We start from the raw sequence: 72,089 nt of genomic DNA, 5'->3' as shown, positions 1-72,089 counted from the left end.
ATAGACCTACCACATTGCTTCTTACAGCAATGCACTGGGACTGTGAACTGGGCTACAACTCCGTGCTGCCCAGGGGTGGATCTTTCCTCCCCATCCTGTCTTCCTCCATGGAAAATAGCAGCAGCAGTATCCACATGGCAGGAGCCATCTTCTAAGACTCCAAACCCAGAGGTATACAATTTTTACACTTGGGGCTCCTAGGGAATCATGGGAAGTGGGTGTAACCGGCACGCCCTCGGCCCAGATAAATTCAGAGCTGCTGAGACTGAAACGGACCCTCTGCGCCTAAAGACTTTGATTCCAGAGACTTCTTACAGCAATGCACTGGGACTGTGAGCTGGGCTATGTAATTTCTGGCAGAATTTTCCCTGGACTTTTTACAGAAATCCAAAACCGCGTGGACGCTGCCACGTCCGCGCAACTTAACATCTATAATTGTCAGCAATGTGAAACGGTTCCTTTTTAACAGGTCTGACTTGGGGGGGGGGGGAAATCTCCAAATAATAACAGTGAGTTTTTGTTGAAATATTGAAGGTTATTAAAGTAGCAGCCACTTCTCTGGACTGTGAACTAAGCAACAGCCCCACCCAGCCGAGAAGAGGAAATATCCCTCTTTCCAGGTTGTTTTCCATTTTCAGGGAGAAACGTGGCGTGGCATCCGCCATACTATGAGGCGCGTAAAGGGGGATGAGGGGGGAAAAAAGAAAAAAAAAAGGAAAAGGAAAAAGGGAAAAAAAAAGAGTTATGTACTTGGAGCAGTGGGGCTACATATCTCTTCATTCTCAGCAATGGAAAACTAATTATCAAATGCTTCCTTTGTAGTAGGGCTGTCTTTCTTGGGGGCGAAACTCCAACAACAATAGTGAGTTTTGTGTTGAAATATGGAACGTAATCAAGGTAAAGAGAAAATGAAGTGAAATTCATCAGTTATACAGTTGGGGTGGGGGGCCGGGGCGGGGCGTATACTGGGGTTTTTGGTGGTGGAATATGGGCACTGGTGAAGGGATGGGTGTTTGAATATTGTATAACTGAGACATAAATCTGAGGACTTTGTAACTTTCCACATGGTGATTCAATAAAAATTAAAAAGAAAAGAAAAGGCACACAAAGAAGATAACAAAGAAAGCTAATAGCACTATAACAAAAATGCCGAAGTCTGTAGCAAAAAGCAAATGAAAGGAATAGATGTCAAAAACTCCATAGGCAGGGGAGAAAGGAAGATGGAAAAGGAAGGAATTGCCTTAGCTTTTTTTTCTTTTAGACCCGTCTTCCGACCACCTAGTCTATTCCAGATCTAGGTTGAAACACATAGGGGATAATCACCGCTTACCTTTCCCGAAGTCCTCGCCCACTCCTACAGTGGTGACTTCTATGCACATGGGCACTTCTGCAGTGGTGCTCTTCACAGGGATCCCTCGTGCCACACACCACGTTGGGCGCCACCTGACCCAACCTGTGGAACCGGATAACGGGGTTCTTGGGGAGAGGGTGTGAGAGTGATAGGGAGAGGGGAGACACACACATAAACACACACACACAGAGGTGAGCAAAAGCTACTTTATTGTAACTCCACAGCGCTTATGTATGCTTAGGTTTCAATCTGCTTGCGTCATGGCCTTAAGGTAAAACTAGAAGTAACTAATGGCACGTGGGGCAACTAGGGGAAACAACAATAGATATCCGAAGTCTCCTCAACATATATGTATATACACACTCATATACATATACCATGTGCTTTCCCCTTTCTTTCCATTTTTTAGAGAAACAAAATTATCAATGTAATACCCAACAGATGAGAGAAAAAAGTATTATTGTAACTTTTATTTTTTTAAAATACTGTAGTCTATAGCGGGAAAACAGACTGATCCCTGGGTTCTTGGCCTGTTGGCTGACCAGGCCATGGTAGGAGATCCTGATCTATGTTCATACTCAGGCAAAGCTCCAATAAATGTACTAGAAAGCAAAAAAGAAAGAAAGAAAGAAAGAAAGAAAGAAAGAAAGAAAGAAAGAAAGAAAGAAAGAAAGAAAGAAAGAAAGAAAGAAAGAAAGAAAGAAAGAAAGAAAGAAAGAAAGAAAGAAAGAAAGAAAGAAAGAAAGAAAGAAAGAAAGAAAGAAAGAAAACCCCCAATAGTTATCCAGAAAGCTGATCTATCTGTTCTTGTTGGCTAATCATCCTGCTCTTGTAAAAATGTCCCAGTCCTCAGGTTCTTGTCAAATGGTTTTCTCAACCTGTTTATGCAAATACTTGACTGCAAGCTATATGCTGAAGGCCTGCTCACTACACCCTAGGCCCCTCATGTCTCTTACTCTGGTCCTGCTTCAAACCTTTTGACTTCAAGCCCGTGACATGCCATGACTTTCCTTTTATGAGCTTCAACCTGCATCACAAGTTTTCCCTTATCTGATGGTACAGTTTTCTTAAACTTGTTGGGATGAGAGAAATTTTCATATTTTGACATGGTCTTTCAAGAGAATCTTTCCAGATTTCACTGAAGAAAATACACCACTGACAGTAAACTAGAGGTCAATTTTCTTTTATAAAATTCTAACAAATTGATTTTATGGCTTTTATTTTTCTGGTGGTGATGGGGATTGAACTCAGGGCACACTCATGTGAGGATGCAAGACATTATCTCAACCCCTGAGAAACACTACATCTTTGTTCCCCATCAAACAAGTGCAACAACCAAGAAGTATTCCAGAATAAGACTCTGCTGAGAGAATTCTACACTCGGATGTGTTTTATGTGGATCTCAGTGTATTGAAGATAACATCAATGTCGAGAAATTACAGGTTGCACTCACCCTTTTGATTTTCTGATTAGTGTTTCCTCAAAGCCACGATTACAACAGGACTCATCTTTGGGATTGTTCCTCTGATTAGTCTGAGATTCTGCTTTTATTAAGACTGAGCAGGGGGCTCAAGATTTTTGGAACTCAATCTTTACAGGTACAGTGAGATTTTAAAAAATAAGAAGCAAAGGAAAGATACTTAAATCTGGGGCAACTGGTGAGTGGTGTAAATCAATCAATGTTTGTAAAACAAAGGAGCTGTTTGCTGGGAGAGGGCCTGGCTTCCACATAGTCCTGTGGCTGGAAATGAGTGTTTTAGTTGGACCACTAGGTGTCAGCATTAGACCCAGGGCTTCATAGGAGCAAAGGCAAAACTCTCCCAGTGAGCCATGGTGGCTCCCCAACAAAGACAAATTTACATTAGAGAGAGAGCAGTCAACTGCTAGGTTTCCTAGCCCAGAGCAGTTGGCTGAGTCTGAAGAATCCTTTGAAACCACCAGTGTCCACACAGCCAAAGATGGGGTGCAGCTGTGGAGGGTATTCTTGAGTGCTGGACCCAGGTAATATAGAAAAGGATCTGAAGCACTCCCCACTGGCCATTCCCCCTCAAAAGGGCAAGGGGTGGGGGCTGGAGTGATAGCACAGTGGGTAGGGCGTTTGCCTTGCATGCGGCCGACCCGGGTTCAAATCCCAGCATTCCATATGGTCCCCTGAGCACCGCCAGGAGTAATTCCTGAGTCCAGAGCCAGGAGTAACCCCTGTGCATTGCCAGGTGTGACCCAAAAACCAAAAGAAAAAAAAAAGGGCAAGGGGTAAAGTTAATATAGATTGATCTCCTTGTCAATCCCTGGCATTGGCAGGGCATCCTGAAGCATGCCCACAGCTGGCAGACAGCCCAGCCTTAGGTCTGGTATCAAAAGGGGCGAGTAGAATATACACTTTCCTCACCCGTGCCAGCAACAGCACCCAGGAATCTTCTAGGCCGAACCTGGAATGAAGGGAAGCGTGAAGGGAAAAACAGCCAGAGCCCCACCTTCTAGAAAAGAAACAGGAAAATGGCTGATTCCTGGCATGTATTACAGGGAGAACTTGGTGGCAGTCCGTTTCACTCTGGATTTGGAAGAAAGGAATTTCCGAGTAGGACACTAGACAGCTACTCGCAAAGGACTGATGTTGGAGACCAAGATCAAAACTGTGCTCTGATGGGCCAGGATGGAAATGACCCAGGAAGTAGCTCTTTGGATGGTAAAGTTGATCCACCCCATGTGATGATATTGGATTTCACAAATTTTCCTGGTCAGGGCTTCAAGACGAAGTGCTTCATTCCTTGTTTCATCTCTTTCTCTGATGTATAATAGAAGTGTTAAAATTAGTTCCTGTGGCATCAATATGTGGATGTGTACGTATAAGGGATCTTTTTGGTTGGATTTTGGGCGGGGGATAGAAACCACGGTGGTGGGATACAAGCTAAGCACCTAAGCCCCTGTTCTACTTTTCTGGGCCACGTACAAAGGAATGTTTCTGAGCAAAATACAAGCGTTTTTATGGTCTGATGAAAGATCTATCACTTACATTTATTAATAAGTCTAGAAGAAAAAAATGACTAGTAACTTAAAATAATACATATGTCGCATGTATCTTGTGACTCACAAGATGAAAATTGAACTAGGAACATTAGAAGTTGTTTCTCCCCTGAAGAAATGGACTTTGGAGAGAATATTCCCATGTTTTCCTTTTTGCTACCACATACCAGAACTGTCTCATTGCCCAGCTCCCTAGCACAACCTGCAGAAAAAGCCCTTTGGGAACGCTTAACTCAGTGCTCATGGCAAGTCTAATTGGCATCTTGAGGACTGGGTCTCCAGCAGAGGTTCAGGATGTGTCCCTGTGCTGGAATCCCTCTGGTCAGATATTTAGTGTTCACAATTAGCCATAGCTGACAGCCTGGTGCTCCGGGTAAGCAGCTGCTTCCTACTCACAAGTGATTGCCCTCTTTCTTATGCTTGGCTGAGTCCAGCTAAGTCTGTCCTCACTGTAAACTCTGTGACTTTTGCTAAGGAAACATCCACGCCATGAGCAAGGAACTTATTCTAAGTCTGCAGGGCTCAAGCCCAATTCTTTTCTTATTCTAGATGAAGCTAAGCAGAGAAAGCTTCAGAGATCCAGCAAAGGCAAAAATTCAGAACAACCTTTCTTTTGACTCTGCACTCATTGATGATAAACATTGGCATTAAGACATCTCTACGAGGTAGCATTTATGGACATTCTCATTGTCCAATGCCTCACTGTTCTTCTGGCATAGGGAGAGTCGGTAGAATTTCAGGTCGGATTCCAGGCTCCTTTTAGCTGAGTTAAAAGAAGTTCAGTTAATTCCTCTTTCCTACTGAGTTCTGAGGGAGGTCAAAATCTGGGACCAGATTATAAGAGCATCACACAGTATTATGTTTTGTTGCCCTGGTGGTAACCTGCTCTCAGGAAATTAGCATAAAAAAATGTCTGTGTGGACAAAAATCTCTTCCAGGACAGTTCCCCATTTACGGAGATTTCTCTGGTTGGAGAAGGAAGGCAGATGAACAACCTCAGGAAAGGTTTCCTTGCAAGGTCAAAGGCCAGTCTATGAGTTAGTGTGGACACAGACAGCTCCCTGCCTATCATCTTGCAGAGCAAATCTCAGGTAAGTTAAAGTTGGAGAGGGGTCTCCAGGAAACTAATTTTTTTGGGTGTGCCCCCCTGCTCCCCGCAAAAAGAAAGAAGAAGAAAAATCTCGTTATAAAAGTTAGAAATGAAGTTGAGCCTTTACAAATGTATTTTCAAGGTAAGAAGTGTTCGAACAGAGTCCTGTGAAAATAAATTATTTAAAATAAATAAAATCTTTATCATGGGACTCAACAAAACATCAGTTATAGATGTTTATCTTGATAATGTTTCCAGGAAACTAATTTTAGAACCTGGCACTGCCAGCTTGCTTTCTAATCAGTTAGGGCAGAAAGTGTGGTTGGTCAGTTCAGAGGAAAGCTTCCTGAGAAAAAGGTCATTTCCCGGTCACAAATCAGTTTGATATGGAAATCTACAGAGATGATGGAGACCAGCGGAGGGAAGAGAACGGAGTATATGACCCTAGGTTAAAGGAAAGTGAATGGCTTTCTCAGCTGGATGAAGTAAGAAGGGGAGGTTGGCTTCAGGGAAAATGAGCTCTTATATAGCCACAAGATGTGTTTGGCAGCAGAAAGACAAAGAGTGATACATTTGCCCTCTTTTGTAGCAGCCAAATTATTGTCTGAAGAATACACATTCTTCTATTTTTGTTTCAAAATGTAAACATATAACCTGGGATGCATCAGGTCTCAGGAGAGGTTTATGAGGAAAATGACAAAAATTATAGAATGTCTATTTTGGTCATAATTTACAGTTTCAGGTGTATTTCATTCTAAACAGCACTCACTCTGATTAGTATTTATGTGACAACTGTAATAAAGAGCATTTGTAAAATTTGTCTGGTTAAGTATCATAATCTTTGTTTTATTGACCTGATTCATATCCAGAGACTCATTTCTACCTGGGACATAGTTCTTGCTTTTTTTCCAGATATATAGGTATATTTGTATGGGTCAATGTGACATTGATACACACCTCTTTGACCACACTTATTCACCAAATATAGGCAATATCAAGCTGTCTCTGCACTCCACATGAGACAACAATCTCAAGCAAAACGCTTTCCCCCATTTTCATATTTTCCCAAGTAGGGGATATAAAACAAAGTACCTCTTCACCAATAGTCATATACAAAATCCCTTATTTATCAATTATATTTATCAATTAATTCTGAATTTATTCCATTTATATCCCACTTTATATATTTTGCTAAGTATTCAGATATGAGTTATCTATAAATAATAAAATTTAGGTTAAAAATTATGGTTGGGGAAGACAGCAAAAATAAGTGACACACATATATGTCTTATCAAAACTGGGGAAATGCATGTAGTTGTTGCATTTTAGTTTCTGCAGCTGCTCAGGTTTTATTGTTGGTGTAATTCCTATGTTCTTTGACAATCCATTCCTTAATCCCTTTGTCCACAGTTACCCATACTCTTTTTTTTCTGGTTGGGTGACCCAGGGCTTCATTCCCAAAGTATGAGTGCCACTTGCTGTTCTTGTGGATTGATTGTTATTTTTATGCGAACTTTCATCTCAGTATTTTGGATTATAAAAAAGAACCCTAGAAAGATGCCTGTATTCCGGGATGTTACTTATCTCCAACCCAATTTCAACTAACCAGAATAATTCATACCAGTCAATAGACTTCTCATGCTTCTATTATCTTCTAAATTACACTGATCTGAAAGAAAGTGTTTTCAACTAGCTGTTGCTATAATTATACCTTAAAGGTCTTTCCTTCATTCTGTCAAATCATGTTTCAGGATGGTAGAGAATATGTTAAGACCAGAGAACCACATGATCAGGGAACAAGTCACAGTCATCAGACATTATGAAGTGAGTTCTTAATCAGAAGCAATACTTCATGGAATGTCATTATGGTGAACAAAACATTCCACCTATCCAAGGCTTGTACTGTGACAGAAGCACTGCACTCAAAAGAGACAAATGCATTTCCAGGAAAAGATGTCTCTTGCAGTTAGAGTCTCTTCCCGGATAGCAAGCTCCCAGGCACTCAGTAACTGGCTGATGCCTACAGAAATGATTTTATATCTGGGATAAGTGTTGTTCTCTGCAACAGGCAGATTGGGATTCCAGCAGAGTCCAGTGAGATTGCCCAGGTTAGTGGAAGTCCATGTTGCTGAGCACTTACACAGCCTCCTCCCAGTGCCATGGTTATATTGTTTTGAGCATTAACAAGAGTGATTAGAAAGAGCTCTCACAGACATTCATATGGATGTGCTAGTGCTTCCATATGGGATCCATTATACAATCATAGAGACTATTTCTTCCTGTTTCCATCTGAGTATATTATAAATATATATACCAATTTTTTTTGTTTTTAACTTATAGATAATCAAGACAGGACAAGAATAAATGTCCTGAATAAGACAGGACAAGAAGAACATCAACCAAAGATAATACACATACTTTGTATTATCTTCTGGGAAAGACAATATTATATTTTGTTCATATGTAGAATAGTTGTGTTAGGAAAAAAGGATGAATTGATTATGCTTCTTTTGAGATGACATATGGTTGAAGGAGATGTGTGTGTGTGTGTGTGTGAATGTGTGTGTGTCTCTGTGTATGTGTCCCAGTTTGGCATGAAAAGTCTCAAAAAGCTAAGCTTTGCAGCATTTTAGTCTGACTAGGGCAAACTACATTTCCCAGGCTTCCTGTTTTTTGTTTGTTTGTTTGTTTGATTGATTGTTTCTGGTTCAGGTGAGCACAGGGAAATTCTTGAAGGGATTTAGAGGGCAGAAAGGACACAGTGTTTCTGTCATTTCCACTCCTTGCTGCCCATCTTCCGGCCCAACTCATTGGTGTTGAGTAGCAGCCAGCTCTGCCGATATGCTCCCCTCCCCTGGGTGCTTTTCATCTCTCCTACCACCGATCAGTGTGTGTTTTTTGCCCAATTAGGAAGGGCCCTGCTTCTGTGTGATAACCACAGCAACAAGTGAGGGGCAGTAGCAACTGGTCTAGTGTGCCCTTGATGGTGATATCTCATGCTCGGGGGCTCCAGCATGTCCTTGATCTATCACACCAATTCATCATCCCTTCCCTTTGCCAGCTCCACGGACTCTCAGCTCTAGCACCATACACAGAGGTGACTTCAATGAAGGGGAATGAGAGAGAGAGAGAGAGAGAAGGAAAGAGAGGAAGAGAGAGAGAGAAAAAAGTTTCCTGACATAGAGTAGAGGCATGTAGGGTGAAAACAGGGGATAGTGGAAGGAAAACCGGGGACATTGGTGGTGGAAAATGGACACAGGTGGAGGGATGGGAGTTGGAACATTGTATGTCTGGAAACCAATCATGAATAGCTTTTTGATGGTCTATCTCACATTGATTCAATTTAGAGGAATGACTGCATTACATACAGTCTTAACCAAATCACAGTCCCTAGAGGTAAACTTCAGTGTATACTATTAATTGAATATGTAAAATGAGTATTTACTTTGTTTTTTGGTTTTGGGCCACACACTGCTGTGCTCGTAGAGTATTTCTGGCTTTGTGCTGAGAGATCACTCCTGATGGTGTTTTGGGGACTAGATGGGGTGATGGAAATTGATCCCGTATTGGCCACATGGAGGGCAAGTGCCATATCCACTCTACTATTTCTCCAGTCACAAATTTTTAAGATTTCTTAGTTGTTCAATTTTAAGTTGAGTCCTGATTGATATAATAAGCAAAAATGTATGTGCGTAGTTTTAATGCACAAAACACATATAAAATTAATATGCATATATGCTTAGAAATTCTATTATATATGGGTTTATGCATGTATAAATCTGTACATGTGTGTATATATATATAGTTCATATTTAATGACAAGGAACTAGTTGAAGCTTGATACTTTAGTTTTTAAACTTGGGTGGAAGACTGAAGTGTAGCTCTTGATTGCTAGAGCCCTAGGTTCCAACACCAGAAATAGCAGAAAAAATTGAGCACTGGTAGAGCATCCCCCTGAATGGAACTGAGAGCATCCTCCAAACACTGGATGGTGTGACCTGAGACCCAAATAAGGAGTCCATAAACAGGAATTTCTGAATTTCATGTGAGAAAAAAAATTAAGTTCTGTTTCTCTTTGTGATGTTTAATATAGAACTGTTGGATAATAATAGAAACACTCTCCTTTCAAATTTTTCAGGATAAGAAGTACCTGGTGTTAAGTATACCAAATATAAGATTTCTGAATATATATATTACTTCCTGTGTCCCGAGGACTGGGCAGGGCGATGAGGCAGAACAATCAGTCCTCGCTGGCCGAATTCATCCTAGAAGGGCTCTTCGATGACTCCCTCACCCACGTCTTTCTTTTCTCCTTGACCATGGTGGTCGCCCTTGTTGCTGTGAGTGGCAACTCCCTCACCATCCTCCTCATCTGTGCTGACCCCCGGCTGCACACCCCCATGTACTTCCTGCTCAGTCAGCTCTCCCTCATGGACCTGATGTTCCTCATCACCACCATCCCCAAGATGGCTGCCAACTACCTGTCAGGCAGGAAATCCATCTCCTTTGTGGGTTGTGCTATCCAGCACTTCCTCTACTTGGCAGTGGGAGGGGCCGAGTGTGTGCTCCTGACTCTCATGTCCTATGACCGTTATGTTGCCATCTGTCACCCACTGCATTACGTTGTTATCATGAGCAAGAGGGTGGCTCTGATGATGGCTGTCACGTCATGGCTAGGAGCATCCACAAATGCTCTCATTCACACCATAATATTGATGCACTTCCCTTTCTGTGGGTCGCGAACAATCCACCACTTCTACTGTGAGCTTCCAGCTCTTCTGAAATCAATCTGTGGAGATATCACTGTTTATGAGAAGACAATTTACATCAGCACCATTCTGATTCTAGTCTTCCCCATCCTCTTGGTCTCTACCTCCTATGGCTTCATCCTCCACAGCGTCATTCAGATGAGATCTGCTGGAAGTAAGAGAAATGCCTTTGCCACTTGTAGTTCTCATCTGACTGTGGTTTCTCTCTGGTTTGGTGCCTGCATCTTTTCATATATGAGACCCAGGTCCCAGCGCACTCCACTGCAAGACAAGGTTGGTTCCGTGTTCTATAGCATCATCACCCCAACTCTGAATCCCCTAATTTATACTCTCCGCAATAAGGATGTGGCTAAGGCTGTGAAGAGAGTGCTGAGGAGAGATGTGGCCGTTTAAAGACTCTAGTTGTAATTACCTTGCGTACAGAGTAGAATGCAATAAGATTCTCAATCGGATAAGACTTAAGATTTTAGATTTCAGTATCAAGATGTCCTCCAGTTGCTTAAAAGTAAGGTGGTAAATACAAAATTCTTGCATTCTTACTTGGTTTTGGGGATCTAAGTCTCATAGACTATCATGTTATTTGTTTGTACCATTATACTAAACTTGTCCTTTATATTGGCAGCATAAAGCACAATTAGTTTTTAATTCTGTTTGTTTTTTGGTTTTGGGTCACACCCAGTATGTTCAGATATTACTCTTGGCTCTGCACTTAGGAATTACTTCTGGCATTGCTCAGCAGACTATATGAGATGCTGGGGATCGAACCCAGGTCATCTGCATGCAAGGCAAAAGCCCTCCCAGCTGTACTATATCTCTGGCCCCATGTTTTTATTTCTAAATGATTTAAGGTTGGAAACCCCAAAAGAACCTGGGAGGTAGGGTCACACACAATTTTCTGTAGCCCTTTAAACACATATGAATCTGTGGCCATAAAAAAGTTAAAGTGTTCAGATATTTTATTTTATTACAAGTGGTTTTACAAATCTTGAGAGACAAGTGAAGCAGAAAATACTAGTTATGTGTTTTCAAAGTTGGAGTCTGGGTGTTTGTGCCTCTGAGTGCAAACACATGGTTCAACACAGACATCTCTCTCATGGTGGAAGGAATAAGAAAAGACCTCTTTTTTGGTGGGGGGGTCACACCCAGTGATGCATAGGGGTTATTCCTGGCTCATGCACTTAGGAATTAACTCCTGGCATTGCTTAGGGGATCACAATGGATGCTGGGAATTGAACACTGGTTGGCTACATGCAAGGCAAACACTCCACCCGCTATTCTATTGCTCCAGCCCCAAAAAAAGCCCCTGCTAAGGCCCTAATTCTACTGATGACTTAATCACCTCCCAAAGACCTCACCTTCAATATTGGGGATTAGGTTAAGACACAAGATTTACTGAGAGATAGTACAGTGAGTAGGTGCTTGCCTTGCGAATGCCCAGGTTTGATCCCAGGATTCCATATGGTTCTCTGAGCACAAGGAATAATTTCTTAATTGCTGAGTGCAGAACCAGAAATAGTTGCCAGGTTGGCCCCCCAAAAAACAAAACAAACAAAATTTAAAAACACCCCAAATAAAAACTCATCAAAGTTTTTCTGTCACACTAAGATTCAGTAAAGAGTTCAGAAAGGCCAATATAGAAAAAATTTAGATTGTTTTGAATGAAAATTTACAGTGGCAATGGCAGTCTGTGAATTTCCTAGCAGGAATTGGAATCTTTTCACATGATTCTTTTCATTAGTAAAGGCATATTTCAGATGTGCAATCAGAGAATATTTGTAGGTATGAACTAAAATGTGTTAGATCTTCAAAGTTTTGTGAATCACAGAGTTCAGGAGGGGAAATTTATAGTTTGTATACATACACATCAATGATTCATGTATTATATTTTCAATATTTATTGAGTTCCTGCTATACCAGGTATTTATCAGTGAACAAAAGACAATGACTTTTGTCTTTGTTATACTGAGCATGTTTTTGTTTTTTGGGTCACACCTGGTGATGTTCAGAGGTTACTTGTGGCTCTATGCTCAGGATTACTCCTGGCGGTGCTCGAGAGACCATCCAAGATGCTTTGTATTAAACCCTGGGCGGCCGCACTGTAGGCGAGCACCCTACTTGCTGTATTATAGCTCCAGCCCCAACTGAACATTATGCATGTGTATGTGTGTGCCCTCTTCTCTATTCATCGCATTTTTATTTGCTTTGATTCTCATCACCCTGCTAATGCCACTGATATAAATATCATTGCAAATTTTCCTATGTTTATAATTTTATTTTACAAATAGAGGCTCGAGAAATAGTACAGCAAGTAAGGCACTTACCTTGCATGTGCTCAACCTGAGTTCAATCCCCGGGACTCCATAAAGTCCCCTGAGTCCCATAAGGAGTGATCTCTGGGCACAGAGGCAAGGGTAAGCCCTGAGGTCAGTTGGTATTGCACCATCCCAAAAAATTATAAATAAAAAGTATACTCACATGACTGTGCACAATCACCACATATAATACACCCAAAGAAAGTGGGACTTATTCTAGGGATGCAAGGATGGTTTAACACAAGTACATCAATTAGTGCAATGCACTATATATCTCCAGAGTTTATCACTGTATCATTTTATCACTGTCATCGCGTTGTTCATCGATTTTCTTGAGCAGTACCAGTAACATCTCCATTAGTCACTGTCACATGTAGTGTAGCCCGATGGCATATTGGGGGCTCTTTCAGGGTCAGGGGAATGAGGACCATCATTGTTACTGTTTCTGACATATCGAGTATGTCCCAGTTAGCTTGCCAGGCCCTGCCATGCAGGTGGGATACTCTTGGTAGCTTTCTGGGCTGAAAGGGATGAAAGCTTTTGTGGGGCCTCTAATCGCCTTTACAGGTGTTCCCAGTCTGGCATATATATATATATACATATATATATATTTCCTTTTATGATTTGTTGCCTACTGAGTGAACCCCATCAAATATGGCATGGTAATTATGGAAAATGAGCAGAGAGTGTCTTAAGATGTGTCCAGGAATATGTTCGCTAATATGTGAAGCTCGACCTGAGTGTGTGGAAAGTGGTCTGGAGCAAGGCAGCGGTTGGGTTGTGGAGGTCGGCTGCTGGGGCTGGATTCCTTGGGGAGGGGAGGATTCTCACCTGTCCCACTCTGGGACACCCTGAGTGAAAACAACCTGGTGCGGAGTCCAGGTGGCATGTTTATGGCGCCTCATTTTATGCTCCATTTTGGAGCCATGAGTTCTGGATGGTGGCTGATGAGGAGATTATCTGCGCTGGCAGGAGGTGGTTTATGCACATGATCCCTGGGTCACTGGAGACTGGAAGAAGCAGGCAGAGGATCTCTGCTCCTGGGTCCTGTTGAACCCAGAGTCTAAGGTCACAAAGTCCTTATTTCCTGGGTTCTGTGGGACTTCATTCATGCAATAAGGCCCAGTCCCTGCAGCCAACCTCCACAACCCAATCTCCTGAGTGGAGACTAAAAATTATGTAACCATTTCATAGATGAAGAAAAATACCTATGACAAGATATAAAATTTGTTTGTGTTAAAAAATCAGTAACATGCGAGGACGAGAAACACAATTCCTCATAATAAAACTCATTTGTGACAAATCCACTGATAATTGTGCCCTTAAATACAAATTAATAAAAGGCTATTCACTTCACCACTATTATTCAATATGTTGTAAGTTCTAACTGAATGAATAGAAACAAATAGAAATATAAATTATGCAAAATTGAAAAAAGTAGTAAAAGTCTCACTATTTTCAAAGGTCATGATAATATGCAGAGGGAAAATGTCAGAACTCTTAAAAAGCTGTTAGAAATGATGAACAAGTGCAGATTACAAAATCAATTGCCAAAAACCTGCTTCATTACTAACACAAACATAATATTGGAGGAAGAAAGATGAACAAAACAATTTCATTTCTATTAAAAAAGGATTAAACACCTAAAACAAAATTTAATCAGGAAAGTAAATATATGGACTTTGAAGAGTTAACAATTTATTGAAAAAACCTGAAGAAATTTAAGAAATGAAAGAACATCCTATGTCCTTGGATTGAAAGAATGAACATTTTGAAGTAGACTTCTTACCTTTCCATAATCAGAGTCAGTAGAATCTCTATGAGATTTTTAGTGGCATTTATTTTTTTCATAAACACAAGAACAGAACTACAATTTGTATGAATACATAAAAAGAACACAATTGGTCAAAGCCATCTTGAGCAAAGAAAACAAAAATAGAGATTTCCTATGCCCAGAATTCAAGATTCTAAAAGATCCTCTCACTTATCCAAACAATATGGTTATTGCAAGAAATCTGTAACATAGATAAAAGAAAATTGCAAGAAACCTGTCACACAGATGAAAGGAAAAGAACTGAGAATCCAAAAATCAACACGCACATATATGAACAGCTTACAGAGGAGGCTAGACCACCCGAGAGAAAAAGGGTGTCATCTTCACTAAATTCTCTTAAGAAAACTGGACAGCAACAAACCAAAAAATTCAATTAGATCATGATCTTAACTTTTCCAAGAAGACACAGAGGGCCAACAGGTATTTGAAAAGATATTCGTTGCCACATATCAGGAAAACACAAACTAAATTGCTAATGAGGAACCATTTCAGACCTGTTAAATAGTTTATATCAAAAAGAAACATTTTTTCTCTTTCAAAAAGAAACATAACATTCTTTCTTTCAAAAAGAAACATAACATTCTATGGGTGAGGATGCAGAGAAAATTCGCACTGTTGGTGGGATGTTAATTGTGTGCTCACTAAAGTAAAGGCTAAAGATTCCTGAAGGTCTATAGAGTAAAACCTGGGGCCAGAGAGGTAGTTCAGTTGGTAGCTTGCTAGTCATGCAAGTGTCCAATTTGGGTGTAATTTCAGACTCCACATAGTGTTCGCTGAGGCTCACTGCAACCATCAGGAGTGATCTCTGAGCCAAGACTAAAGCATAGGTATTTTTGGAAGTGGCCCCAAACCAACAAAAAGTCAAGAGGAAAAAAACATGACTAGTAATTTAAGATAATAGACATCTCACATGTTCCCTGTGAATCTCAGGATGAAAATCTAACCAGGGACATCATAATTTGTTTATCTCCATGAAGAAATGGACTTTGGGGAAGATATTCCCATGTTATTCTTCTTGTCACACACCAAAATGTCTCATCGCCCAGCTCCCAGAAAAACCTGCAGACAAAGCCCTTTGGGAATGCTTAGCTCAGTGCCCCGGCTAGTCTAATTGGCATCTTGAGGACTGGGTCTCCAGCAGAGGTTCAGAAGGTGTCCCTATGCTGGAATCCCTCTGGTCAGATATTTAGTGTCCACAATTAGCCACACCTGACAGCCTAGTGTTCTGGGTAAGCAGCTGTTTCCTATCTCACAAGTGATTCCCTTCTTTCCCCTGCTTGGCTGAGTCCAGCTAAGTAAGTCCTCATTGTAAACTCTGTGAGTTTTGCTAAGGAAACATCCATGCAGTGAGCAAGGAACTTATTCTAACTCTGCAGGGCTCAAGCATTTCTTGTCTTATTCTAGACTAAGCTAACCAAGCAGAGCAAACACTCAGTGATGCAACAAAGCTGAAAACTCAAACTTTCTTTTGAGTCTGTACTCATTGATCTGGCATCAAGATACTCTTAGGTGACATTCATGGACCTTCTCCATGACTGAGCTTTATGCTCTGTTTGGAGAGTGCGGGCATGCAGGTCTATGTTGAGTCAGTGGAAGCACATATATGATTCCAAGTTCCTATCAGTAGCGTAAAGAAGTTCAGTTAGTTCCTCTTTCCAGCTGGGTGCTGAGGGAGGTCAAAATCTGAACTCAGATTATAAGAGCATCACAAAGTTCCACATGGTGCTCTTGGTCTTGCTCTGGTCACAGGAAACTTAGTGCACACAATGGCTGTGTGGACAATCTCTCCGACATGCCCTCAGTAGTTGAGATTTCTGGGGTTAGTGAAGGAAGTCAGTAGAGCAGCCTGGGAATAGGCTTCCTGGCATGATCAATAGGCAATATGTGAATCAGGGTGGATCCATCCTCCTCCAGTTTCACTTTCCTGCTTATTCTGCTCACTGTAACTGCCAGGTAAGTGAAAATCACTGGATGAGTGATCCAGGAAGCATTTTAGAACTAGACTATGTGGTGGCAGTGTCAGTTTGTTTTCTTGTCATTTTAGCTAGAAATTGATGTTGGTCAATCCAGGAGGAGAGTGTCTGAGAAGGCAGAGAAAACCGAGGATCCCAGATAAGATTGTGAAAAAGGGCACATCCTAAAGAGGAAGAAAGGCATAAATAAGTGCAGATAAATGAAGGGAAGAAAGGGAAGGATGTAGTACTAAAGTCAAAGAGGCACGTGTGGCTTTAAGTATTACATTGGAATGACAGGATTTAAAATTAGGTCTTAATTATTCACAAGCTGTGTTCAGAGCCAAAACACAGCTGAAATATGATAAATGGTTGAAATATGATAAATGGTTCTTATTGATCAAATTGCACTTGTAAAATGTATTTAGTTCTATTTTTATTGGCTTCATAATGTACATCTATAATCTGGAATGCTTGAATTCTCAAGAGATGTTTATAAGGACAACCACCAAGCTGTGTGATTTTCTTTGGTAGGGTAGAAGGTAGAGATTTTGGTAATAATCATCCTGATCAGTGTTTATGTGAAAATTGAAATAAGGACCATTGAGAAATTTTTCTAGTTAAACATTTTTTGTAAAATTTTTTATTTAAAATTTTTTAATTTATTATTTGCTTTTTTCCCCTGTTATTCCCAGCAATTCTCAGGACTTTCTTCTGACTCTGTGCTCAGGGATCAGTTATGAGAGGGTTCAGGGGGAGCATATGGGATGCTAGGGATCTAATTTTCTTGGCTGTGTGCAAGGAAAGTACCCGACCTGCTGTACTCTCGTTAATACCCTAATTAAACCTTCTAATCTTGATTTTATTTGTCTGATCCCTATTTGGAGGCTCATTTCTAATTTGCTTTCAAATATATATATATATATATATATGTTGCATATATGTTGCTTTTTGGGTCACACCCAGTGATATTCAGGGGTCACTCCTGGCTCTGCACTCAGGAATTACCCCTGGCGATGCTCAGGGGATCGTATGGGATGCTGGGAATCAAATTCGGGTCGGTCGCATGCAAGTCAAACGCCCTACCCGCTGTGCTATCACTCCAGCCCCTCAAATATATGTTTTTTATATGTGTCTATGTGGCATCCACACACACCCTTTTTAAACCTTTATGTAATATGTATTATATAATAATTTGATAATAATTTAATATAAACAATATAATGCATCATATTATATGTAACATAATGACAATAATTTTATTATATATAATACACAATAATTTATATAATAACATAATATAACAACAATAGATATAGCAACTGTAGCACTTTCGTCCCATTGTTCATCGACTTGCTCGAGCGGGCACCAGTAATGTCTCCATTGTGAGACTTGTTACTGTTTTTGACATATCGAATACGCTATAGGTAGCTTGCCAGGCTCTACGAGGGATACTCTCGGTAGCTTGTCCGGCTCTCTGAAAGAGACAAAGCAATTGAACCCGGGTTTGCCGCATGCAATCAAATGCCCTACCCGCTGTGCTATCACTCCAGAATACAATTATTATGTCTCATATATTACATGTATTATCATTGATATTAAATATAACTGTATCTATTGTTCATGTCTGTTAACTCTGAATAATGAACAATAGATACTATTATATTTAATATTAATGATAATATAATGTATAAAACATAATAACTGTAAAAATATCATTTATATAATAATAATTATTATTATTGAATCACCCTGAGATGCACAGATACAATCATGCGATGTTGTTCATCATTGGATTTCAGTCATACAATGTTCCAACACCCTTCCCTTCATCAGTGTACATTTCCCACCTCCAATGTCCCCAGCTTCCCTCTCACCACCAACTCCCCCTCCAGCCTGATTCTGATTCTTTGCCTCTCTCTCTATCTCTCTCTCGCTCGCTCTCTCTCTCTGCCTCTATTTCTACCTCCCCTTCAGCTCCCCCTGTCTCTCTTTATCTCTTTTTCCTATACACACACCTTTTGGACTACACTAAATTGCCTTATAAGGACAATTCCAGCTTTCTTCCATCTAAGATGATACAATAATTTCATGTCTAAAACCCCAAACATATTAATATTATCCCAAGAAGGGTATATAAAACAATAGGAGGTAGTAACAATAAGAGAACATAAATAAAATATCTTATTTATCTTTGTTGAGGTTCATTCTGCAACTATCTACCTTGTGCTCCCCTTTCGTATATTGTGTTAAATACTCAGATATAAGGTTGACTCTAAATTTATGTTTAAAAATTATGGTTAAGGAGGAGAAATCAAAATAATTGGTATGTACTTCTTTGTGATTTTTTTTGCCTTTTTGGATCACACCCAGTGATGCTCAGAGTTACTTCTGGCTCTGCACTCAGGAATTACTCCTGGTGGTGTTCAGGGGACCATATGAGATGCTGGGGATGGAACCAGGGTTGGCTATGTGCAAGGCAAATGCCTACTTGCAGTACTATCACTCTGGCTCTGTAATTCTATTTTTTTTTCTTTTTGGGTCACACCAGGTGATGCACAGGGGTTACTCCTGACTCTGAACTTAGGAATTACTCCTGGCAGTACTTGGTGGACCATATGGGATGCTGGGAATAGAACCAGGTCAGCCACATTGAAGGCAAACAGCCAACCCACTGTGCTATTGCTCCAGCCTCAGGTCCTGTAATTTTTATCAAAAGGAATTAATGCCTATGACTATTACATTTTGTCTGTAGGTTATTTTAATACATATGTAATTTAATGTCTGTATGCCCAGAAACTCATTCATTTTAATATGTGTATGTACCTCTGTATTTCTTGGTTAATGATAAGAAAAGTGTATAACTTGTTGAGTTTGAACTTGCTGAGTCCATAATCTTGGAACAAAGAGCAGAAGTAATGGCTTACTTGCCAGGGAATCCCAGGTTCCAATGCAAAGGACATGGTCGCCTGAGCACTGCCGGAGTAAACTCCACGCACCTAACCCAAACACAGTGAGCGATGTGACTCAAGATTAAAACTATATATATAGTCCATAGGAGACTAGGGTCATAGTGTAGCCAATGGGACGCCTACTTTGCCAGTGATAACCTGCCTTTAGACCCCTGTACTTCATATGGACTCTGAGCATCACAGTAGTGATCATGAACACACAGTCAGGAGTCATGCCTGAGCATCTCAGGGTGTCGCCCAGGCATTAATAAAAATAGACCATGAATAGTGTGTCATTTCAGAATTTCATGTGTTTGAAGATCTACCTCTCTTGTTAATATTATTTTAATAATTAAAATTGAGAGAAGAGGTGGAACAGTTTTCTTTCCAAAAATTCTTTCTTATATCAAAAAGGCTTATTGTTAAGTTACTGAACTCAGGATTCCTCATATTCATCCATGCTCACTTGTGTCCACAGGACTGGGCAGGGTGATGAGGCAGAACAATCAGTCCTCGCTGGCTGACTTCATCCTGGAAGGGCTCTTCGATGACTCCCTCACCCATGTCTTTCTTTTCTCCTTGACCATGGTGGTTGCCCTTGTTGCTGTGAGTTGCAACTCCCTGACCATCCTCCTCATCTGTGCTGACCCCCAGCTGCACACCCCCATGTACTTCCTGCTCAGCCAACTCTCCCTCATGGACCTGATGTTCCTCATCACCACCATCCCCAAGATGGCGTCCAACTACCTGTCAGGCAGGAAATCCATCTCCTTTGTGGGTTGTGCTACCCAGCACTTCCTCTACTTGGCAGTGGGAGGGGCTGAGTGTGTGCTCCTGACTCTCATGTCCTATGACCGTTATGTTGCCATCTGTCACCCACTGCATTATGCTGTTATCATGAGCAGGAGAGTGGCTCTGATGATGGCTGTTACATCATGGTTGGGAGCATCCATGAACTCCTTCATTCACACCATGATCTTGATGCACTTCCCTTACTGTGGGTCTCGAACAATCCACCACTTCTATTGTGAGTTTCCAGCTCTTCTGAAATCAATCTGTGCAGATATCACTGTTTATGAGAAGACAGTTTACATCAGCACCGTTCTGGTTCTTGTTTTCCCCATCCTCTTGGTTTCTATCTCCTATGGCTTCATCCTCCACAGCATCATTCAGATGAGATCTGCTGGGAGTAAGAGAAATGCCTTTGCCACTTGTAGCTCTCATCTGACTGTGGTTTCTCTCTGGTTTGGTGCCTGCATCTTCTCGTATATGAGACCCCGATCCCAGCGCACTCCACTGCAAGACAAGGCTGGTTCCGTGTTCTATAGCATCATCACCCCGACCCTGAATCCTTTGATTTATACTCTCCGCAATAAGGATGTGGCTAAGGCACTGAAGAAAGTGCTAGGGAGAGATGTCATCACTCAAAGACAATGACTATTGTATCTGAGAGCAAGACTGAATTGGGATGCACCAGTGCATATGCACTCACATCCCTGCACGCAGTCCTGAGTATAGACACGCCATCGTGCACACATTCACATCCCTGCACACAATCCTGTGAACACACATCCCCATTCTTTATGTTTGTCTGCATTTATTCAAGGAGTGTTTTAGATATGCTCCCCAAGAGGAATATCACAGAGGGGAAATAAGGTCTCCCCTTAGTCCTTGCTTCCCTTAACTTGCAGCTCACTCTAATCAAAGGGTTGGGAGGAGGGAGAAGCTGTTGCTTTTCTCCACTGTCCAGTTACTGTTAATCCCTTTGCAATAAATGACTATTTTGACATGCATCACTGAAAATTTTTAATTATCATGAAACTTGCAGTTCGCCCATTCCCAGGAATGTATGAGAGAAATATTGGGCTTGACTTCAGACTACATAACAGACTGAGTACACGGTAACTGATTTCCCTTATGCCTCGGCCCACGCGGCCAACTTGAACCTTGGCCAGAGAGAGGGAATGAGAGTTGAGTGGGCTACGGAGGACTGCACGCAATATATGGCATACAGCAAATTTATTAAAATCCAAGCAGGTTTATATAGTCTTACTTTAGCAGTAATCAGCAGGTTACATAAGTGGCATAAACATTTTTAATCAAGCGGTTCAAGCAACTTTATTTTTGCCAATATTACTTGTTTTTTGGTTCCTTCTTACTATTTCGGTTCTTTATCTCAGCCCTGAGAAAGATGGGAAAGCAGATGTGGCCTTGAGCATGGCCAAGGTGGACGTGAGTCAATCCTCCCTTCAGCCTCCTCTTGAGTCCAGCTGCCAGGGCATGGTGGCCCTTCAACTTTTCTTTCGAGGCAGGTCGCCAGAGCATGGTGGCCCTTCAGCCGCCTGTCAAGGTCAGCTGTCAGGAGATGACTTGCCCTCACGCCAAGTTTCTCCATACTCGTTCCTGTTTACAGGAACTAAGGTAGGGAGTGTCTAGGCCTCCCCCGCACCCAGTCCCTGTTTACAGGGACAGAGGCAGGGGTGTCCAGACCCGTCCCCAACACCCTTACACTAAAAAGTTCCCTTGCCATTGGACTGTGCCTTATTGTAAGCATTCAACTTGTCAGTGAGAGCCCTCCCTGCCCTTGAGCTGCTTCTATGTGATTTTTTTTTATTTTGGGGTCACACCTGGTGATGCACAGGGGTTAGTCCTGGCTTTGCACTCAGGAATTACTCCTGGCAGTGCTCAGGGACCATATGGGATGCTGGGAATCGAATCTGGGTCAGCCGCGTGCCCTACCCATTGTGCTATCGCTCTAGCCCCCTATGTGCTTTTGTTCTCCTCAAGTCTCCTATCCCCTCACCTCAGGTATACTCATTACTCTCAAGAACCTTGGCTCCTTCCAGAGTGAAACATTTAGCACCCAAGGTCTGAACGTTAGTCTTGCTCATTGCTACAGAACTGTTGTTGTCCTGAGTAATTTCAGTGGAATCAAGTGGGAAATGACATTTTTCTACCCACACACCATCTTCCATATATATATAAATATATATATATAGAAAACATGAATTACCAGTGGTATATGAAATTTCAATCTCAGGGCCAGATTGGTAGTACAATGCGTAGGTTGTTTGGCTGATATACAGCCAACCTGGGTTCCATCCCCAGTAGCCCATAAGGTTCTTTGAGTCCCACCAGGAGTTATACTTAAGTGCAGAGCTAAGAGTAAGCCATGAATACTTATGAGTGTGGCCCCTATACCAAAAATATTTTAAAATTCCAATCTCAACCCTGAGATCTATTCTGGTCTTTCTACACACACCACAATAATTCTCATGTTCATAAAAGTTTGTCTGATGAAATTGTTGAGACATTTTCCTTGAACTGCTTCCTTTATAACATACGAAACCTAGTAAAGAAATGTAGAAATCAGGGCAATCAGTAAAGTTAATCTTCATTTCTGGGATTCATTCACGAAGGAATTTGAGCTCTTTGGCGTTCTGGAATGCAGGTTCCTCAAAGAACAAATTATAGAGTCAGGCTCCACTCATATCCCTCCACCCAGCTCAACCTTTACAACAAAGGGCTGCTCTGGGACAAGCATTACTTAATTTCCAAATGTCACAGGAATCTGTAGCAGTGAAACAAGCACAGTAAAACCAATGTAGGAAACATAGCCAGCAGCAAATGCAAAATAGAGAATATACTGTGGAGAATATAGAGAATTTATGTGGGGAACAATAATGTTTGGGAAAATACATATAGTTTTCATTTTTTTTGGCCACAACTGGTGGTGCTCAGGACTTACTCACAGCTCTGAACTCAGAAATCACTTCTGGCAAGCTCAGGGCATCATATGGCATTGGGAATCAAACCTGGGTCAGTCAGTATAAGGCAAGGCCCTACCTGCTGCACTACTGCCCAGGCCCCCAGGCTTTGGGAAAATATTAAAAAGCAGTTTGGGCATCATACACTTTTTAATTTTTAATTTCATAATGTTGTTCACATTAATGGATTACATTCAGTATTTCAACACCAATCCCACCACCATTACATCTTCCCACCACCATATTTCGGATGTTCTCATCCTGAACCCCAAAGCTGGCCCCAAAGCAGAACTGAAATAACTTATTTTGTATTGCTTGTTATAAATGATTGGCTAAAAATGATCCAAAAAAAGGTTTCTTAGAGAAAAGTGTGTGAAGATAGTTGTATTTCACCCAGGACTTATTAAGCCCTTCTATAAGAGATTAATAACATGTTGTTAACGATTGAGGTTTGTGTGATTATATCTATATCTGTATAAATATATTTCCCCCTAAGGGAGCAAGAAATGTGAAGTGGTGCAAGCCTCTTTAACAAATAGTGCGGGCAAAACTGGACAGCTACATGCAAAAAATGGGCTCAGACCTCTACCTAACACCATGCACAAACGTCAGATCAAAATGGATTAAAGACTTCAACATCAGACCAGAATCCATAAGGTACATTGAAAAACGGTCAGCTAAGCCCTCTATGACATTGAAGCTAAAGGTAGCTTCAAGGATATTAATATAATTAATTATAATAATTAATTATAGTATAATTAATATAAGAAACACCATTGACCAAGCAAGTGCAAACAGAGATAAACAAATGGGACTATCTTAAACTAAGAAGCTTCTGCACCTCAAAAGAAACAGTGACCAGAATACAAAGACAGTCTACAGAATGGGAAAGGATATTTATCCAATACCCTTCCAATAAGGGATTGATATCAAGTATATACAATGCACTGGTTGAACTCTACAAGAAGAAAACATCCAATTCCATCAGAAAATGGGGTGATGAAATAAATAGAAACTTTCTCAAAGAAAAAATCTGAATGGCCAAAAGGCATATGAATGAATGCTCTTCATCACTAATTATCAGAGAGATGCAGATCAAAACAACAATGAGATATAATCCCACACCACACAGACTGTAACACATCCAAAAGAACAAAAACAACCAGTGTTGGCGTGGATGTGGGGAGAAAGGGACTCTCCTTCAATGCTGATGGGATTGCTGACTGGTCCAGCTGTTTTGGAAAACAATAAGGACGTTTCTCAAAAGAGTAGAAACTGAGCTCCCATTTGACCCAGCAATACCACTTCTGGAAATATATCCCAGAGGTACAAAAGGTACAGTAAGTAAGCAAAAAGGTACAGTAGAAATGACATCTGCACTTCTATATTCATGGCAGCACTATTTACAATAGCCAGAATCTGGAAAAAACCTGAGTGCCCAAGAACAGATGACTGGTTAAGGAAACTTTGATATATCTACACAATGAAATACTATGTAGCTATTAAAAAAAGATGAAATCATGAAATTTGCATATAAGCGGATCAACATGGAGAGTATCATGCTAAGTGAAATGAGTCAGAAAGATAGAGACAGACATAGAATGACTGCACTTGTTGGGGACGGCCCCAGGCACCCCTGCCTCTGTCCCTGTAAACAGGGGCTGGGTGCAGAGGGGGCTTAGGCAATCCCTGCCTCTGTTTCTATAAACAGGGACAGGTGAGGAGAAACTTGGTGTGAGTGTGAGCCATCTCCTGACAGCAGACCTTGACAGGTGGCCGAAGGGCCACCATGCTCTAGCGGCCAGCCTGGAAGGGGGGGGGGGTCGAAGGGCCACCATGCTCTGGCGACCTGCCTTGAGAGAAAAGCTGAAGGGCACCATGTTCTGGCAGCTGTACTTGAGAGGAAGCTAAAGGGAGGATTGGCTCATATCCGCCTTTGCCAGGCCCAAGCCCACATTTCCATTCCTTGTTTCTCAGGGCTGAGATAAGGAAGTGAAAAACAAGAAGGAACCGAAAAAACAAGTAATGTTGGCAAAAATAAAGTTGCTTGCACAGCTTGATTAATATCGTTTATGCGGCTTATGTAATCTGCTGATCATTGCTAAAATTGGACTTTATAAATCAGCTTGGATTACAATAAACTTGCTGTATGTATATTGCATGCAGTCCTCCGTAGCCCACTCAACTCTCATTCCCTCTCTCCGGCCAAGGTTCAAGTTGACCAAGAGGGACATGGCATTCACTCATTTGTGGAATATGAAGTAACATAATATGAGCCTAACACCTAATTATAGTAGAGATAAGGGTAAGGAGGATTGTTCCATGGCTTGGAAGCTGATCTCATGTGCTGGGGGAAAAGGCAGCTGGGATGGAGAAGGGAGCAGTAAGTAAATGATAGTTGGAGGGATCGCTTGGGATGGTAGATGTGTGCTGAAAGTAGACTATGGATCAAACATGATGGCTGCTTAGTACCTGTATTGCAAACCATAACAGCCCAAAGGAGAGAGAGAGTAAGAGGAAATGTGCCTGCCAAGGAGGCAGGAGATGGAAAAGGGTGCAGGTGGGGGCAGAGATACTGGGAACATAGGTGGTGGAGAATGGGCACTGGTGGAGGGATGGGTACTCGAACATTGTTTGACTGAAATGCAATCATGAAAGTTTGTAAGTATGAAACTATATCTCACGGTGATTCATTAAAATAAAAAAATATATTTTCCCCTAAGATTGGTTACCTTCTACTTTAAACCCCATCAAATGTTGTGTGTTACTCTTGGTGTATTAGTGGTGTAAAGTATGAGATATCTAGGAATAGATTCACTCATGGGTGAGGCTCGTCTGAGCATGTGGAGAGAGGCTGTGAGCCTGGTGGCAGTTGAGTTCTAGAAATTTTTGGCTGCCGGGGCTGGCTCTGTTGGGGCCAGGAGGGGCGTTCACCAACCCCCCCTTCCTGTTAGACCCAAATAAAACAGCCTGGTGGGGAGTCTGGAGGCATGTTAGTGGTGTATGGTTCTGTGTTCTCTTCCTAAAATATATATATATTTTTAACACCAAAATTTTGGGTATTGAGCTTTTTACATACTAAAAGCAGGTAGAATTGAAAAGATCCCAGTTGAAGGAAAAGTAGGGTTCTTCCTCTACTCAGCTCATGTAGGTCACATGCTTGCTGGGGACCAAGACATAAAACATCATCTCACTTGCTATTTATTCCTCCCTTTCCCTGACCTTCTCTTGTTCTCGCTCTGTCTCTCATGAATGAGCTTAAACTAGATGACTTACATGGGCAAACAATGCTACTCTACAATATTCTGATTGACTGATCTCTCATCTGTCCATGCCCTTAGGGTATTAAGTCCTTGAATGTTCGGTCCTTTTTTAAATTCTGAATCTGTTTCTCAATATTTGTTTTGTTAAGAAATATATTGATTTGGGTACAATGACTGTGTATTTCAACAGAGTTCTTGTATTGTGTAACTTCTAATAGATCCTCACCTTAAGGGAGTATGAATATCAGGAAGGGAGTAGGGTAGCAGTGGTGAGTGGATGGAATATTGTAACAGAAATATTATAATATTCTATGAGTCATATATGGAATATGCCTGTATTTATGCCAAATAGACATATAACTTGTCTAGGTCAGAAATATCCAAAAGAGACTTTTTGTTTTTGATTTATGGGTTATGCCCCTCTGTTCTCAGGGCTTACTTCTGGCTCTGTGTGCAGAGATCACTCCTGGAGGGACTGGAAACAATATGTGACATTGGGGATAGAAACTAGGTTGCTTGCTTAGACAAGCACGTTACCCACTGTACTATTTCTCTAACCCTCTAATGAAATTCTTTTTCTTTCCTCCCTCCCTCCTCCCTCACTCCCTCCCTCCCTTCCTTCCTTCCTCCCTCCCTCTCTCCCTCCCTCCCTCCCTCCCTTCCTTCCTTCCTTCCTTCCTCCCTTCCTTCCTCACTTCCTCCCTCCCTCCCTCCCTCCCTTCCTTCCTTCCTTCCTTCCTTCCTTCCTTCCTTCCTTCCTTCCTTCCTTCCTTCCTTCCTTTCTTCCTCCCTCCCTTCCTTCCTCACTTCCTCCCTCCCTCCCTCCCTCCCTTCCTTCCTTCCTTCCTTCCTTCGTTCCTTCCTTTCTCCCTCCCTCCCTTTCTTCCTCACTTCCTCCCTCCCTCCCTTCCTCCCTCCCTCCATTTCTTCCTTGCTCCTTTCTACCTCCTTCCTTCCTCCCTCCCTCCCTTCTTTCCTTTCTTCTCTCCTCCCTTCCTTCCTTCCTTCCTTCCTTCCTTCCTTCCTTCCGTCCTCCTATCTTCCTCCTCCCTCCCTCCCTCCCTGCCTCCCTCCCTCCCTTCCTTCCTTCCTTTCCTCCTCCCTTCCTTCCTTTCCTCCTCCCTTCCTTCCTTCCTTCCTTCCTTCCTTCCGTCCTTCCTTCCTTTCTTCTCTCTTTCCTTCCTCCATTCCTTCCTTCCTTTCTTCTCTCCTTTCTTCCTCCCTTCTTTCCTTCCTTCCTCCCTCCCTTCCTCCCTCCCTTCCTTCCCTCCTCCCTCCCTCCCTTATTTCCTTCCCTCCTTCTCTCCCTCCCTCCCTCCCTCCTTTCTTTCTTTCTTTCTTTCTTTCTTTCTTTCTTTCTTTCTTTCTTTCTTTCTTTCTTTCTTTTGTTTTGGAGCCACACCTGGTAATAGTCAGGGCTTATTCCTGGCTCTACACTCAGGAATTACTCCTGACAGTGTTCAAGGAACCATTTGGGATACTGGGGTTAAAACCCACGTCAAGTCACATGCAAGGCAAATGACCTACCTGCTGTACTATTGCCCCAGCCCTAAATGATAGTTTTAGTTTTGAGTTTCTCACTGCCTGGTAAGTCCCTGACATAGTCAGCCCTTGCTCTCTGATAATGGAGTGAGTGGAACACAAGTCCAGTGAGTGGTCTAATTTTATGTCTGCAGGTGATATTATAAAGGGTCTGAGTTCAATTTTTTACCTGTGACTAGCAGTTTTTTCAACACCATTATTGAAGAAAATTTCTTTGCTCTCTTTCATACATTTTTTATTTTGTCAAAGATCAACTGTACATATCACACAAAGAAAAGTATGATTCACCATGAAGAGAAATAAAGAGAAGATAAAATAGAAATACATTTACTGTTCATGGACTGGAAAAATTAAAATGTCAAAATGATAATCTTTCCCAATGATTCAATGCAGTGCCTATAAAAATACCTATGTCATTTTTTAAGATATAGAAAAAGGCTTTTGAAATTCATATGGAATAATAAAAACTAAATAGCCAAATAAATCTTAAGAATAACATAGATGAGAGGCTTTTCTCCTCCAACATTAAAATACACTATAAGGATATAGTAAAATGGAATTTCTCAATCTAATAAAAGTATCACTCACATCAGATATATCAAGTGAGAACTTACAAGAAAGAAGAGAACAAAGTGATATGTTCAAGGTACTGAATGAAAAGAATTTCCAACCAAGAACCCTCTACTCATGCAAGGTAATCACTTGGATTTGAGGGACTGACCAAAAAAAATCCTTAGACTGCAAACAACTAGTGTTGATGGGGAGGTGTGACAAAGGAACTCTCAATCACTGTTGGTAGCAATGTCTGACTTAGGCTGTATGGAAAAGAGTACAGAAACTTCTGGAAAAAATCCATGAATAGAGTTTCTATACATCCCAGTGGTTCTACTTCTTGGCATCTACCCCAAGAACTTAAAAACATTAACCTAAAAAAGATATATGCATACCTATGTTGACTGTGCAGCATTAAGTACAATAGACAGGACATATATTTTGCCTTTCACAATCTGACCCAAGTTTGATCCCAAGTTTATGGCACCCCATAAAACCCCCCAGCCCGCCATGAGTGATTCCTGAGTTCAGAGCCAGGAGGAAGCCCTGAGCACCACCAGGTGTGGCTTCCAAACCAAACAAAATTTAATATGGTGGTTACAGTATGAGTCCATCAGGTAGGGTGCCAACTTGCGTGCAGTGGATCTGGATCTAATCTTCAGAACACAGATGGTCCCTGACCCCAATCATGAGTGACCCCTGGACTCAGAGCCAGAATAAGGTCCTGATAATGGCCAAGTATGGCCCCAAAATTAAAAATAAATTTAAAAAACCCATCTGGGCCTAAGAGATTATTTAGTAGACTGAGCACAGGCTTTCATATGCTGAAGCCCTGGCTCAATCCTGGCACCTGATGGTCGAATAAACACACAGGGACAGCCTCCAGCACAAAGCAGGAGTTGGCCCTGAGTACAGCAGCTGTGCACCCAGAAGAAAAACACAATTTTTACCTCACTCACCACTTGGACGAGTTCCACTGTTTCAGGCTTTCTAGGAAAGACATTAACTCAGCTGGCACTGGTTGGAGAGTGTGGCGGGAGGCGGGGAGGGGGGTCAGGTTCCTTAGTGCCCATCTCTGCTTTAGGAGCAAACACAGTTCTGGCAAGAAGCTCCGAGCAGATCCCACCAGATGCATCCCCAAGTGCACACCAATTCCAGAACTTTCCCAGCAGCAGGTTGAGGCCAGCTCACTGTGAACTCCAGCAGGAATGGCCTGTCCGCAGGCATCCTCTGGCTACCCACAGCCTGGGGCCGTGTCTACCCATATAGGCTGGGTGTCCACTGTGCCCAGTGTCTGACACTATGGAGGCCCAGGGTGAGCGGGACCATGGGGCAGAGATGCCTGCTTGGAGGACCTGCTGGGGTGTTTGGCTGGAGGTGACACCTGCTGAGCCACTGGGAGCCTGTGGGAGGCTGAGATGAGGGACACCTGGAGCCATTCAGAGGTTGGATTACTACCCTGAAAATAGCCCCCAGCACCAGCACCAGATAGATAAGCGTTTGGTCGGGCAAGTCAGAAGGAGAACACCTCAGGCTGCCATAGGACCATGGACCACGGATGTTTGTCTTTTCTTCATTCTAAAGTACTTCCTCCACCTTCAGTCGATTTTTATTGCAGGAACAAGGACATAATAAGTCAGCTCACAGGCCCAGTCAGGAGTCTCCCTTTGAGGGCAAAGGTGGTCAGACAGAAGAATCTAGAGAAAGCCACGAGGTGCAGCAGGCATGTGCTGAGTAGTATAGGTTTCTGTTTTTGGCTTTTTTTTTTTTTCGCTTTTTTGGGTCACACCCAGCGATGCACAGGGGTTACTCCTGGCTCATGCACTCAGGAATTACTTCTGGCGGTGCTTTGGGGATCATATAAAATGCTGGGAACAGAAGCCAGGTCGGCAGCATGCAAGGCAAACGCTCTACCCGCTGTGCTATTACTCCAGCCCCTTTGTTCATTGGAGGTAAAGAGATAAACATAAAAGTAACCTTTTTCGAGTCAATGACATTAAGTGACTGCTTGACTCTAGACATTTCTGTTCTGTGCTGATGGATTTGCCCACAGAGATACTCCTGGGAAGTCACATGGTGTGTGGCCGCAGACACGTGTCACTGAGGGGCCATGTGGGAAGCCCTCATGCTGTGCTCTGTTGTCCTTTCTGACACAGTCAGTCTCTGCCCTCGTCCGCTCTGTGTGCCCTGTCTCGTGGCCTCACCTTTGGATGTGTGGCATCTGTTGGGGCCAGACAGCTCTGTTGGGGCCTCTGTGCAGCTCTGGGGGTTTCTTGGGTCACCCAGACTCTGCGCCAACTTCTGACAACCCGTCAAACAGCTTTCCATCTCAACTGCAATGTCCAGGTGCCGGCCCAATTTCTCCACATCCTCACCACTGTCTCTTGTCCCCTGTCCTGAGAGGTGGTCAGGCTTTGAGACTTGGCTTTGGGTACCACACTGGGTAACAGTGTGAGAATATTCTAGAGAAGGAGAGAAGGAGAGACTGGGACTGGGACCTGGCCAGGGCGACAGCTGTGGGCACCCCGGGGACCCTGGGGGCATCCATGCTGCTGCTACCAACAATTCTCTACAGAACCCTGGCTCCTTTTAGGGCAAATGACACTTATTCTTGTAGATCTTGCTTTTGTAAATGACATTTCCTCTTGTTGATCACGAGATGTGCTTATCACTATTAATGTGTAACCGTGGTGAAATTGATGCACTGGGAACTCAGGCACCAGCTGTTCAAATCCTTGGCACCACAAACAGTCCCCCAGGTTCAGCCAAGGGTCACTCCAGAGCACAAGGCCAGAAGAAGCTCAGAAACACGGCTGGGTGAGTGAACTAAGTTAATTAATTAAAAATGTTCTAAGTCATTTCAGTGCCACTAAGTGGGAAATGTGTCTCTCTACCTACACACCAAAACTCATCTTCTGCATAGACACAAAGCATGGGCTGATACTGGCACTGTCAATTCCCAACTGAACTCACAGTCTCATTCTGCTCCTGATCCCTGTCCCTTCCTTTCCGTCCCAGCCGTGAGAATCTGACCTCATCTTTGCTATGTGGCAGGTTGGTGCATCCCGCTGTAGGCTGCCCCTCCCCACTCACGGCTGCCTCTCTCGCCCTCCCTTGCTCTCCATCTGTCCTTAGCACTGGCCAGTCTCGCCAGGCCGCCCTCTTGCCTGGACCCCAACTGCCTCAGGTGAGCTCCCCACGTCCTGGGACCATCCTCCCACCCAACCTGGACTTCAGCTTGAGCCACTGTTTCCCCCTGCTGGGTCTCTCTCTGCCCCCACAGTGTGTGACTGCCCACCTCATGGTGTAGGTCTGAATTATCCAGGAAGGAAAGGGAAGGCAAAGGAGAGAGAAGAGAAAGGGAGAAAGGACAGGAAGGAAGGAAGAAAGGAAGGAAGGAAGGAAGGAAGGAAGGAAGGAAGGAAGGAAGGAAGGAAGGAAGGAAGGAAGGAAGGAAGGAAGGAAGGAAGGAAGGAAGGAAGGGAGGGAGGGAGGAAGGAAGGAAGGGAGGGAGGGAGGGCGGGCGGGCGGGCGGGCTATAAGAGAGAAGATTCAAAAATAAAAACAAAGAGCTCTCAAGTCTGATATACCTCAGAGTAACAGGTGGTTTAACCCTCCTGCCCAATCAAGGATGAACAAATATTTTGTGACTCAGTTTATTATGTTTAAAATTTTGGGAGTTGAGAAAGGACTTCAAAGACCTTTAGATAAACAGTTCGTGCCTTCCAAAAACATCAAAGGTGATAAGAACACCAAATTAAAAGTTAATAATGAATGTGTCTTCATTAATTGTTATAAACTATGTAGGCTTAAACTATGAATATTCTTATACGCAGTAAAATAAAGTCTCAATGGATTATCCTCTCATCTTAATATATCAAGTTTGATCTGAAAAAGGTCCCCCCCACCTCTGACTGTGGTGATTAACAATGTAGAATTATGGGCATCTCCTGATTCAGTTCTGTAGCTTCGCTCTGATGTAACTGAGCCATCAGAGAGTGTTCGAGAAGAGAGGATCACAGACTTGCTCAATGTAATAGTCCATATTCAAAATAAAACATGGTCACACTTCTAGAGACAGGATGATAATTTTGAGTTTATTGAAGTTTTTTTATCAGTTCCTGAGCTATTTTAACTGTGTCTTCTCCTTTAGATCACTCAATATGTCCAACTCTCAGTGGAAGCTAAGTGAGTGAACAGAAGCAGTAGGTGCACACCTAGGGTAGTGAACTAAGCCATTTCATTACTGGGATGAATTCGCAAAGTAAATTGAGCTCAGTAATGTCCAGAGATGAAGCTTCCTTGAAGAACAAAGTGCAAGAATCACAGGCTCCACATGTGATTTTTCATCTGGACTCAACCTTGAGAACGATGGGTTTCTCTGGTTGAACCAGCACTTGCTTCCCTAATGTCACTGGAATCTGCAACAGGGAAACAGCCAGAAAAGATACGATGAGAGAGGCAACAAAAAAAGCAAAATAGAGAAGACACATGAAGAACAATAATGTCTGGAAAAATAATGAAAGGTCCTTCAGCATCATCTGCCTTTAATTCTTTATGTGAATCCTTGAATATATGTCAAAGCAGGAGAGTGAACGTATTAAGCCATGCATCATTCAACAAAATGTCTATTCAGCATCCATTCTGTCAGGCTGGGGGAAGTTTTCACACTGACTCAAAATCATTTTTTGGCACTTTAAACCAAAAGAATAATATTTAAAGTCCAAACCAGATTCTTAGGCAGCATGGCAATTTTGGTTTTTAGGTCCTTTTTATCATTAGACACTTCACCTAAAAGCTCATGATGATGTGACAAACATGTGCTCTTTAGGGTGCCACCCTGAGACACCAATGGCAAAGCACGGTCCACAGCCACACAGTTTTGTGGGTCTTAGAAATTTGCAGGGTCATGATTCACCTTCTTGGTGGGAGGATCTCATTAAGAAACTGTTTGTCTGTGTGTCCTAACAACCCCTGGGGCCCAGATGCACTATGAGCACTGAAGGTTTTCAGGTCTTGATTGCTGCCTTTGTCCTCTTTCTCTGCCAGAAGCTCATTCAGTTCCTTGGGAGAATGACTGGTGATCACCTTCTGATCCCAGTTGACTGAGGGGAATAAAACTCACAGAGGGTGAGAAGCACCCACCTGTGTGTATCTGGAAGCTCATGGGGCTCAGCTCAGATGGTCCAGAGGGCAGCTTCCTCTCAGGACTGAGATCCCTGATTCTACCCTCCGGAAGAACAGCTCCAAGGATACCCTAAACCCACGTAAGACGCAAAGTCCACCTCCAGCATCCCATATAAACCTGAAAAAAATCTCTTAAAGGGAAGGAGCAGCACAGTATCTGCACGAGTCTTGAAAAATAAGCTTCATGGTTCTTGGTTGATTTTCTATGTTTCCTGATAGAGGGACTCCAGATCTTCTAAGAAACACCACATCATTCTTTGAAATTTTTAAAAATGTCAAATGGCACACATGTATTTCTCAAGTACCAGACACAAAACTTGCACATACAAAAAATGACATGTGTGTGCTCAATTTTTCAGAATGAAATAGGTTAAATTTGTGCCTAACCCACTCTGTATCAATTTGTTTATAACCAGTCTGAATTTATCACTGGTTCAGCAATAACAGGGTCTCTGCCTGACACCATGAGTTTATAGGAAAAGTACGTTAAAAACATTCTTACAGGGCCGTAGCAATAGCACAGTGGGTTGGGCGTTTACCTTGCACGCGGCCAGCCCAAGTTCGATCCCCGGAATCCCATATGGTCCCTCAAGCACTGCCAGGAGCAATTCCTGAGTGAAAAGCCAGGAGTAACCCCTGAGCATCGCTGGGTGTGACCCAAAAAGCAAAAAAAAATAAATTCTTACAGGGGCTGGAGTGATAGCACAGTGGGTAGGGCAATTGCCTTGCACTCAGCCATCCGGGTTTGATCCCCCTGAGCACCACGAGGAATAATTACTGAGTGCATAGCCAGGAGTAACCCCTGAGCATTGCCATGTGTGACCCAAAGAGCAAAAAAAAAAGACATTCTTACATAGAGGGGATACACACTGAACCAAACCGGATGGTTTAATGACAGATTATTGAGTTTGGTAGCAGAACTGATAATATCAGCCAACAGCAGCTGATGACATAACAGAGAAGGGGCTGGGGCTCTTAAGGGGATCTCCCTAGGGTGATTTGAGGATTTAACTAAGACATGAAGGAGGAGAGAGCATAGGGTAGAGTAGGAAGAACATTCCTAATTTTATAATCATCACTAAGAGAGCTTCTGTAAGTTCTGCTGTGAAAAACCTTGTTTCTGGGCCCTAATCTGGTCATCCTGCCACTTCTGACTCTGCAGAGGAGCCTTTCCTTCCAGTGGACTGACTCAAGTTCAAAGGACTGTGTACAGTCATGATAACACTAGCTGCACTGAATCCAAATGATCTCTTCAGTGAGTCTCCACCAAGTCATAACTGAGTACTCCAGAACTGAAGCATCCAGAGTTTTTAGATGGCTGCACAGGGATCTCTTGGACTTAGAAGAAGTTACTGAAGGATGAGTGATCACCTGTACATAGATATGAGAGATCATTCAATAATCACCTCCCTATAGAACATCACTGATGCAGAGTGAACTATCTGACCTGTGTTTCTTCACAAGGTTTGAAGGTGAAGTTCTGCAGTATTTTGACAACAGCAAGTTTCAGGCTCATGAGAGCAAACTTCATGCCAATGCAGTTCCGGGGACCAGCTCCAAAGGGCATGTAGACATAAGGACTGATGCTGTCCTTGTTCTGACTGCTGAACCTGGTTGCAGATCATTGATGGAAACAAGTTAGTGAATAATAAAAAAACACAAAAGTAAAAAAAACACAAAAGTTACATGTCTCACATTATCACTGAGATTTTACAATCAGTGTACACAGAAACGTTTGTGGGATTGTCATCATAATATTCCTTTGGCTATTTTGCTGTGAAAACGGTAGTGTGCAGATCGGTGCCACCCCTATATTCATAGTGCTCCTATGATAAGGGGATGAAATGAGCACTGTTGTAAAGAAGATGTAACTTTAAAAAAAAAGAAGACATAACTTTAAAAACTAAGATTACATTCTGGGTGGTGAGCATTTCACATACTGAAAAGAAGCAGGATTGAAAAGATCCCAGCTGAAGGGAAAGTCAGGCTCTTCCTCGATTCACTTTATGTAGGTCAGGAAGTCATTGAGGACCAAGTCAGAAACAGTTGTTTAAGAGCTGGAGAGATAGTACAGCAGGTTGGGCGTTTGTCCTGCACTTGGTCGGTCCAGATTTGATCCCCAGTGCCCTGTATGGTCCTCCAAGCTCTTCAGGAGTGATCCCTGAGGGCGGAACCAGGAGGAAATCCTGAGTGCTGCTGGGTGTAGTCCCCCAATCAAACAAACAAGCAAAATAACTCCATTCCTTAACATGTTACTTTTTCCTCCCTTTCCCTGCGGCTCTTTTCCCACAAACTAGCTTAAGTCAAATGATTTACGTGTGCAGACAATGCAATTCTACATATTAGAGTCATCTAATTCCTTGTCTGTCCACTCCCCTGGTATATTAAGTCCTCGAAGATTAAATCCATGATTATTGCAAATTTGTTTCTCAATATTTGGTTTGACTGAGGAAACAGCTGTAGGCACAGTGATCATGTATTTCAACATAGTCCTTGCAATTTGGGAGGCATAGTTTCTTACATATTTTTCCCTTAAGGGAATATATGGACTACCTCCTCCACACCTCCTGGTACTTACAGATGTATAGCTTGCCCACACCCCAAAGCCACTACTGCCCAATGAGAAATTTAACTCCAGCTGTACTACCCAGTTAAACGTAAAATGATATGTATGTATATATATACATATATATAAAGTAGAGTGGGAGTTATGTGCGGATGGAATGTGGTTGATGGTTGTTGGAGAGGCTAACAAACCACTCTGCCACCATATAAGCTCAAAACTCATCTACCGGCCTTGCTCCAGAGACTCATAAATAAATCTCAAGAGAGATGAATTAGCCGAACAATCTCTAGGACACTCATTCCTGACTGAGACACTTGGGACAGTCGGGAGTTGCTCAATCCCACAATCCAAAGTCATTACCATGCCCTCAGCCAGACTGCATGGCCTCCCCAGAACTCAAGTACACAGGTCCCCGAATCTGAAATCTCCAGGACTTCTCAGGGTTGGGATGGGCTGCCTTCCTAACACCTCCCAGTGCTTCCAGGAGTGTACTCTGCCCAAAGCCACCGCCCAATTAAAAATTTAACTCCAAGGCCGAAGTAATAGTACAGAGGGGAGGGCGTTTGCCTTGCCGGGTTCAACTGCCGGCATTCCATCTGGTCCAGCAAGCACTGACAGGAGTGATTCCTGAATGCAGAGCCAGGAGTAACCCCTGAGAATCGCTGGGTGTGACCCCTCCAAATTCAACTCCAGCTGTACTGCTAAGTTAAATATTATGGATTTCCTTGAGTGCATGCAGCTATTAGACATCTCCAAACTCTACAACACTGACAATCCAGTAGTAGTAGTTTACCGGGTTGGATGGGATAGTAACATAATAGCCAACCAGTCTTGACTAACAAAAACAGGCTTAACTTGTAACAGCATCTCAGGAATCCTTATTACAGAACTTAATGTTTCCAAGGTGAGGTACAACAATTTACACAAATTTTCTTCTAAGAAAATACTTTTTGATAATTCTGTTGGCAATTTATTGGTAAAATAATATAAAATAAATGACTGTGGATCTGCTACAGGGGCAGGCTTGAGGAGTATTTGGGAAAATTGGGGACAATGGTCGATGGAAGGTGATCGTGGTGGTGGATTGGTGTTGGAGTATTGAATGCCTTTAACAAATCACTATGGATACTTTGTAGACACCAGTGTTGAAATAGTGCAGGGTAACAAGGTCTTTAAAAGATGCATAGAGGTGTGCTCTCTTCCTGTCCAGCCTTGCGCTCCCCAAAGTCTACTACGAGGACCAGCCCGGCAGTGGGCATCTGCCCTCACCTCTGCCCTGAGCGCCTGCGCAACCAGGTCTGTGGACTAGGCATTAATAACTGGACTGGCTGGGGTGTGGCCTTCACTGAAAGGGGCGTGTCCTCATCAAAGTGGGCGTGGCCTACTATGGGGCTGGCAGTAGCTCAGGCGGCCGCAGCTATATTTCCCACTCCCAGCACTCTCAACTCACATCACAACCTTTATTATCTAATTTTGTGGAAAACGTTCTGGCTACCTCAAACAAAATGCGACAATAACCTACTGGCCTACTCCAACTCCACCAAAAAACAAGTGTATACAAGAAGTTATACAAAGCCAAATATGAAAGAATATCTCCTCCAATGCTTCACTAGATGCCTATCATAAGTCACAGAATAATGTCCAAGAGGAAAGACATACTATAGATGAGGAGAAGGTTGACCACCGTTGATCAAGCTTATTCAGAATTCTTCCCTGCAATAAGAGGGAAAAGTGCCAGTGAACTTAAAGGTTTTACCTCTATAAATCTATAACAAGATGAATAAACAGTGCAAGTCTCCACTACGAATAGAGGAGGAATAAAAGAGTCCTGAATCCTCAACAGGGGGTACGCAAAAATATGATCTCTCCGACAAAGAATTCTGAGATTAAATGCTGAGGTTGTTCAAGGAACTCAAAGAATCAATGGAACAGACATACAGAAAATTAGAGGAAGAAATGAAAGAAATGGGGGAATGGATAGCTGAGAAAATTCAAGAAGAAATGAGAGCCTAAATAAGAAGGCTACAAAAAGAAATGTCACAAATGAAGGAATTGGTAGATGAACTTAAAAACTCAGTAGGTCAGGATTCGGGACTGGGACACATCCGAGCCACGGGGGGGGGGGGGGGCACTGGAGTGGGGCGGCGCCAGCCCAAAACTCCAAGTGGTCCCGGCCGCCGGAAGTCACGCCCTCGACCCACCCTCGGCGCCATCTTGATGCCACAATCCACAGAGAAGCGGCAGGCAGTCTGGTGAGCAACAGGGCCCGGACAATGCTCCGGACCTGAATCGGGGCCAGCAACACCGGGGGGCCGGAAGGAGGAGGTGCTGCCAGCACACCTTCTCCAGATGGAACCCTGGCGACACTGAGCAGCAACAAACACGGCTCCAGGATTCGGGACTGGGACACATCCGAGCCGCGCGGCCGCTAACGCAGCCGCATGACCTTTTCTATAACCTGAAAACATACAATCTTTTAATGAAAACTAATTATCAATTGCCTCCTTATTAGGGTTATCTTGTTTGGGGATATAACTCCCACAACAATAGTGAGTTTTGTGTTGAAATATGGAACGTAATCAAGGTGAAGAGAAAATAAATTGAAATTCATCAGTTATACAGTTGGGGTGGGGGGCGGGGAGTATACCCGGGATTTTGGTTGTGTGGAATATGGGCACTGGTGAAGGGATGGTGTTTGAATACGGTATAACTTAGACATAAACCTGAGAACTCTGTAACTTTCCACATGGTGATAAAATTTTTATAAAAATAAAAATTTAAAAAAAACATTATTAATGGAATCACCATAAAAAATAAAAAAAAATTATTTTAGTTTTTAAAAAAAAACTCAGTAGGTGCTCTCAACAGTAGAATGTCTACAGCTGAAGACAGAATCAGCTAACTTGAAGATGAGCAGCAGAAATCATACAGGCAACAACAAACAATGGGAAAAGACCTCAAAATAGCTCTAAGGCAAATCAGAGACCTAGGAGATGACTCCAAGAGGAACAACATTAGAATCATCGAAGTACCGGAAGGACAAGGAGCCAACCCCAATGAAAAAAACCACAGTTACAGAGATCATTGCTGAAAAGTTCTCAGAGTTAGAGAATGCAAGCATCCAGATCCAAGGAGCCAGAAGGGTGCCAAGTAAAAGAAATACTAATAAAAACACTCCAAGTCATATCATAGTCAGAATGATGGATGCCACAGATAGAGACACAATACTGCAAGCAGCAAGGTCAAAGAAAGAAATCACACATACAGGAGCATCCCTTAGATTTACACCAGACCTATCAAAGGAAACCCTCAAGACCCGAAGAAAATGGTGGAATATAGTGGGAAAAAATATTCAATGAAATGAATGCCTCTCCAAGAATACTTTATCCAGCCAAACTCTCACTCAAACTCGATGGAACGATACACCGTTTTATAGATAAACAACAGCTCAGGAACTTCATAGACTCAAAACCCATCTTTAAAGAAGGACTAAAAGGGCTCCTGTAAGACAAGAAAGAAAACACCCATTTCTTTCTTATAAAACAAGAAAGAAAACACAACAACAAACCCTTATAGAAAGATGGCACAAAACCCCATGACAATAATCTGTCTCAATATCAATGGTCTAAATGCACCTATCAGGAGACACAGAATGTCAAAATGGATCCAGAAACTGAAAACAATATTCTGCTGCCTAAAAGAAATTGTATCAACTATTTTTTCAGACCACAATGCACTGAAGATAGAAGCTAATCACACACAGACATGGAGAACCAAACCAAACACTTGGAAATTAAACAACTCAATATTGAACAATGAGTGAGTCAGGAAAGTCAAGGAAGATATCAAAAGATACCTGGAAACAAATGAGAATGAAGACACGAACTACCAAAACCTATGACACAGCTAAAACTGTGTTAAGAGGAAAATTTATAGCTTCTCAAGCATTCCTCAGGAAGGGAGAAAGGGCCTACAAAGATAACTTGACTTCACAGCTCAAGACCTTAGAAAAAGATCAACAAAGGGAACCCCAACCTGGCCGAAGGAAAGAAGTGATAAATTAACGATATGGAAGCCCAAAAAACAATCTGAAAGGTCAATGAAACCAAGAGCTGTTCTTTGAGAATATAAACAAGATTGATAAACCACTAGCAATACTCACAAAGAAAGAGAGAGAGAACCCTAATAAACCAAATCAGAAATGAAAAATGGGTCATCACAACAGAAACCAAGGAGATTCTAAAGGTCATCAGAGACTACTTTGAGAGTCTGTATGCCACAAAACAAGAGAACCTACAAGAAATGAATAAATTCCTTGATTCCTACAATCTCCCAAGACTGAACCAAGAAGACTTGGAATACCTGAATAGACCCATTAATAGCAAGGAAATTGAAACAGTAATCAAAAGTCTCCCCAAAAAACAAAAGCCCAGGCCCAGATGGATTCACTAGCGAATTCTTCCAAACATTTAAAGAGGACCTGATATCAGTTCTCCTCAAGCTTTTCCAGGAAATTGAAAAGACAGGAACCCTTCCAAACAGTTTCTATGAGGCACATATCTCCCTTATACCAAAAGCAAACAAAGACACCACTAGCAAGGAAAACTACAGGCCAATATCCCTGATGAACCCGGATGCAAAGATCCTCAACAAAATATTAGCAAATAGAATAGAGCAACTCGTCAAGAAGATCATACACCATGACCAAGTGGGATTCATCCTGGGGATGCAAGGATAGTTTAACACTCGGAAATCAATCAACATAATACAGCATATCAACAAAAGCAAAGATAAAAACCATATGATCGTTTCAGTAGATGCAGGGAAAGCATTTGACAAGATCTAACACCCATTTATGATGAAAACTCTGACCAAATGGGTTTAGAAGGAACTTTCCTCAAGATAGTCAAAGCCATCTACCACAAACCCATGACAAGCATTATTCTCAATGGAGAAAAACTTAGGGCCTTCACTCTAAGATCAGGGACAAGGCAAGGATGCCCACTCTCACCACTTGTTTAACATAGTACTGGAAGTACTTGCAATAGCAATTAGGCAAGAAAAAGACATTAAGGGCATCCAGATAAGAAAGGAAAAAATCAAGCTCTCATTATTCTCAGATGATATGATACTATACATAGAGAAAACTAAAACCTCTACCAAGAAACTCCTAGAAACAATAGACTTGTACAGTAAAGTCGCAGGTTAAAAAATCCATGGCCTTTCTATACGCAAATAACTAGACAGAGGAAAGTGACATAAAAAAACCCATTCACAATCATGCCCCAGGAAAATCAAGTACCTTGGAATTAGCCTAACTAAGGAGGTAAAGGATCTCTACAAAGAAAACTACAAAACGTTAATCCACGAAATAAAAGAGGACACGAGAAAATGGAAACATATTCCCTGCTCATGGATAGGAAGAATTAACATTGTCAAAATGGCTGTACTCCCCAAAGCACTATACAGATTCAATGCGATCCCTATAAAGATACCCATGAAAAATTTCAAAGAAATGGAGCAAACACTTCTGAAATTCATATGGAACAATAAACGCCCACGAATAGCTAAAGCAATTCTTGGGAAAAGGACGATGGGAGGCATCACCCTCCCCAACCTCAAACTCTACTACAAAGCGGGAATAATCAAAACAGCATGGTACTGGAACAAAGACAGAGTCACAGACCAATGGAACGGGTGGAATATCCCTACACAAAACCCCAATTGTATGAACATCTAATCTTTGATAAGGGAGCAAGAAATGTAAAGTGGAGCAAAGAAAGTCTCTGTAACAAATGGTGCTGGCATAACTGGACAACCACATGCAAAGAAATGGGTTTAGATCTCGACCTATCACCACACACAAAAATCAGATCAAAATGGATTAAAGACCTAAACATCAGACCAGAATCCATAAGATACATTGAAGACAAGGTTGGCAAAACACTCCACCACATTAAAGCTAACAGTATATTCAAAGATGACATGCCACTGACCAACAAAATGGAAACAGAGATAAACAAATGGGACATTACACTAAGAAGCTTCTGCACCACAAAAGATACAGTGACCAAAATACAAAGAAAATCAGATAAGGGATTGATATCAAGGACATACAAGGCAATGGTTGGAATCTACAAGAAGAAAACATCTAACCCCATCAAAAAATGGGCCAATGAAATGAACAGAAATTTTCTCAAGGAAGTAATACGAATGGCCAAAAGGCACATGAAAAGATGCTCTTCACAAACACAGGCTCAAAGTCAAAGGCTGGAAAACAATCCAACAGGCAAACAACTCCAATAAAAAAAAGCTGGTGTAGCCATCTTAGTATCAGATCATATTGATTTCAGACTGAAGAAGGTCACAGGAGACAGTGAAGGTCATTTCTTATTGATAAAAGGATCTGGACAACAGGAAGAACTAACAATACTAAATATATATTCACCTAATGAAGGACCAGCAAAGTACTTAAAACAACTACTCATAAACTTGAAGAAAGATATAGATAGCAACACAATACTAGTGGTAGACTTCAACACCGCTTTATCACCTCTTGATAGATCGACCATAATCAAGCTTATCCAGGACATACGGCATCTGAGGGAAGAAATGGAAGAAAGGGATTTAGTAGATATATACAGGACACTTCATCCTCAAAAAGCTGAATATACATTCTTCTCAAGTGTGCATGGAACATTCTCCAAGATAGACCACATGCTGAGCAACAAAACATACCTCCATAAAATTAAGAAGATAGAGATTGCATCAACAATCTTCACAGACCACGATGCGCTGAAATTAGAAATAAATCACACACACATCAGAAAAGGAAATGAAACACCTAAAAATTAAACAGCTCATTATTGGACAATGAGTGGCTTAGGAAGGAAATCAAAGAGGAAATCAAAAGATTCCTGGAAACGAACGACAATAAGAACACGAGTTACCAAAACCTATGGGACACAGCAAAAGCTGTGTTAAGAGGAAAGTTCATAGCTCTATAAGCATTCCTCAGGAAGGAGGAGCGAGCCCAAATAAGTAACCTAACCTCACACTTAAGAGCTTAGAGAATGACCAACAAAAGGAGCCCGATCCGAAAAGGAGGATGGAAATAATAAAACTCAGAGCAGAAATTAATAAGATGGAAACAAAAAAAAAACAATTCGAAAGATCAATGAAACCAAGAGCTGGTTCTTTGAGAAAATAAAAAAGGTCGATAAACCTCTAGCAAGACTCACAAATAAAGGGAGAGAGAAAACCCTAATAAACCGAATTAGAAATGAAAAGGGGGACATTACAACAGAAATTACAGAAATTCAAAGGATCCTCAGAGATTACTTTGAGAATCTTTTGCCATGAAACACGAAAACCTCAAGGAAATAGATTAATTCTTAGACTCCTATAGCTTCCAAAGGCTGAACCAAGAAGACCTGGAATACCTGAACAGACCTATCACCATCAAAGAAATTGAAATGGTAATAAAAAGTCTCCCTAAGCACCAAGGTCCTGGCCCAGATGGATTTACTAATGAATTCTTCCAAACCTTTAAAGAGGACTTACTCCAAATCATCTTTAAGCTTTTCCAGGATATTGAAATATCGAAAACACTTGCAAACAGTTTCTATGAAGGAAATATCACCCTGATACCAAAATCAGACAAAGATACCACAAAGAAAGAGAATTACAGACCGAGATCCCTGATGAACACAGACGCAAAGATCCTCAACAAAATATTAGCAAATAAAATCCAACAACTCATCAAAAAGATCATGCACCATGACCAAGTAGGATTCATCACAGGGATGCGAGGATGGTTTAACATTCACAAGTCAATCAACATAATTCACCATATCAATAAAAGAAATTTAAAAAAACATATGATCAGAGAAAGCATTTGACAAGATTCAGCACCTGTTTATGACGAAAAGTCTCAGCAGAATGGGCATCGAAGGAACTTTCCTCAATATAGTCAAAGCCATCTAACAAAAGCCCACAGCAAGTATCATTCTCCATGGGGAAAAACTGAAAGCCTTTCCTCTAAGATTGGGCACAAGGCAAGGTTGTCCTCTTTCGCCACTCCTATTCAATATAGTACTGGAAGTCCTGACCATGGCTGTTAGACAAGAAAAAGATATCAAGGGCATACAGATAGGAAAGGAAGAGACCAAGTTATCACTATTTGCAGATGACCTAATACTATACTTGGAAAACCCTAAAGACTCTACAGGAAAGCTCCTAGAAACAATAAGTCGATATAGTAAAGTGGCAGGCTACAAAATCAACACCCAAAAGTCCATGGCTTTCTTATATACAAATAATGAAAGAGAAGAAAGAGACATTAAAAAACAATCCCGTTCACAATAGTGCCTCAGAAAATCAAGTACCTTGGAAACAGCTTAACCAAAGAGGTGCAGGACCTATACAAGGAAAATTACAAAACACTACTTCAAGAAATAAAAGAGGACACCAGGAAATGGAGACACATCCCCTGCTCATGGACATGGAGAATTAACATTATCAAAATGGCAATACTGCCCAAAGCACTATACAAATTTAATGCGGTCCCTATCAGGATACCCATGATATTTTTCAAAGAAATAGACAAGACACTCCTGAAATTCATATGGAACAATAAACTCCCACGAAGAGCTAAAGCAATCCTTGGAAAAAAGAAGATGGTGGCGTCACGTTCCCCAACATCAAACTCTACTACAAAGCAGTAGCAATTAAAACAGCAGGGTATTGGGATAAAAGCAGACTTGTAGACCAGTGGAACAGAGTTGAATATCCTGTCATAGACCCCCAAATATATGGCCACTTAATCTTTGAGAAAGGAGCAAGAAATGCAAAGTGGGACAAGGAAATCCTCTAAAGAAGTGGTGCTGGGAAATTTGGATAGCTACCTGCAAAAATAGGAAAACTGACCTATGTCTAATGCCAGGCACAAAAGTAAGATCAAAGTGGATTAAAGACCTCAGTATAATACATGAATCTATAGCGTTCATAGAAGAAAATGTAGGCAGAACTCTCCATGACATTGTAGCTAAAAGCATCTTTAAGGACAAAACAGCACTGACCATGCAAGTGGAAGCAAACATAAACAAATGGGACTACATCAAACTAAGAAGCTTCTGCACTTCAAAAGAAACAGTGACCAAAATGCAGAAAGAGCCCACAGAATAGGAATATAGGAAATAATATTTACCCAATACCCATCTGATATGGGATGAATATCCAGGATATACAAGATACTTGTAGAATTGTATAAGAAATAAACCTCCAACCCCAACAAAAAATGGGGAGAAGAAATGAACAGAAGGTTCCTCAAAAAAGAAATACAAATGGCCAAAATGCACATGGAAAAATGCTCCACATCACTAGTCATCAGGGAGCTGGAAATCAAAACAACAATGAAATATCATCTCACACCACAGAGACTGACACACATTCCAAAGAACAAAAGCAACCAGAGCTGGCATGGATGTGAGGAAAGAGAGACGCTCCTTCACTGTTGATGGGAATGCCAACTGGTTCAGCCTTTCTGGAAAACAATATGGACAGTCCTTCAAAAACTAGAAATTGAGCTTCCATATGACCCCGCAATACCACTTCTGGGAACATATCCCGAGGATGCAAAAGAGCACAGTAGAAATGACATCTGTACCTATATATTTATTGAACCACTGTTCACAATAGCCAAAATATGGAAACAACACGAGTGTCCTAAAACATATGACTGGTTAAAGAAATTTTGGTACATCTACACAATAGAATACTGTGCATCTGTTAGGAGACATGAAGTCATAAAATTTGCTTACAAATGAATAGACATGGAGAGTATCATGCTAAGTGAAATGAGTCAGAAAGAGAGGACAGACATAGAGGTGACTGCATTCATTTGTGGAGTGTAGGGTAGGATCACATGAGACTGACACCCAAGGATGGTAGATACAAGGGCCAGGGGGATTGCCCCAGAGCTGGAAGACTGATTCATGAGTGGAGGGGAGAAGGCAGATGGAATAGAGAAGGGATCACTAAGAAAATGATGGCTGGAGGAACCAGTTGGGATGGGAGATGCATGCTGAAAGTAGATAATGGACGAAACATGATGACTTCTCAGTGTCTGTGTTGCAAGCTATAATGCCCAAAAGTAGAGAGACAGTATGGGGAATATTGTCTGCCTTAGAGACAGGAGAGGGTGGGAAAGGGAGGTATACCCCGGGTGGTGGGGAATGTGCACTGGTGGAAGGATGGGTGTTTGATCACTTTGAGATTGTAACCCAAACATGAAAGTTTGTAACTATCTCATGGTGATTCAATAAAATTTTAAAAATTAAAAAAAAAGAAAAAATGCTCTTCATCCCTAATCATCAGAGAGATGCAGATCAAAACAACTACGAGATACAGCCTCACACCACAGAGACTGGCACACATCCAAAAGAACAAAAGAAACCGCTGTTGGCGTGGATGTGGAGAGAAAAGAACCCTCCTACACTGCTGGTGGGAATGCCAACTGGTTCAGCACTTTTGGAAAACAGTATGAACACTTCTCAAAAAATTAGAAATTGAGCTCCCATTTGACCAGGGATACCACTCCTGGGAATATATCCCGGAAAGGCAAAAAAGTATAGTCAAAATGACATCTGCCCTCGAATGTTCATTGCAGCACTGTTTACAATAGCCAGAACCTGGAAAAAAACCGAGTGCCCGAGAACAAATGACTGGTTAAAGAAATTTTGGTACATCTACACAATGGAATACTACGCTGCTGTTAGAAAAGATGAAGTCATGACCTTTACATATAAGTGGATCAACATGGAAAGTATCATGCTAAGTGAAATGAGTCAGAAAGAGAGAGACAGACATAGAAAGATTGCACTCATCTGTGGAATATAAAATAACAAAATGGGAGACTGGCACCAAAGAATAGTAGAGATAAGTACCAGGAGGTTGGCTCCAAGGCTTGGAAGCCGACCTCACATGCTGGAGGAAGAGGCAGCTCATATAGAGAAGGGAACACCAGGTAAAGCGTGGTTTGAGAACCGGCAGGAGATGGGAGATGCGCGTTGAAAATAGACTATAGACCAAACATAATGGCCATCAGTGCCTCTATTGCAAACCACAACACCCCAAAGGAGAGAGAAAAAAATGGAATGCCCTGCCACAGAGGTGGGGTGGGGTGGGGTGGGGGGATGGGGTGTGAAGGTGGGAGAGATACTGGGGTCATCCGATGTGGAGAATGGGCACTGGTGGAGGGATGGGTACTCGAGCATTGTATGACTGAAACACAAGCATGAAAAGTTGTAAGTCTGTAAAAAATTAAAATAATAAAAGATGCACAAATAAATGTTATAATATTCTTTTGGTTATATGTGGAATATGCCTGTGTTTATGTTAAATAGACACAAATGTGTCTAGGTCACAAATATCCAAAAGATAGTTTTTGGTTTGTTTTTCAGTCATACCCAGCGATTTTAAGGTCTTACTCCTGGTTCTGTGCCAGGAATAACTCCTGTAAGGACTTTGGGAATGAAGTATAATGTTGGGGATCTAACTCGGTCAACTGCTTGCAAGGCAAATGTGTGTGAGTATATGTATAAATACATAAAGAGAAAAGACATGAATAAGATACAGCTTATCTTTTTCTGTTAAATAAAGTGAGCATTTCAATGCCATATAATAAAAAACATTCTAGCTTTGGTGATAGTTTTATTATTTTGGAGACACACCTGAGAAAACTGGGGACTTACTCCTGGTTCTGTGCTCAAGGAGCACTCCTGAAAGAGCTCTGGATGCCTAGGATTGCGCTCAGTCAGACAGGTGCAAGGAACGTGCTCTACCTACTGCAATACTGCTCCAAGACAATAGCACTCTAACTATTAAACGTTCATGTAAAAACAGAGTTCATCTATGCATAGAAAAATGTCCAGAAGGACATATTTAGTAAGGTCTATCTTAGGAATGGGTCTCAACAATATCAACTTTCTTTCTTCTAACCTAGTTTGCAAAATTTTAAAAACCAACCATTACACTTTTGAGAAGAAAAATCAAAACACAGTTTAGAGGTAGAAAATGAGTGAACAGTCACATGTTCATCATTACACTAAGAAGCATGAGGCCATTTGCAGGTCAAATTAGATCAAAACTCATTTGTTAGATATAAAAAACAACATGAGACTAATACACAAAGACAGTAGAAACAAGGGCTGAAGGATTGGTCCATGGTTGGAAGCCTGTCTCAAGTGCTGGTGGAGAAGGCAGTTGGGATAGAGAAGGGATAACTATGACAAAGTTAATTAGTTAGAAATGATCACTCTGGATAAAAACTCTGTGCTAAAAATATGTAAAGGGATAAGGATGATAACCTCTCAGTATCTGTATTGCAAATCATAATGCCCAAAATAGAGAGAGATGGAGCAAGAGGGGGAGGGTAAAAGAAAGAGAAGAGAGAAGGCAAGTCTTTGCTATAGAGAAGGTTGGGTGAGGGAAGGTGGGAGGGAAATTGGGGACTTGGTGGTGATAAATGTACGCTGGTAGAGGGATAGGTGTTGGAACATGGTATGACTGAAACCTGACCATGAAGAGTTCTAAAATAGTGTATCTCATGGTGAGAGAAGAAGGAGAAGGAGATGGAGAGAAGCAGAAGCAGAAGCAGAAGCAGAAGAAGAAGAAGAAGAAGAAGAAGAAGAAGAAGAAGAAGAAGAAGAAGAAGAAGAAGAAGAAGAAGAAGAAGAAGAAGAAGAAGAAGAAGAAGAAGAAGAAGAAGAAGAAGAAAGAGGAGGAGGAGGAAGAGTAGAAAAGAAAGGAGGAAAGGAGGAGGAGGAAAGAGGAGGAAGAAGAGGAGGAGAAGTAAAGTCAATTTTAATATAAACATAATCAGCTACTGAAGTTAAAAAAACAAATTAGGTGACCAGAGAGATAGTACAGCAGGTAGGGTGTTTGCCTTGCACACGGCTGACCCGAGTTCAATCCCCGGCATCCCATATGGTCCCCTAAGCACCACCAGGAGTAATTCATGAGTGCAGAGCCAGTAGTAACCCCTGTACATTGCTGGGTTTGACCCAAAAAAAGCCAAAAAAAACCCCACTCAAATTAGATCAAGTGGTTGCCTTTTGAAGGATAGGAGAGCCAGGCACTACCTTTCGGGATGGAACTCCTCGGGCTCTGTCCACAGTTCTGGGTCTTTATGGAGAACAAAGATGGGTATCATGACCACTGTGCCTTTGGGGATGAACAGCCCATTGATCTCCACATCTTCCTTACAGACCCTTTCGATTCGGCCAGCAGATGGATATAATCTGAGAGTTTCGCTCACCACCATGTCAAGGTATTCCATTTGCTCCAGGGTATCGAAGGTGGGTGGTTCCTGGGAAGAAATAGATTTGGGGCTTGAGTGATGGTACAGCAAACAATGTGCTTGCTTTGCATGAAGCCAACCCAGGTTCAGTCCTTGACATCCCTTATGGTTCCCTGAGCCTGCCAAGATGATTCCTCAGCACTCAGCCAGGAGTAATCCTGGAGCATTGCCCAGTGTCCCCCCACCAAAAAAAGAAGAAAATAGATTTGGATGAATGAGGATTTGAGATTATTTTTTAACCCCATTTCTGTGATACTTTGAAAATGCTTCACAGTTACACTCACCTTATTGGGAAAAGTGGCATCGATCTCCTCCTGCAGTTTCTGCTGGACGTCAGGGTGGATGGCAAGGCAATACATGAGAAATGAGACAGCACTGCTGGTGGTCTCATAACCAGAAAAGATAAAGATAATTGACTGGGCCACTAGCTCCAGGTCAGTCAGAGCTAAAACAGGAGAAAGGGGACTGAGAGTGAGGTAGAAAACATCATTGCTGATATGATGAGAACTCCAAAATCAATGCAGAAAGAGAGCAACATAGAATGTTGGAGGGAGGCAGATTGAGTTTCCCTCCCCACCCTGGCAGAACGCTGGCAGCATAAAACCTCCTGAACCCAACCACAGCTATGCTCAAGGCTGTTCTTCACAGGCTTGAGCCGGTGAGGTTTGAGCCTCACCTATGAGGGAACCTGCAAAAAAACCTGGGTATGCGGGACCCATGACTGAGATCTCCAAGCTCCCTCAGAATGGGATTGGTCCTCCTCTCCCCAGCTCCCAAATTTTCCAGTAGCTTGGCAGTCATGCCCACAAACTTCCCTTTAGTGCCAATATAATTTCATCATGGTCAAGATTCAGAGACTATGAAATAAAACTCCCAGAAGTGAGTGACATAGAATGTCCTAGAGCATGCGACCATGACTTCTTATATTATAGCCCACTGATGTACCAAAAGTGGCACACATTTGTTTGGGTTTAACACACTTACTTGTAATGTCTTATACAAGGGGTCAAATGACTCCAGGATGAAATACAACAATCTTCACATACTTCCCTCTTATGGTAGTGGGAAAGTGCATGGTGGTGGGATTGGTCTTTGATAATAGCTAATTATCTGTAAGTATAATATTATCTGTAATAAACTATTGTGAACAAACTTATGAAAATTAAATTTTAAAAAATCAATGCAGAGTCCATCTGGGATGGGTCTCTGGATCTGGTGTCTAGCTTCGGGTCAAGAAAAGGCAAAAGTGGTCTGGATCTTCAAACATGATGGCCTCTCAGTCTTTGTATTGCAGGAGGAATAGGGGGATATTAGTGGTGGGAAAGGTACACTGGTGGAGGGATGGGTGTTGGAACATTGTATGACTGAAGCTCAATCATGAAAGTTTTGTAACTGTGTCTCATGGTGATTCAGTTCAAATAAAAAGTGGTCTGGATCTGGTTTCCCAAAGTTTCTTCTATTGAATAGAAAGTGAACGGGGCTATATAAGATCTCTAGGTGCTTCAGAGACAGTGCAACATGTAAGGTGCTGCCTTGGTGTGGTTGGTCTGGGTTTGATCCATGGCACCCCAGGTGATCCCTTGCACCCCAACAAAAGTCATCCCTGAAAACAGGTAGGTGTGCCCCATCGCCATCACCACCAACAAAAAACACCAAACGAGCAAACTGAAAAGAACTATATCTTATACCTCCCATTCAATTTTACACTGACTTAAAGCTGCTCTTAAAAATTTAAAGCCTATTGTAAATACGAACAGAAGAAGAAAAAGAAAACAATAGAGCCTACTTACAAGTAACTTGGGATTATTTGGAGCATCCAAGTGAAGGGAAAAGTCAGAGTGATGCAGGTGATCACTCTGACAAATGAAAGAATAGTGGGGAGAAGACAAGCAATCCCCGCATAATGAACAGTAATTCGCCAGAGTCAGAGAATCACTACAGAGACAGCAATCTGCACTCAATCATCCTAAGTGACTGCACGCCATAATTCTCCCCAGATGATAAAAATAGTGAGAAGCCTGAAAATCCAAAATATATAGACAGCCCCAAATGCACCCTCCCCAACTAACTTATCAAGTACAAGAGGGAAAAGCCCACTAGACTGGTCTGGGGAACAGAATATCAGCCAGGGGTCCTGAGTTAAGGTAAGATGGCCAACATGGGGGAAAGCAGGTCCCGGATGATGGGGGCCTGGATGAGAATTTCCAGGCCAGGTTCTGACTCACTGACTCAGGCATGAGAAATGCCTCTGCAGATCTTCTCCTGACTGTCCCATGATGCTCTACACACACTGCCTGACACTGGGTATGACTGTTTCTGGCTCCTCTCCTTCAAGCCTGGAGCAGAGTCCTGCCTGCCCACTGCCATAACATACTCTGGCCACTTTTTTTTATCTCAATTGACACCTTTGAATTGACAGGAGCGTGTCTGCTAGAAAAGTTCAGATGTTTGCAGAGCTACACCCACTTCCTCCTCTCCCCAAGTAGGGGCCCTGGGCATGCTCCTCGCTTACCTTTGTAGGAGTCCACTTCCTTGGAATTCTGAGTGTTGAGCATCAGTTGAAGGAAGTCCACTCGTTGCTGAAAGTAGAATAAAAGCTTAGTGGAAGAAAGTCACTTGCAAAGTCAAAATGAACAAAGAGCCTAAGACTTAATCTCTTTCCTAGACAATGGCTGCTTCGAGGGCAGAAGTTTGACTGTTGATGAGAGATCAAAACATCCTCAGTTACAGATCCAGAAAACTCCAACCACCACAGCATGTCAGCTGCTTCTTCAGCCTTCTCTCTCCTGGTCTGCAGTTCTCTGGCTTTTCTACACAGACCCTTGGCTTAAGAGTTGCCTGCTCTCTCCCATCATCGCCGTTCTCAGGATGAAGCCCGAACTCCAGTCTCTCTCTCTCTCTCTCTCTCTCTCTCTCTCTCTCTCTCTCTCTCTCTCTCTCTCTCTCTCTCTCTGGGTTTGCCACCAGCCTTGAGGTGAGATTCCCCACATGACCCTCCCTCTTGGAACCATCCCCTCCTCAATGCCATCCTTGGGCAGGCAGCCCTCCCTCCCTCTGCAGAAGGGATCCTGCTGCCTCAGGCTCAGGAAGGCTAAGCTGGGTGAAAAAAATTTCTGCACACATTGATTGTCAGAGGATTCACCGGAACACACCCCGCCAGGTAGCCTGAGCCTTCCAATGGACAATGGGTAAAATAAGAGACTTGGGGCCAAAAAGATTTCTCAATAGGCTGATCAGGTGTATGCAGGCGGGTGTTTCCCCATTCACCCCCATCAACACATTCTTGTAGGACTCCTAGGAGCCACCCCAAAAACTGAATGGAAATAGCCATAGCCCCTGAGCATTGCTGGATGTGACCCTCACCAAAGAAAGGAGAGAGAGAGAGAGAGAGAGAGAGAGAGAGAGAGAGGACTTGAAGCTGAGATATTTATTTGCCCATCTAAGAAAATAGTTATGATTGCAGGAAAATAATTGCAAGCTGCAGGTTTTTTCTTTTGGTTTTGTGACTACACCAAGCAATTCTTAGGGCTTATTCCTGACTCTGCACTCAGAGATCACTCCCAGTGGGATTCAGGGGACTCTATTGAGTACCAGGGATTGAACCCAGATCAGCCACGAGTACAGCAAGCAGCCTATCTGCTGCCCTCTTGCCTTAGTGACATAAACAACATATTATTCTTATGTTATTCAAGGGAGGTGATGAAGTTTTTGAAAAAATAATATTAATGAAATGACATAATAATTTCATGCCTAATTTAAATGTTAACATAGTCTTACCTTCCCATTATCTTTGAGCCGACTTTCTTTGATCTTATGAATGAACTTTTTGAAAAAATCCAAGACCCTTCTTGGAAACAGGAAGATATTCAACAGTTCACATACAGTTGCGAGGAATGGGAAGAGTGCTGTAGAGAACAGGTAAAAGCGAAGTATGAAAACACAAAGCCAGCCAGAACAACACTCACATTCAGTACCAGTCAGCTGAGCAAGAAGAACAACAGAGAAAGAGTCTGAACAAGAGCAAGTCCCCAGACAGCCCTGCGGACAGGGTCGGGTCAAGCCAGTCATGTTACACACATGCCACATCACAGCAGTTTGTCTCTCCAGATCTTTGCAGTAACTGAAGAAACAGAATAAACTTCCTGGGCATCTTAACCTTTTTCTCTGTTGACTGCCTTTTGTCTACGGTCTTTACAACAGGACCACAGTCTGTTACCTTAATTAGGAAATAGGAGTCAGATAGAAATGCTGGTCTGAGTGTGTGTTTGTTTGTGTATTACAATGTAATGAAATACATTAACAAACAATAGAAAATCAGGTAAGTCACTAATGAGCTGTAGAGAGGGAGGGGCAGGTAGGGTACTTGTCTTTCATGTAGGGTGTTTGCCTTCACACAGCTGACCCAGACTGAATTCAACCCATGGCATCCCATGAGCACTGGTAGGAGTAGTGATTACAGGGCACAGAGATAGAAGTAACCATAGAAAGTTCTGAGTGTTGCCCAAAAGCAAAAAAAAAAACCCTATTAAAAACTATCTTCAGAAGAAAAAAAGAATATAAAGTACAGACTTAGAAAGAGATCAGCTTTCCAACCAAGAAGAAACAGAGATAAACAAATGAAACTATATTAAACTAAGAAGCTTCTGCACCACAAAAAACAGTGACCAGAATACAAAAGCAATATACAGATTAGGAAAGGATATATACCCAATACCCATCTGAGCTCCCATTTGACCCAACAATACCACTTCTGGGAACATATCCCGGAGAGGCAAAAAGGTATAGCCGAAATGACAACTGCACTTGTATGTTTATCGCAGCACTGTTTACAATAGCCAGAATCTGGAAAAAACCCGAATGCCCAAGAACAGGTGACTGGTTAAAGAAACTTTGGTACATCTACACAACGTAATACTATGCAGCTGTTAGAGGATATGAAGTCATGAAATTTGCTTATAAATGTATAAACATGGAGAGTATCGTGCTAAGTGAAATGAGTCAGAAAGAGACGGACAGACATAAAGGGACTGCACTCATTTGTGGAGTGTAAGGTAGCATCACATGAGGCTGACACCCAAGGACGGTAGATACAAGGGCCAGGGGGATTGCCCCATAGCTGGAAGACTGCTTCATGAGCGGAGAGGAGAAGGCAGATGGAATAGAGAAGGGATCACTAAGAAAATGATGGCTGGAGGAACCAGTTGGGATGGGAGATGCATGCTGAAAGTAGATAATGGACGAAACATGATGACCTCTCAGTGTCTGTGTTGCAAGCTATAATGCCCAAAAGTAGAGAGAGAGTATGGGGAATATTGTCTGCCTTAGAAGCGGCGGGGGGTGGGAGAGGGAGGGGGTACACCCGGGATATTGGTGGTGGAGAATGTGCACTGGTGGAAGGATGGGTGTTTGATCATTGTGAAATTGTAACCCAAACATGAAAGTTTGTAACTATCTCACGGTGATTCAATAAAATTTTAAAAATTAATAAAAGATGAAGTCATGAACTTTGCATATAAGTGGACCAACATGGAAAGTAATCATGCTAAGTGAAATGAGACAGACATAGAAGAATTGCAGTTGTCTGAGGAATATAAAACGGAATGGAAGACTAACACCCAAGAATATTAGAAATAAGTACCAGGTTTGCTCCAGGCATGCTGGGGGTAAAGGCAGCTCAGATGGAGAAGGAACACCAAGTAAAGTGTGGTGGGAGGACCCACTTGGGATGGGAGAGGCGTGCTCAAAGCAGACTATAGACTAAACATGATGGCCACCCAATACCTCCATTGCAAGCCACAACACCCAAAAGGAAAGAGAGAGAACAAAAGGACTCAAACAGTGCATGACTGAAACAGAAGCACAAAAATATGTAAATCTGTATCTGCACCCTCATGGTGATTCATTAATTTAAAAAAAATAAAAATAATAAAACAAAATAATATGGAGAAAAAAATAGATTTGTAAGTAATAAGAAAAAAATAGACATCTTTTATTATGTTAAAAAAAGAAAGAAATCAATTTTCTGAATAGACCTCTACCAGGTAAAAATGATTGAGCTAGTAGTCAATAAACAACCCATGAAGAATAGCACAGCTCAGATTATTTCAATGGTGAACACTACGACCTGTTTAAAAAATTAATATTTCATTTCCACAAATTCTGAAGAGGCATGAATTCCAAATTCTTTGCTGATGAAGTCATTTCATATAAATATGCAGCAGAGTTGTGGCAGGAAAAGGAGCTACAGACCAACATGTGATTTGAACATGGGTTCAAAAACCCTGAACAAAATACTACCAAGCAAAACCCAGCAGCAAACAAAAAAGAGTGTGTCCCGTGGCTTGGAAGCTGGCCTCACATGCTGGGGGGAAAGGCCGCTGAGATAGAGAAGGGACCACTAAGTGATTGATACTTGGAGGTCCCACTCAGGATGGAAGATGCATGTTGAAAGTAGACTATAGAACAAACATGATGGCCGTTTAGTAGCTGTATTGCAAACCATAACATCCAAAAGGAAAGAGAGAGTAAAAGGGAATGTGACTGCCTCAGAGGTGGGGGAGGGGATGAAGTGGGGATGGTGGGAGGGATACTGGGAACATTGGTGGCGGAGGGTCGGGTACTCAATCATTGTATGACTGAAACGTAATCACAAAAGTTTGTAAGTCTGTAACTGTATCTCACCGTGATTCGTTAAAAGGTAAAAAAAGAAAAAGAAAATTTCTTCAAAAAATGTAGAGCTTTAATACAAGATACTTTTTGAGGTTGCATATTTGAAAACTTGGCTGAGGATTGCATTTGGAATTCATTACACATACTCTGATTTGTCTGATGAGTTCATAATTTTCTCCTAAATCTTTCATCTACCTTCACAAATTAAGCAAAGTTAGGAAGAGTAAAACTTAGAAAGAGCATACTCAAGAAATTGTTGCAATCTTGAACCACAGAATTTCCTCTAATCTTTTGTAAGGAAAACAATAAATTGCAGAACAAAACCAAAAATTGAAAGTGTTAAGAAAAGGGCTGGAGCGATAGCACAGCAGGTAGGGCGTTTGCCTTGCACGCAACCAACCCCGGTTTGATTCCCAGCACCCCCTATGGTCTCCTGAGCAACCCCAGGAGTAATTACTGAGTGCAGAGCCAGGAGTAACCTCTGTGCATTGCTGGCTGTGACCCAAAAAAAAAAAACAAAGTGTTAAGAAAAAAAATAAAGAAGTGTGTCCCATAAATGAGGGTTGCTGCATCTGAAGGAAGGTGAGAGCTTATAATACACCATATCAGCAGAACAAAAAACCAAAACCCAAATTCCTGTAAATACAGAAGGGTCCTGGAAAAGTCAACACCCTTTTGTGAATAAAACAAAAATAATTCTGGGCCTTGAATGGCATCTGATGTATTAGGAGTAAGGAAACGTTTTCAACCTGATATTGCACTGTCTGTGAGAGAAGGACGGCCAGAGGGGGGCTGAGTCTTAAGAGAAGAAATGGAATAAGGAAACAAAAGGGGTGTGGAGCTGTGGGATAGCTGCTCGGACACTTATTTGCCTTGCGCATAGCAGACATGATTCGGTCAGTCCTGGGCATCAGTATGGACCCCACGTCCTCCAGGAGGATTGCCAGATCGCAGAGCCAGGAGGAAGCCCTGAACACCGCCCCGTGTGCCCGAACCCAGCACCCATCAGAATGGTAGTAGACATACTAATGAAGAACAGGAACGGATCTGAGAAATCGACTTTCAAGAGCTTCTGGACATTTTCCACCAAGGGATCCTTAGGGTTGTTGAGGGAATCCACGTTTATTCCAAATGACGTGCTGGTGATCACATCCATGCTGTAGGCCCCAAACACGCTGAGCAGAGAGAGAAAAACAGGGACGTTGAAAAGTCAAACGGGCCCTGTTCATACGGGAGTCCCGCACGGGCGGTGAGAACCGCCTGGAACTGTCAGTGGCCAGGCAGCAGGGGCGCAGCCACGACTGTCAGGACCAGCTGCTTCCCCATCGCACCTGCTCAGGAGGGGCTTGTCTGGGGAGGAAGGGCAGGCTGCTCCGGGAAGGGGCAAGTCCAAGCCACCCCTCTGTGGAGGGGGACTGAGACCCAGGCTCAGCGGTCCTTAGCAGATAGCCTGCACTGGCGCCAGCACTAGGCAGCAGAGCCCTGCAGTGGACCGGGCGGGCCGGGAAATCAGACGCCTTCCCAGGGGCGTCCACTAGGTGGCGAGCGTCTGGCGCGCCTCCCCGTGGGCTGTGTTCACAGCGGATGCCCCAGAGTCCCCGCAGCCACACCCCTACTTACACTTTCAAGTTGATGGATGTGCCCTGATCCGCCTTCTTCTTCAGATTCCTCACCAGCGCATCTCCATACCGGGCAATGATGGGGAACATCTGCACAAAATACAGCCCCTGAATTAAAGATGGACACTCAAGGTGGTTTTCACAACAAGAGTGTGTATCCCCTCGAATGTCAATTACAATGTTCTCTTGGAACACAGATAAAAGAACCTCAGGCGCATATGCTGCCTGAGCCCATGTGTTGCTTGTGTCCACGTGGCCGAGCACATGTGGTGCCCGAGCACATGTGGTGCCCGAGCACATGTGTCGCCCGCACCTCCCTCCTTGAGATGTGTACTTTCATGCTTTCGTGTCCAGTGCTAGGATGTGTGTAGAGCTCTCTCCACCCTTGGAGAAGCCTGCATTCTCTCTTGAGCATGTTATTCTTACTATTCTCTCTCCCACTTATCCCTTCCTCCTTCCCTCAGAAACCTCTAAATAAAATGTTTACTTCACAGGAAAAAAAAAAAAAAGAACATCAGATTCTCGGCCTTTCCTTTCCCTGGCAGCGGTGTGGTGACTGCCATCTTATAAGGCCCACTAAACAGTTGCAATGATGCAACTTCTGGCAGAAATTTTCTGGACTTAATTACTAAATACCAGAAATCTAAAACCGCGTGGCCACTGTCGAGGCAGCGTGACCTCATATGCTCTTCATTCTCAGCAATGGAAAACAAATTATCAAATGATGCCTTTTCAGTAGATCTGATTGTTGGGGGAAGATTCCAAATAATAATAGAGAGCTTTCTGTTGAAATATTGAATGTAATCTAAGTAAAGAGAAAGTAAAGTGAAAATCATCAGCCACCAAGGAGGGGTGGGGGGGCGGTGAGAGTGGGATGGAAGGTATACTGGGGTTCTTGGTGGTGGAATATGTGCACTGGTGAATTGATGGGTGTTTGATCATTGTATTAATCAATACAATACAATCAATACAATGTTCAGGCTGAGACTTAAGCCTGAAAGCTTTGTAACTTTTCATGTGGTGATTCAATAAAAAAATAAAACATTTAAAAAATCATTCTCTGGCTCTTAAAGTATATTTGGGAAATTAAACACAATTATTAAAAAACTAAAAAAAAAAAGAACATCAGATTCAACAGACTGCCCCTATAAAGAAAACCGTATTTAAAAAAAAATAATTACCTAGCCCTCAAGTATCTCTTGTATGTCTAATTAAAAATTCCTCTTATGTTCTTACCTCCTTGAGCTTTCTGCTGGAGAAGACTGAAGACAGCAGAGTCCGCAGTCTCTTCCACTGCTCATCCTGAGACAGAGTGAGGGCGTTTTTCATAAGTCCCAGTGAACCAAAGAGCTAGAGTTTTTTTTAAAAAAAAAAAAGTCATTTTTGCGAACATAAATGTTGGCGGTCTTGATTGGTATGAAAACTTATCAAAGGGCCATCAATTATTTAACACCTATTTTGTGACTGTATAGTTAGTATCAAACCCTGTGCTCAACAATCACAAAATATGGGTTCCCAAATACCCATGATGGTAGAGGAGGCATTCACCAGCTGCTGTGGTTTCCAATCTTCTTCACACAATGTCCCGTGTGATTAGCAAAGTGTCCTCATAAGAACAGACAGGAATGGGGGTAGGACATTCTCCAGGGCTGTGTAAAGAGTGATTCAGAGATAGCCAGACACCTTAGCAAACTGGTGCCTCAGATCAGTTCTCTGTGCTCTATCTATAATGTTGTATGAGCAACCAAAAAAGTGAGTGTCTTAAGGTTGTTTTTGTTTTCTTCGGTTTTGTTTTGTCTTCTTTTGGGGGCTACTCTGCTAAAATCTAGCTTAGGAGAAAAGGCTACTACACTCCACCACAATAAAAGTGTAGTGATTAAGCTTGTTGGGCTTCTGAGATACTTCTTTATTGCATGTGCTGTGCTGTGCAAAATACTGACCAGTACCTGTTAATAGCAGTCAGTAATCTGCCTGGTCAGGGCCCCTGATAAGGACACTGGACTCCCACCTCTGTCCCACCCCTGGTCCCACAGATTCACCATTATGTTGGAACTTTGCTAGGGAGACGTACTCAGCAGCTGCCATCCCTCACCCAGGCTTTGTGATACTACACTTATCATATCTCAGAGAGCACACATCGACATCCTAATTCTAGTCACCATCCACAAACACATAAAACTAGTTGTGATAGTAAGAAATAACTTCCAGGCTCACCGCCGAGATGTGATCCTGGGGGCTGCACGTGTGCAGCCTCACTCCAGCTGCACGAGCATGACTCCAGAGGCCAGCTAAACTTCTTTTGATGCCAGCAGCTCCTTGCAGAATGTCTCTAGACTGAGAACTAAGCCATGGCCCCATGCCTGCCCAGGAGGGGAAAGGTTTTTCTCTCTGGCCTTTTCCTTGCCGGGGGCGGGGGGGAGGGTGCGGCGACCACCGTATTATGAGGACCACAGATTAGATGTAGAAGCAGCAGCAATGGGACATTAAGGGTGCTCTCGAAAAGGTGAGTGGCACTGGCCCCACTCACCGCCAAGATGTGATCCCGGGGGCCGCACATGTGCAGCCTCACAACAGCTGCAAGAGCATGATTCCAGAGGCCAGCTAAACTACTTTTGATACCGGCAGCTCCTTGCAGAATGTCTCCAGACAGAACTAAGCCGCGGCCCCATGCCTGCCCAGGAGGGGAAAGGTTTTTCTCTCTGGCAATTTCCTTGCCAGGGGGATGGGCGTAGCGACCGCCATATTTTGAGGACCACTAATGAGAGATACAAGCTTGCAATGATCCAATTTCTGAAAGAAGTTTCCCTGGACTTAGTTGCTAAAGTACAGAAATCCAAAACCGCGCGGCAATTGCAGCCGCGCGACCTCATATCTCTTCACAGTAGGTCTGACTCTAATGGGGAACTCCTAACAATAATAGTGATTTTTGTGTTGAAATGTTGAATGTAACCAAAGTAAAGAGAAAGTAAAGTGAAAATTATCAGTTACCCAGGCGGGGGGGAGAGGGTGGAGGGTGTGAGGGAGGGAGGGATGGGAGGTATACTGGTTTGTTTGTTTGTTTGTTTGTTTGTTTGTTTGTTTGTTTTTTGGTGGTGGAATATGGGCACTTGTGAAGGGATGGTTGTTTCAGCATTGAATAACTGAGACTTAAGCCTGAAGGCATTGTAATTTTCCACATGGTGATTCAATAAAAAAAATAATAACTTCCAGCTGCGGTGGTGGCAGGGTCAAAGTCAAAGAAGCCTTCCTGGAACCAGCATGCAAAACTCTAAGCAAATAGCTTGTGAGAGCAAATCTGGCTTAGGCAGGGAGGACAGAGCACTAGAGAAAGATGGCTCACTCATTGCCAATGGCCTAAAAGTACCAATTATAGACATAGAGTGGCAGGGCAGAGTAGAAAGTTGAATCTAACCTACGGCTGCCTACAAGAAACACATTTAAAAAAACTTCTTCATTGAGTCACTGTGAGATAGACCCTTACAAAGCTGTCCATGATTGGATTTCAGTCATACAGTATTCCAACACCCATCCCCTCACCAGTGTACATTTCTCAGTACCAATGTACCCAGGTTCCCTCCCATTACTCCCCACCCTCCACCCCCGGTCTGCCCCTATAGCAGGTACTTTCTCTCTCTATCTCTCTCTCTCTTATTTTGGGTATTGTGGTTTGCAATATTGATACTGAATAGTGCCCAAGAATAGACAAATGGGGGCCAGAGTGATAGTACAGCAGGTAGGGAGTTTGCCTTGCATGCGGCCAACCAGGTTCAATCCCTGGCATTCCATATGGTCTCCCAAGCACTGCCAGGAGTAATTCCTCAGTGAAAAGCTAGGTGTGTGACCCAAAAAGCAAAAAAAATTAAAAGACAGAATAGACGAATAGATAAGGAAACTATGACACATCTACACAATGAAATACTATGCAATTTTTGGAAAAATGAAGTCATGAAATTTGTCAATAAATGGGTCAACAAGGAGAGTATCACACTGAGTGAAAGAGTCAGAATGAGAGGGACATATATATAGAATGACTACATTCATTCATGGTATATAAAAATAGTATATAATAGAAGATTAATATCCATGGCCAGGAAAGCAGGGCTTAGAAGGACTGGTCAATGGTTGGAACTAACAACAAATGTGTGTGGAGCTGAAGGTATGTAAGAAATACATTTGGACATCAAGGGAAAATACAAAAATCTCAAAGTTAAAGTTTGAAAAAATATTTCAAGCAAACAGCAAAAAGTCAAAGTGACCAAATTGTATATTGCAACATCGATTTAAGGCTAAAAACATTATGAAACAGAGATGGTCATTCTCATGAGATATGTACAGCAGGAGTATCTCACTCCTAAATATATATGCACCTAATGAGAGATCAATCTTTTGGGAATACTATATGGACATTCCTCAAAAATGGAGGAATTAGGCTTTTATACAACCCAGAAATGCTGCTTCTGGGAATATCCCTTAATGGCCTCCAAGCACGTGCAGACAAAGCATCTGCACTCCTGCATTCATTACAGCACTGTTCACAGTAGCTGGAATCTGGACACAACCCAAGAGCTGAAGAACAGACCACTGGATAAAGAAACTGGTACATCTACACAATGAAATACCACCTGGCTGTAATAAAAAGGGAAATCATGCAATTTGATGATATATGGATGGATCTGTAGAACATCATGCTGAGTGAAGTTAGGCAGAGAGAGGGGGAGACACAAAATGATCACACTCATATGTGGATTATAAAGAAACATGGTAGGAGACTAAATACTGCCCAAAGGTAATAGAAATGAAGGACAGAAGAAGTAGTTCTTAGTAGATAGCTTGTCACAGTATGAAAGAGGGGGATAGGTCAGGAAAGGGACCGCTCTGACAATGAGAGAGAGAAGTAGTCACTTCGAACAAGCAGTGGATGCAAAAGGGAGGTATAATTTAATACACCTTGACATATATATAATATATATAACTTGGTATACCTTTATATATAACTTGATATCTATCATGAATATATATGTATATATACATATATACATGCCACTCTCCACACGTTCAGATGAGCCTCATGCATGAAGAAACTGGCAGAGGAACCCAGGTGTGCGGGACCTGGGGCTGAGATCTCCAAGGCTGTTTGGATCGGGATTGGGCCTCTTCCACCCAGATTCCCCATTTTCCAGTAGCTAGGCAGTAACACCCAGAAACTGCTCCCACAGCTGCATAATCCCATCAATGGCCAACATCCAGAGACTATAAAACCAAGCTCCCCGAAGCGCAAGGCCGCCATGCGGCCAGGCAACATCTAATAGCCTAGTCTCTCTCTTGGAGAACTGACAAGCTACCAAGAGTTTATTGCCCGCACAAGAGAGCCTGGCAAGCACCCCATGGCATATTCATATCTCAAATACAGTAACAGATATATACATACCTCCCAGAGAGCCCAGCAAGCTACCAAGAGTATCCCACCGCCACAGGCAGAGCCTGGCAAGCTACCCATGGCGTATTAGATATGTCAAACACGGTAACGATAGGTCTCATTCCCCTGACCCTGAAAGAGCCTCCAATTGTTGGGAAAGATGAGTAAGGAGAGGCTGCTAAAATCTCAGGGCTTAGAGGAATAGACACGTTACTGGTGCCTGCTCGAGTAAATCGATGAACAACGGGATGACAGTGATATCAATTTGTCGATTTATTCGAGCGGGCACCAGTAACGTCTCTATTCCTCCAAGCCCTGAGATACAGTGATATATCATGAATAACTACGTATTCATGGTGACCCAATATAAATGTTTTAAGAAAAAAAATTAATGCTGGGAAATGTAGACTGGTGTTAGAACATTATATGACTAAAACCCAATCATGAACAACTTCGTTGCTGTCTATCTTACAGTGATTCAATTAAAAGTAATTAATTAATATTTTAAAATATTGTAATTAAAAAATTTGAAAATTAAAATAAAAGAGTATTAAGGGGAGCCTGATAAGGTCTGTGTCATTCTCTAGTGTATAGAGAGGACCTACATCAGCACTGGCCTGTGCTCTGGGCCTCGTACATGGAAGGTGTGTGCTCCACACTGGAGCTCGCTCCCTGGCCCCAGGTTCTGTCTTGATTGTAGGCACATCACAGAAATATGCACAGATGAGACCCTTTCACAGAGCCTCACACGCAAGAGAGCATGCATGGTGCTGGGAACTGAGCCAGCTCTGTGCAGACTTCCGAGGTCAGCATCCTGCTTGGATGTTGAACTGTCGCGATGTAGACGGTCTTGGGGAAAAGAGCATGAACAGAACCAACAGTCCAGAGCATGGATGAAGGGCACATGGGATGAGACATCCTTGAACTTCACTTGGAAACTACCTGTGGATGACCAGGTATGAACATTGAGTCCATTAACAAGTGTCCAATCAAATGAAAGCGTACCTACCCGCCGGTTTGTGAAGACAGAGTAACATTCTTTCACCAGGACTGTTTTGATCATGTCTGGGTCAGTAATAGCCAACACAGGCAATGGGCCATCAAAAATCCTGCAGTGAGAAAACAGCTGATTATGTTTAGCAAGTCAGTTTCTCCGCCGGAGCCCTGCATGAAAGCCCAACTCCCACCCCGAGTTTGTGGAATCTGAATGACTAGAATTCAGTTTTGACAGAATACGGGGGGTTGGCAAGTCTAAGAGAGGTATACATGGGTGTTGCTGTACCATTTTCCATTAATTTTGTACATTTAAGTATTATATTATTAAAAATAACTTGGACTAGTAAGTAATAGAAGGCAGGCAAATCATTAAGCAAAAAACAATATAAAATTAAATGCTAAATTTGGGTTTTTTAATTCAATATTATATTTATACTTAATATAATATAAACCCAATGTTAATTGTAATTAAATTTAACATCTTAAAATATTTTATTGAATTAACAATTATACATTAAGTCACATTTAACATATAATTATATTATATTATATTATATTCTGAAGAAAAAGTGAGTCAGGGTTGAGGTGCTGCTAACCAGAAGGTTGGTGGCTCCTGTGACTTTTGGGTCCACCCAGGGATGCCAGGTGTGATGGATCCTTTACAGAGGTAAAGCGTTTCGGTGGATAAAATTATTTTTTGTGGGGGGTTTAGCTCAAGGAGACGCTCTGTGTGAAGCCATACTTAGAAATTCGCTCGGGGGTGACAAGCATCTCTATTGCTTTTCTCTTTTCCTTGCTGCTAGTACATAATAAACAATTAAGTTTACTTCTTATGAATATTTGCATTTATATGAAAGTAAGAAATATAGATTCTTTCAGTAATAATTCAGATTCTAAAACTTAGTTCTCTGGGCTTGGGAGTCTAAGGTTAAAAGCCAACTGGACTTTGTACCAGACTAAGTCCCCAGGCCAATTTAGCTTTTTCTACCCCAAGGAGTCCTGTTTTATGGCCATTACAGTTTATGTCAAGACCATACTTTATTAGACTATAGGCCGAACACCATGACCACAGAGTACCTTTATTACAAACATAACACTCAAAAGAAGAGAGTAAAAGGTAATATGCCTGCCACAGAGGCAGGGTGGATGGTGGGGTGGTAGGAGGGTTACTGGGAAGATTGGTGATGGAGAATGGGCACTGGTGAAGGGATGGGTACTTGATCATTGTATGACTGAAATGTAATCATGATAGTTTGCAAGTCTGTAACTGTATCTCATGGTGATTCTTTTTTAAAAATAAAAGATCATGCTTTATGATTTTTAGACTGCCCCATATCAAAACCGGGGTAGCTTTGTTGCCTGCCTGGATTGATCCATAGATTCCACGGTGGAAACAAGCTTTTTGGGGTGTTAGTTACTATGAAACGACTGAAGCCTGAGTCAAGTAATTAAGTTGGATGCCCAGGAGTAAATATATTTCAAAGTAAATTATACTCCAAGTTATAATCCAAAATATTAGGAGTATAGTATTAATGGTCATTCTGTGTTTAAGCAAAGAACATAGCTCTATAGTAAAATATGAAAAGTTTATAGGGGAAAGAGAAAAGCAAGTAGTTTACTATACTACTGTGAGTTCAAACTTGGGCACTCACATCGTGCATTAGGTGACCATGAACTGCCTCCCCACGCTGGCTGGGTGCCACTGCCAATGGATGTATGAAGGGGGAGGAGGGACCACCCTGCTGGTTGGTGATCAGTTGTTGTTAATTCCAATCTCTGCACGCCATTTATTCCAATCTCATTGCTCACTATTCCAATCTCACCGTGTGCTCCAGTCCAGTCTCACACTGTCCCCCAGTCCAGTCCCACGAATATAGTTACAGAAAAACCTCAGGAGCTGGGCATAAAAATATAGTAGGAGTGATAGCCCAATCAACATATGCCAAGCCCTTCCTTCAGGGCAAGCTTCTTCTGGAACAAAATCTCACCCAGCTTAGAGATCCACCCAAGGGCAGATTTCCATCTAAGTGTGTATTACTTTACCCTTTTCTTAGCCAGTATCCATTTGAACAGTTATCTTAAATTTACTTCTTTTTTTTCTTTTTGGGTCACACCCTGCAATGCACAAGGGTTACTACTGGCTCATGCACTCAGGAATCACTCTTGGTGATGAAGAATGGGCCATATGGGATGCTGGGAATAGAACTGGTGTCGGCCGTGTGCAAGGCAAACACCAGTTGTGCTATAGCTCCAGCCCCTTAAATTTACTTCTTAATAACATTTTTAGTCATTTTGTATTGACACAGTAAGAGATATATTAAAGTTAAAGGGTGGTCCTTCCTGAGGACACCTGGTTATGTATCCCAGACTATAGTCCTCAGGCCAGTAAGTCTTTCCTAACTCCATCAGGGTCCTTGTCCAGTTACTTATTTTTGAGTCATGTCATGACAGAGTTTGTCCATGACCGTACTCTTATTATACATTTTATGGAGCTTGGATTGTCCCTTTTTGATGCCAGGGTAGCTTACAGCTTGTCCCTTTTCAATGCCTGGGTAGCTTATGGCTTACCCTGGGTCCATCCATGTCCTTCGCAAGGACCCACCTTTTGGGGTATTAGGAACTAAGGCAACTGAAGCTTAAGTCGACTTAATACCACAGATCCCCAGGAGTAAAAATTATTTGGAGTCAACTAACTCCCATTACAAAAGCATAGCATTAACTATCTTCATTTGTCTATACAAAAAGGTCATTTCTCTAAAGTAAACTATGCAAAAGACATAAGGGAAAGAGAAAAGCATATTTCACTTGCATTTACACAATCTAGAGTCCTCATAAAAATCTGACTTTTCAGGTCATCCCAGGTTCTGATTTGGGCAAGCAGAGGACAACAGAAAATTAAAGATAAGCACAGAGAAAATGGAGGTGCTTCGGGATCACTATGATGGGAGTTACTCAGAAAACTTGAACTCCTTGCTGGATGAGACTTGAACTCCTTGTGGATGAGTATGGACAGAGGAGAAAAGACATACTAATGTTATCCAACAGACCCACAAAGTCCAAAGTCACCGGAAGTTTGACTTTATTAGCCTGCCTTAGGGACTTTAGTAGCTACAGAAGGGGAGGTAAAGCAAAAGGGAATGAAAGATAAACTCTGGGGATTAGGAGTGTACTTAAAGCCTCTGTGAACTTCTCTGTGGAGAGGAAAAAGGGCAATTCACTGATGAAGCCTAAAGCATTTGGGGTTAATATCCAAAATTATATAGCTATATAGATTTAACATAGATTTTCATTCAATATTACTATATCTAAGGACAGTCATTAGAAATAGTAATATTGAAATAGAGCAAAGAAGCATATGACTTAATATTAGACAGAAATTATACACACATTATTTACATACATGTAAATAGTTTCTGCAACTGTATATTTCAATTGTTTATGCCCTGCATGTGATTGACTGCTCCCCCCAACAAGTTATGGTCCCCTGATCTCTGCCAGGAGTACATAGCCATGATAAGCCCTGAGCTAGGAGTAATCACTGAGCATCAACAATTATGGGTCAATAAAGAAACTGAAAGTAGGATAATGAATGACTTCCATGCCCTGTTTACCAAAACTTGTGAATGGTGATTTATTTTAACTATTAAGGAACAGTCTTCACTGGCATCAAGTTTAGAAAAACAGGAATCAAAGGGCTTGGGAAATAGTTCAAGGCAAGTACAATTGCCTTGCTCAAAACTGACCACAGTTCAATTCCTGCCACCACATGAGGTCACTGGAATGCTACCAGAAATAAGTCCTGTTCTCAGAGCCACGGTAAGACCTGAGTACACCCACGAGTGGCCCAGAAAACCAACACCAATATATATATATATATATATATATATATATATATATATAATATATATATATAAATATATAAAGAATGACCCAGGAAAAGCATTATCCACTCTGTTTACATGTCAACCTCAGCCCAGTTCCATGGGAAATAGCGAATCCAAACTATAGACAGAGATTCTGGAATTTTCATTCACTTGTGAGGAAGGGGTGTAGAGATGTGTGTGATGGCGGGCTAGAAGTATGTGAGTCAGAGACATTTGTTTGTTTAAAGGGGACTGAATAACTGAAGGACAGAGAGAAGACGGGGACCACAGATATCTGCAAAAAATGACGCTAGAGATCTGGGGCCACCAATATCAGGAACCCAGTGACAGTCTCTCCCAGCCTGACTGGGAGTTCTCTGCAGACAGGGGACATCAAGCTTTGCAGTGGAGGCTCCATGCCGGAGGCCTGGTAAGGATGATCTCTGCTCATGGAGGTCTCAACCCCAAAGATGTTCCCAGAGTACTCACCCCCACACTTTTCCATATTTTTTAAAACAATTCAAGTCAAAGTCCCAAAGTCCCTGCAGGAGAAACAAAATGAAATTAGACATCAAAAAGTCTTCAGCGGTCTGTGACAGAACAAAGGTGGCTTGAGGCCCTGGAAGCAAATCCTGCCCATCTTTTGATCATGAGGAAGCCCTAGCTCAGACAGAAAGGAGAGACACAGAGGAGACATTTAAGAGAGAGCAATGTAGAAAGTCTGGAACATTCCCCAATTCTGCAGGTGGCAAAGCCAGCCTTGCCTGCCCTTCTCACTTCCTGTACTCCTGCATTTATGCTCTCCTCCCATATGGGAATCAACACCCCACAATCCATAGAGGTGGGCAACAGTGGGCATGTTTGGTGGGATCTGACCCTCTAGCACCTGGCTCAGCACAGCTTCCAGACCCCTGAGGCCTGTTGGATGAAGGATGCCAAGGACTCCTTACATAGGTGCAGGGGAATACAGCCAGCTCATCCCAACGTGGAAGATGGAAGTGGGGTTGGTCCCCTCTCCAAGGACAGAGCAATGTCAATTGCTCCTGCTTTTATTTGCTATACTGTTGCGCTGCCCAAGTCAGCTGCGATAGCTGAAGCGTGGGTTGTGCAGAGCAGGGCCTGACTCTATGTCTCTGTGGGCTGGAGGAAGAGGTGGGAAGGGGCTGGGGGCTGGGGGCGACCACCACCCAGTTGGTGATCAGCGGTCCTGCAGGCCTGTCCAGTCGAACGAAGGGGCACCTTTGCCAAGGAACTAAGCCGGACCCACAGAGCAGAAAAACAACACAGAAAGCACGAAGCTCACTCACATGCCGGTAGGACAGCAAAGTTCCAAAGAAGGGCAGCGGGGTCGGCCCTGGGACCCCCAGCTTCTTGAACCATCCGTGTGTGCGGGTCCCATACCTGCAAGGGAAAGAGAAAAGAAGCCATGGAGATTTTGCAACTGGGCTGGTCAGCTGCTCCTGTAATGAGAGAAGGCAGGCGAAAGAGGTAATAACGAGGCACTAGTAACAGCACTGAGCAGGGGCCACTCCAGGGGTAAAGGCTCACTTGCGCCCAGTGGCTCCATTCCCAGCACACCTGTGTGGCTCCCTGAATACCACCAGAGTATCTCTGAGTGAGAGAGCCAAGAGTCAGCCCTGAGCACCGCTGGATGGGGATCTCCCTGAGAAAATAAGATGATAATAATCATTTAATAAATAACAAGAGCCAGTAGGAAGTCCAACTCGCAGGGCAGTTCTAGAGGCTTCCAAAGCCACAGGTCCTCCTGCTCAGAGAAAATGACACTTATAGACAACATAAAGAAGGACAATGTTCCCCAGAGTCGGATGAAGCAAATTTTGTATCTTCTCCTGAGGACTACAGTCTTGAAAGTGCTTCCGTGCCAGGAGTCTGCCCCACCCAGCAATCCGGTGTGTGACAAATTGAGCAGGAGGCTTTGCCAGTAGGACTTGGCTATGAAGATCTTCTCTGGGCACCTGGCCAGGCCCTTTCTCTCAAGCAGCAGGAAGGCATGTGACCACTGCCCTGTGGTTCCCAGCCCGGCTCTCTCTGCAGCAATGAGTTCACTGTCTGATGCCTTTGCTGAAGTTTCTTCCATTGTGGAGTTCTAGTTGATTGGTCAACAGTTCTCATTTCCAGGGTGGAGAATGAGTCTCTGAAGGAGGTTTCATGAAGGAGCACATGGAGAAGGCTGAGCCAAGTCTGAGGGAAGGAGGAGCAGTGTCCTGTGCCCCTCCAAAGTCATGGTGCCCTCCATGCCCTGTGCTGAATGGTGCTGAGGTGGGGGGAGGGCCAGAAGATCCAGAGGCAAATATTCCCCAGCAAATTTGGAGTCTTGAAAGCAGAGAAAATCAGAAGATGAAAAATAAAATCCCAAGGTTCTCCCACTGGATTCCTTCCACCTTGAGGTGGGCTGCCCTAGCCACTCCCCCACCCACCGCATCACAGGTCTGGGTGACTTAAATCTGCCCCCGCTGGATTCTGGTTAGTCTGGGACTACACTGGCTGAAATTCATGGGGAATAATCAAAACTCTGAAACTGACAATCCTAGCTATAGAAAAGATGGAAGGCATTCCTCCTCCAACATCAAAATATACTATAAAACTTTTCAAAATATATGATAAATATACTATTAAAATATACTATATTGGGGCTGGAGTGATAGCACAGCGGGTAGGGCGTTTGCCTTGCACGCGGCCGACCCGGGTTCGATTCCCAGCATCCCATATGGTCCCCTGAGCACCGCCAGGGGTAATTCCTGAGTGCAGAGCCAGGAGTGACCCTTGTGCATCGCCAGGTGTGACCCAAAAAAAAAGCAAAAAAAAAAAATATATACTATAAAGTCATGAAATTTGCATATAAGTGGATCAACATGGAAAGTATCATGTTGAGTGAAATGAGTTAGAAAGAAACAGACAAACATAGAAAGATTGCACTCATATGTGGAATATAAAGTAGCAGAGAGGTACGAGCTTGCAATGATGCAACTTCTGGAAGAAATTTCTCTGGACTAAGTTACTAAAATACTAAGATAAAGAAATCCATAACTGCGTGGCTGCTATTCGGCCTCACGACCTCATATCTCTTCATTCTCAGCAATGGAAAACAAATTATCAAATGCTTCCTTTTCAGCAGGTCCGAATTTGAGGGAAGAAAAGAAACTCCAAACAATAATAGTGAGTTTTTCATTGAAATATTGAATGTAATCAAAGTAAAGAGAAAGTAAAGTGAACTTTATCAGCTACACAGGCGGGGTGGGGGGTTGGGGGGGGAGATATACTGTGATTCTTGGTGGTGGAATATGTGCACTGGTGAAAGGATGGGTTTTTGGGCATTGTATAACTGAGACTTAAACCTGAAAGCTTTGTAACTTTCCACATGGTGATTCAATAAAAAATATATATACTATAAAGTTTTTCAAAATACACTATTCAAAATATATGATATGTCAGATGAGCCCCAGGAGCAACGAAGGTCACTATGCAAATCAGCCACAGAGTGAGAAGGACTGGGGGGGCATGGGATGCAGGGGTCCCACCCCCACTGTCTACTTAAACACCTTCCCCTCTGGGAACCCCTTTGACCCTGTAACTGGAGAAGGGAAAGACCATCTGATTAGCACCCCGTGTCCTAGGTGACAGAGCGGCCCGGTCAGACACTCACAGGTAGAGGAGCACGAGGCTGATGGCCAGGAGGAGCCAGGAACCCATGGGAAAGTTTGGGGTCAGTTCCATGGTGACTCCTGAGCACTGTGCTCTTCGGTTTCCTGGTCCAGCTGAGCAGTTCCTAGTGGTCTCTGCTGCACACGTCCCTCACTCCAGCCTGCGGGGGTTCACCTGCCAGAGTCTTTATCTGCTGGGAAAGGGGGTGGGCCCGGGCCTGGGCCAGTCACTTTCTCTAAACCTCTGAACTTAGGATGATTTGGTGGTTTGGAAGCACTGTAGGGTTATTCAATGCGGATGAAATTGGAAGCCAAGCTAAGGTATATCCTACAGGACTATGCAA

The 72,089-nt window shown here is 42.5% G+C and overlaps 3 protein-coding genes across 4 annotated transcripts; 2 read left to right on the top strand and 1 right to left on the bottom strand.

Moving 5' to 3' along the window:
• Positions 1–9,691: 9,691 nt before the first annotated feature.
• Positions 9,692–10,627, top strand: LOC129404389 (olfactory receptor 2AE1-like). The gene has a single exon (XM_055136769.1). The coding sequence runs from the start codon at positions 9,692–9,694 to the stop codon at positions 10,625–10,627; it is 936 nt and encodes a 311-aa protein (XP_054992744.1).
• A 9,148-nt stretch (positions 10,628–19,775) lies between these two features.
• On the top strand, positions 19,776–20,720 carry LOC129404388 (olfactory receptor 2AE1-like). The gene has a single exon (XM_055136767.1). The coding sequence runs from the start codon at positions 19,776–19,778 to the stop codon at positions 20,718–20,720; it is 945 nt and encodes a 314-aa protein (XP_054992742.1).
• Positions 20,721–32,753: 12,033 nt separating this feature from the next.
• LOC101543688 (cytochrome P450 3A12-like) lies at positions 32,754–71,818 on the bottom strand. Of its 2 annotated transcripts, none has more exons than XM_055136126.1 (13): positions 71,748–71,818; positions 69,391–69,484; positions 68,573–68,625; positions 64,234–64,333; positions 59,045–59,158; positions 57,810–57,898; positions 57,216–57,364; positions 53,298–53,425; positions 52,033–52,099; positions 49,805–49,965; positions 49,300–49,529; positions 35,042–35,198; positions 32,754–32,828 (listed from the first exon to the last, which is right to left on the bottom strand). In XM_055136126.1, exons 1-13 carry the CDS (start codon positions 71,816–71,818, stop codon positions 32,754–32,756), a joined length of 1,488 nt encoding a protein of 495 aa, XP_054992101.1. The 2 variants fall into 2 exon arrangements, with proteins under 2 accessions (XP_054992101.1, XP_004617400.2); XM_004617343.2 differs by having other exon boundaries at positions 35,042–35,204; positions 49,303–49,529.
• Positions 71,819–72,089: the final 271 nt, after the last annotated feature.

This window comes from Sorex araneus, chromosome 4 (genome assembly GCF_027595985.1).
Source record: "Sorex araneus isolate mSorAra2 chromosome 4, mSorAra2.pri, whole genome shotgun sequence".
NCBI classification, from domain to species: domain Eukaryota; kingdom Metazoa; phylum Chordata; class Mammalia; order Eulipotyphla; family Soricidae; genus Sorex; species Sorex araneus.
Note: the sequence above shows the minus strand (reverse complement) of the source record. Positions and strands in the feature narration are given on the sequence as shown.

Coding starts and splice junctions, on each gene's coding strand:
- LOC129404389 (XM_055136769.1), top strand. CDS start 9,692: ATGAGGCAGAACAATCAGTCCTCGCTGGCCGAATTCATCCTAGAAGGG.
- LOC101543688 (XM_004617343.2), bottom strand. CDS start 71,818: ATGGAACTGACCCCAAACTTTCCCATGGGTTCCTGGCTCCTCCTGGCC. Junction 68,626..69,390: donor CTTTGCTGTCCTACCGGCAT/GTGAGTGAGCTT, acceptor TTTCTCCTGCAG/GGACTTTGGGACTTTGACTT. Junction 53,426..57,215: donor TCCGTTCCTGTTCTTCATTA/GTATGTCTACTA, acceptor TGTTCTCTACAG/CACTCTTCCCATTCCTCGCA.
- LOC129404388 (XM_055136767.1), top strand. CDS start 19,776: ATGAGGCAGAACAATCAGTCCTCGCTGGCTGACTTCATCCTGGAAGGG.